The 71,686-nt window shown below is 37.2% G+C and overlaps 5 protein-coding genes across 14 annotated transcripts; 3 read left to right on the top strand and 2 right to left on the bottom strand.

The window, feature by feature from the left end:
- Positions 1 to 21,462: 21,462 nt before the first annotated feature.
- LOC128858211 (amyloid-beta A4 precursor protein-binding family A member 1) lies at positions 21,463 to 37,484 on the bottom strand. 10 transcript variants are annotated; one of them, XM_054094281.1, is made up of 11 exons: positions 37,382 to 37,484; positions 35,427 to 36,293; positions 34,471 to 35,247; positions 34,267 to 34,410; positions 32,171 to 32,906; positions 31,582 to 31,988; positions 31,133 to 31,451; positions 26,332 to 26,471; positions 24,621 to 25,562; positions 23,047 to 23,187; positions 21,463 to 22,978 (listed from the first exon to the last, which is right to left on the bottom strand). In XM_054094281.1, the coding sequence occupies exons 2-11, from the start codon at positions 35,913 to 35,915 to the stop codon at positions 22,907 to 22,909; spliced, it is 4,167 nt and encodes a 1,388-aa protein (XP_053950256.1). In that variant the 5' UTR covers positions 35,916 to 36,293; positions 37,382 to 37,484; the 3' UTR covers positions 21,463 to 22,906. The 10 variants fall into 10 exon arrangements, with proteins under 10 accessions (XP_053950256.1, XP_053950254.1, XP_053950253.1 ...); XM_054094279.1 differs by having other exon boundaries at positions 35,427 to 36,397; positions 37,382 to 37,479; XM_054094278.1 differs by having other exon boundaries at positions 35,427 to 36,397; positions 37,347 to 37,478.
- A 1,064-nt stretch (positions 37,485 to 38,548) lies between these two features.
- LOC128858209 (density-regulated protein homolog) lies at positions 38,549 to 39,419 on the top strand. The gene is made up of 3 exons (XM_054094276.1): positions 38,549 to 38,792; positions 38,850 to 39,111; positions 39,171 to 39,419. The coding sequence occupies exons 1-3, from the start codon at positions 38,676 to 38,678 to the stop codon at positions 39,353 to 39,355; spliced, it is 564 nt and encodes a 187-aa protein (XP_053950251.1). The 5' UTR covers positions 38,549 to 38,675; the 3' UTR covers positions 39,356 to 39,419.
- Positions 39,409 to 40,348, bottom strand: LOC128858210 (DNA-directed RNA polymerase III subunit RPC9). Its single transcript, XM_054094277.1, has 4 exons — positions 39,999 to 40,348; positions 39,819 to 39,933; positions 39,597 to 39,755; positions 39,409 to 39,543 (listed from the first exon to the last, which is right to left on the bottom strand). Exons 1-4 carry the CDS (start codon positions 40,004 to 40,006, stop codon positions 39,442 to 39,444), a joined length of 384 nt encoding a protein of 127 aa, XP_053950252.1. The 5' UTR covers positions 40,007 to 40,348; the 3' UTR covers positions 39,409 to 39,441.
- A 1,641-nt stretch (positions 40,349 to 41,989) lies between these two features.
- On the top strand, positions 41,990 to 43,442 carry LOC128858208 (uncharacterized). The gene is made up of 2 exons (XM_054094275.1): positions 41,990 to 42,157; positions 42,217 to 43,442. The coding sequence occupies exons 1-2, from the start codon at positions 42,134 to 42,136 to the stop codon at positions 43,198 to 43,200; spliced, it is 1,008 nt and encodes a 335-aa protein (XP_053950250.1). The 5' UTR covers positions 41,990 to 42,133; the 3' UTR covers positions 43,201 to 43,442.
- Positions 43,443 to 44,872: 1,430 nt separating this feature from the next.
- LOC128858206 (uncharacterized) lies at positions 44,873 to 48,775 on the top strand. Its single transcript, XM_054094274.1, has 4 exons — positions 44,873 to 45,598; positions 45,670 to 45,906; positions 47,970 to 48,165; positions 48,235 to 48,775. Exons 1-4 carry the CDS (start codon positions 45,094 to 45,096, stop codon positions 48,671 to 48,673), a joined length of 1,377 nt encoding a protein of 458 aa, XP_053950249.1. The 5' UTR covers positions 44,873 to 45,093; the 3' UTR covers positions 48,674 to 48,775.
- The last annotated feature ends 22,911 nt before the right edge of the window (positions 48,776 to 71,686 follow it).

Below are 71,686 nucleotides of genomic sequence, written 5' to 3'. Positions count from 1 at the left end.
GAGTAATGTGGTAACAGCTCCACTAAAGAACTGTAGTTTGAGCAGACTCTTCTAATAAATTCTTTGACATTATATATGTCTTGAGTTAAGGCTATAAGCAGAAGTGCTAAAATAAATTAGCGTAATAAAATTTCGTGCACTTGATCTTGACCAGTAAGGCTGAATAGAATGGGATGTGATATTCGATAGGTCTCTAGTGTTGATGAAAATGCAGGATATAAAAGATCGTTAACTTGAATTAGAAAAAAATAACTTTGTCTGCCTGTTTGAATACGCTAACTGCCGAAACTACTACTAAACGGACTTCCATGAGGGTTTCACAGGCAGTTTCAATACAAAAATACATCCTTTGTTGGGTGTTTGACCGAGTTCATCTTCCAATTTGTGGTATGCGTCTCGATGTTGTTCCACGAAAACTATATAATATATTATTTCATCAAAATTGAATAACGAAAATAGGAGATGTCTTAGTTTTTGAAATAGAATTAGAATTGTAGGAGGTTTGCACTTCGACCTTAAGATCTTGAGTGTCCACCACTTTTCACAATTCTTCATTTAAGCTCAGTTTCCACAGTAAGGCCAGAACGAAGCTAGGTTGGGCTAAGAGTATGTGACTTTCTTCTGGGCGTATGGTGCCCAGATGTCTACATGTATAGGGTTTTTCAGTAAGAGCGCTTCAACTTTTGAACTTTTTTGAATAAAACACAAACGGTTTGACTTTTTTAACCAATTTTTTTTTTATTAACGAGTTTGAAAATATACATTAAAGTATGAAATTCGATTTCTTTTGCATGACCACCACGTGCACGTTTTACGAAGTCCAATCGTTGAACACAATTTTCGACCACTCTTTTGCATAAATCGGCCGAAATTCCAGCAATTTCGCGTTCAATATTGGCTCTGAGCTCACAAATCGTCGCCGGCTTGTTACTGTAGACCAATGACTTCACATAACCCCAAAACGGGACGGCTTGTTAAATGGACCGTAAAATGGCCGTAATGCTGTTAAAGTAGCAGCAACAGAACGATTATTTTCATAAAAAATTTGCACGATTTGCAATCGTTGCTCAAGTGTGTAGCGTTCCATGATGAAATGTATACTAATGAAGTTTACAAATGACAAGCGAAAAATAAAAAATATTGCGTCGTTCGCCCTCCCTATCGGAAAAAAGTTGAAGCGCACCTATTGAATAACCCTATACTTATCCATAAGGCATCGCGTTTGAGAAGAAAATATGTCTGAGAATTGCACACAGAAACGACAGGAGTTGGTGCCAGCGGGGCTGCCCAGTCTGTATTGACCTGTAAGAAAGCCTTAGTTTTACTTTCTACTCGGCCTCAATCTCAACTTACGACTGAAATTTTTATAATCAATTGTAATATAATGTTGTTTGTACCAGCTGTCAGACAGTTCCCAAGATTACTGAAGTAAGTATGAAAGAGACATTCTAAACTCAGTGCTCTTTCGGTCTCAAAGATATTTAGGTATGATCAAAAAAAGGGAAAGAATGTGTCACAGAATATGAAGCGTTGAAGCTTTATTTTTTAATACTTGTTTGTTTTACAAAAAAACGAAATTTTTAGATTTTAATGTAAAATATTCTAAACGCAAAATTTTAACTTTCATGGAGCAGTACAAAATTTAAAAGCAAAAAGCACTTCCGAGCCTTTCAGCAACAAACGATTATACTTGTATAATAATTTTTGCATGACGACAGTGTACAGCGACCTTGAATTTTAGATATTGAATTTTGTTATTTTCTTTCCACTCATTAGAGTCATTTGTAGTAAGAAATGCAGCTTACTGTGCAAATAACAAATATTAGCAGGTGTCTGAAGCAAACTAAAATGCATTACAAACAGATGGTTATGCATTAAAGTGGTCAGTAAGCTTTCGGAAGGAAAGCAAATATCTTATATCAAGTCTAGTAGTATTACATGTAAATATGTAGTGTATAAGACTGATAATTTGTTAGTCAGATTGGCATAAGTAAGTAATAATGCTCAGAAGATAACAAAACGTTACAAGAATATTATAAAGAATAATAAAAGTGGGTTTGAATATTGAAAGAAAAAACTATACATAACTGTTCTTCGAACACACTTTTCTTCCTACGGCATTTCGTTGCTATAGAAGGTTTTGATTTTCGACCCATCTTAGAAAATAATTTTTTTCTAATCGAGTTAAGTAAATTTTGGTGCTTTTCTGCCCAACACTGGTCATTTTTATGCATTTTTGTAGAGTCTCCGACAGTCTTTTCACGAGTCGTCAAGTGTGTTAATCAACAGAACGAGTTCTTCGTTGCTCGGTTATTGCAGATGTTTTAGTACAAATATGTACTTGCATTGAATTGCCTCCCGATATACAAAGCAGTTTTGAGCTGATACCCTCTATTAACCGATCTTCCCTTGACATGGTATTTTCAGAAATCTCGATTCCATTTGCTTTTTCTTGTCATAGCCGGTTTAGTGATTTTTGGAACAACCGCTGGTGGTATGAAGCATAAAATGGGCTTATCGCACCTATTCATGTAAAAGAGATTTTTTTCTGCCTTTCAACTCACTATGTTAAAAAATCAACTCCAGCTACATTTAACCTCCTTCCAGCGAACTATTATTAGACATATCTTTGTGAGGGGCTAACAGTATAGCCACTCTTAACACCTCAGTTTGTCGAGCACCTCCCTTGAGCGGACATTTTTTTCAATACCAAATCTTATGTATCACAAGAAGTTACTCGCTTTTGACAATCTCTCTTGGACAACCAAAAGCTGGCTGATGGTGAATGTCCGCCAAATAAAGGGGTTCACTGTATGTGAATATAATATAAAGAAGACACAACTTCTCAACTTAGCCACCTCAACCGCCTCAGGGCACCAAACCTTGAACAACCACAAAGAAATTAAGCAAAATTGTTGAGCTATAAAAATGAGATGAGCGATTCAATATTTCAAATTTCTTAAGTGATTCAAGTATTTTGGACATTGTCGCTAATTCTTTGGAAACAATTTTGAAATAAATTTATAAATTTGAGAATTATTCAATGTTAAAAATTTTGGTATAAAGTTCTTTAGATTGAAATATCTTCGATTCTTTTCGGAATTAAAAAAATTTTTGTTTTTAAGTTTTTAGGAAAACATATACTAAAAAAAATTAATTGAGTAAACAAAACATATTTTTGGTTTGAAATTTTTGGATAAATATTTTTTTGACATGTTTTAAAAATATTTTTTTTATTTAATTTTTTATAAATAATTGTTCCGCATTTTTTGGGGTAACATATAATGTAGAAAACCTTTTTTTTAATATTATGTCAATATAAAAAATATAGAATTTTTTTTATAAATGTTTTTTAGTCTTTTGTAAATAGTTTTTTTTTCAGGATATAAGTATACCGGTGTATAAACTTAAATCCGCTGTTTTTTAGTAAAAAAAAACCCATTTTTTTTTATAGAAAGCAAAAAAATAATTTATTCAAAGTATTTGCCCTCGCTAGCTATACATTTTTCCCATCTCTCGGGCAATTTGTGTATACCACGCCAAAAGAATTCTTCATCTTTCGAGGCGAACCACTCGTCAAGCCATTTCCGGACGTCTTCGTACGAATCGAAGTGCTGTTCGGCGAGCGCGTGACCCATCGATGAAAACAGATGATAGTCCGAAGGGGCCAGGTCTGGTGAATAAGCGGGATGAGGTAGCACCTCCCAATTGATTGTCTCCAAGTAGTTTTGGACCATTCTTGACGTGTGCGATGGGGCGTTGTCGTGGAGGAAAATCAGCTTCTCATGTCTTTGTTCATAACGAGGCCTTTTTTCACGCAAAGCACGGCGCAATTTGATGAGTTGTTGGTGGTGGCGATGAGAATTAACAGTTTCACCAGGTTTCAACAGCTCATAGTAAACGACACCCTGCTGATCCCACCAAACGCACAGCATCGTCTTGCGTCCAAAGCGATTAGGTCTTGATGAAGAAGTTGATGGTTGGCCGGGATCGACCCATGATTTTTTTCGTTTAGGATTCTCAAAGTATATCCACTTTTCATCGCTAGTCACCACAAGATGCAGGAACGACTTTCTTTTATGCCTAGCCAGCAAGATTTCGCATGTGTTTTGGCGTCGCTCCATCTGTCTATCGTTCAATTCATGGGGTACCCATTTTCCGACTTTTTGGACCTTTCCCATGGCACGTAAATGCATGGAAATGGCTGGTTGAGTGACACCTAACTGCTCGGCAAGCATTTTTTGCGATTGGGTATCGTCCTCATCCAAAAGAGCCTGCAATTCATGGTCCTCAACTTTTCTGGGCCGATTTTCACGCTTCTTGTCACTCAAGTCAAAATGGCCGTCGTTGAACCGACGAAACCAGTCTCTGCAAGTTGTTTCCGATAATGCACAAGCATTCGATGCGATTCGGCAGCCGATTTCTTCAAATTAAAGCAAAAAAGTAGAGCTTCCCGCATATGCTCTTTTTTTGGCACAAAATTAGACATGATTACGCAAGGAAAAAAGTGTGTTGCTGTATGAAATCACTGATGATGTGCAGTGATTGATGTAAACAGGTGTCGAACCCATGCAAAAAAAAATATGGCATTTCTATGGTAACTTGATATGCTCACTAACGCCATCTACGAGCAATCAGCGGATTTAAGCTTATACTCCGCATATGACAAAGAAAAAAAATTTGTTTTATCAAGGCAATGAATGCACCGTGTCACAGGTCAATCAAAACAATGACAAAACTACATGAAAGGATCTTAGAATTGCTCCCACAACCACCGTATTTGCCAGATTTTACTCCCAGCGACTACTAGCTGTTCGCAGACCTAAGGCTAATAAGAAGCGTAAAATTACAAACACTTGACTCTCAAGTTAAAAGGAACAAGCAATTCCATTTCGATCTCGATGAAAATACACGAGTGAGCCCAAGAGAAAGTATAATTTATTTATTTACAAGGAAGATGGAGGACTGATTTTTATAAAATTTTTGCAAATTTGAGGTGATAGAATATGGAGCTTTGTGTATTTTGTATTTGCTTACTACTGTACGTAGCTACGCTTCGATCGATTTCCAATCGATTTGTAAATACTCCTACAGGAGTACGTACATTAATACTTCGCTAGAGTGATATTTTTCACTAGTTTGCTGTACGTATTTGAATAGAACTCAAAAAGTTATGAGAGTTCTCCTGTGAAACCTGCGGAGATAACTGAACATAATCTAAACTAATATTTCAACGAAAAATAGGAAAAAACTCAAAAATTCCAATCATATTTGTTTCCCCTCAAAATTTCAAATAATGTTTTCATAAGTATATATATTTTATCTTAAAATACTACAGACAAAAGGTGTATATAAAATGAATCAAGAAAAATGTTTCTCCACAAATATTGAAAAAAAATTAACAAACAACTTTTTCTTTACTAAGTAAATTTTATCTTTGAAAATGAAAATAAAATTTTTTATAAATATATTTAAAAAAAATATCAAAAACTTTAAACTGCGAGTATTTTTTTTTTTAATTTTATTAAAGTATTCTTAACCTATACGGTGGCCACCGTAGCCGAATGGCTTGGTGCGCGACTACCATTCGGAATACGGAGAACGTAGGTTCGAATCTCCGTGAAACACCAAAATGAAGAAAAACGTTCTTTTTTATAATAGCGATCGCCCCTCCGAGTGTATTTCTGCCATGAAAAAGCTGCTCATAAAAAAAAATATCTGCCGTTCAGAGTTGGCTTAAAACTGTAGGTAACTCCTTTTGTGAAACAACATCAAAACGCACTCCACAAATAGGAGGAGTAGCTCCAAAAAGAGCATAAGCACCAATTAGTATATATAAATATAATTAACCCAAAAAATAAAAAAATAAAATAAAAAATAAAAAAAATCCAAAAATCTCGAACAAAAAATATAACCTTTTTCCCGAAAAAAATTTTTTTAAAGCAGACTTTATCCTAAAAAAATAAAAATGTTTAATAAAACATTAAAAAAACATTAGTAATTTAAAAAAAAATGTTCTTGAAACACACCGTAAATAATTAAAAAACAAGATTTACAAAAAATAATAAAAAAATATCAAAAAATTTCGAACAAAAAATATAATGTTTTTTCCAAAACGAAATTTGTTGAAGCATACTTTATCCTTAATCATTAAAAAAATGTTTGTGAAAAATTAAAAAAAAAACATTTATAATTTCAGTATTTTTTTAAAGCATACTTTGTCCTAAATTATTATAAAAAAAGATTTATAAAACCCGTTCAAAAAATTCCAAAAAATTGAAATTAAAAGTATAATGTTTTCCCAAAAAAAAAAGTTTAAAGCATAATTACTTTCTCCTAAAACATTAAAAAAAATTATATAAAAATTTTAAAAATTATATAATTTTTTTAAAAATTGTTTCACTTTAGTTCTTATATATATATATTATATATATGTATATACTCCAGCCTACCATACAAAAATAAACCAATTTGAAAAAGAATTGAAGATAATGTCCAAAATACTTTGATCACATGACATGGAATCGGTCATAAACTTTGCGCTAACGGTAGAGCAGCGCATTCCAAATATGTACATATATATTTATTCCTTCCGCTCCACATTGAGGGGTCTGCCTATGCCCTCAGATACCGAGTATTAAGGGATAGTGTAGTTATAAAACATTATCCGAAACATTCAGCCGCAAAAATATTGGAACCCATGAATGAGATTTTCTTTTTTTTTTTTGTTTTGTGGTCGGATTTCAGTAGCCGCAACCGTATGATTCGACTCTTATTTCCACTTGTTCGTGCACACATATGTATTTGTACTTATGTATGCATTGCACATTGCAGCTTAACTCTTTACATACTATTATATACATATATGTATAGGTATCTATGTTGGTTTTGCTGCGCTCAAAGTATTTTTGCTTTCATTTCTGATTTTTTCCTCCCCTTCCTTAATCTTTTTTTGTCTTATTCTCTCTTTCATTGTTATTTGACTTTTTTGCTTCGTATGAGACCACATTTGCTTTTGACAAACACTAGCCACTTTCACATTACTTTTTTTCCAATATCCTTTAACGATTTGTTACTTTATCCGCATCATTGCATGGCTTACAAGAAGTCAGTAGTCTTCGCTTTCTTTGTGCTTACCGACCACTTTAACACATAAGTATCTATTTGAAATGCATTTAAGTCTGTGTGAGATACCTGCTTAGGTTTAGAAATTCAAGTGGCCACTCAGTTTTTGAAGACACAATGTAGGTAGGTGCATACGAGTGTATACTCGTGTAAATATAAGATAGGTATGTGTATAGACGCATTTTTATCAATCTTTTTACATGTCAGCAATTTCGATGTTAGGAAACTTTTCAACACTTAAAATGGTTTGTATATTGCACTATCGTAATCAAATCATTTACGTGCAATCCGTGACTAAAATATTAACAAATTATTTAATAACTATGTGTTTATAAAAAAAAACTCTGTTTTTAAATTAGGAATAATTCTTAAAGCCACGCAAATACTCCAAAAAATTTGTATTAAAACATTTGGTTGCATCAAACCACACGAAATTTGTTTCTACAAAACATCCCGTAGAAGTAGCCAACATCCCTACCAAGTCAAATTTATAAAACAATGAAAAATAGGTAAGGAAAAGTAAATATAAACAAGGATATAGAGGTCAGTAGAAGATGGCTAGGAATTGCGGAAAAGAAAATGCGGCGAAGTGTCTAAATCATAGTCTCGCAATGGCCAGTCCATATGAAAATGTATTAAAAAGTGAGAGTCGAAGTGTCTAAATCATAATCTCTCAAAAGCCATTCCATATCAAAATGTATTAAAAAGTGAGAGTCAAAGTGTTTAAATAATAGTCTCGATGACAACTTAGTAATCATTCCGCTTTGTTATGCTCCATGCAGCAACTGCACAAAAAGCTTAAAATATGTTGAGTTTCAGCACAGACCGTCCCAATAGACAGCTTTTAATTAAAACACACTGCAATACTTCGAGGTGCCCAAGGAATGCCTCCAATTTTTTCTCAGCCAGAACTTCGAGAATCGATCATCCATCGCCCATTAACTCTTCCAATCGCATCAAACACGCGGAAAAATCTTCTTAGCCATTAAATCGAGCTTGGTGATCATTTGAGTCGACTCGTCGTGTTTTGGCCACGAACTATTTCATCGACATAAATTTCTCCTCCCTTCTCAACTCCCGGTAGCGATACTATATGGCTCGTGTTTCGCTTGACGGCAGCATAATGCTGTGAATTCTCTTTTCCCCGTGCATATACGAGGAATGCTGCTGAAGTGACAGTCCTTGGCCGGATATAAATCCGAGTCGTTCCGGTTACGTAGAACCGGCTTTCGTGGGAACAATACCATCTGCTTCGTCAGACTCACCGCGGTTTTTTTTTTTTCTTCTTCCCAGATAACACGCCGATTAAGAGACGTTTGCCCATGCTACTCAGGCTCATCCCTTTGTTGAGCAGTGGCAGTGCTGCGGTTGTAGCTTTTCGCATCTAAATAATCAGCCAAGTCGATTTTAATTTAAAAATTTTTGATTAAGAAACGCGTTGATACTTTTTTTTTTGCAGAAATCAGAAATATTGCTCAGACCCCGTTGAACTCGTTCATTCTCAGACTATTAGCGGAAGTTTCGACGTGGAAGCTGAATATTCCTACTGTGAAGCCAAAGACGGCTTCTTTGTACGCTCTTTCTTAACCACGATTTTTTTATTTCTTAGAAGTGCGTTGCCAGAGAAAAATTACATAGATATGTAAGTAACCTGCACTGATAATGCTCTCTACATATGCGTATGTACATACAAAGTGGCGCAAAATTAATCACGTTATTGAAAGACTGATACTTTTGGAAATAACGCCATGCGTGAATCATATTTGACACATGTGAACTATGGTAGACAACTGCAGTATACATGCAGGCAAGTAATGGTAACAACCAATATGTGTTGAACAAAATGAGCAAAGCTTTAATTAAAATTATTTGTACATAGCGCTGCCACCTAATTCTTCGATCAATCACCGCCCGTATGTAGTTTTCTTTCGCTATATCCGCGAAGGACTTATTTGCCGTGACATTTATCGTCTGAGTGGCGAGCATTTTGGTTCTTTTGGATACAGCCGATGCCCCTTCAATCGATCGTTTGCGTTTGCCTTGCGCAGAGTCTATTTTGGCCTTCTCCCGGTGTTCGGTGATGAAAGCTTCAGCCCACGCCTTGGAGTCTGACTGTTCCTCAGTCAGGTCCTCTAGTCTGATGTCCTTCAGTCTCTCCAAGATTCTGATGGTGGATCGCCTAGTACGATATTACCTTTCTGAGGCACTTATTTGCTTCCGGGGGTGGGTACTACCCGGGGCACTGATAGTGTCAGAATGGCAGGTACCAGGAGCCATTGGTTGGATGTTTCTCCTCCCGAAGCTCCCATGTCACCTGAAGTGACAGGGACAGCAAGATCCGCTTGTCTTTTGACAGGGCAGATTTTGCTTCCCAAGAGTTGTGTTACGAGGGGGGGTCTACTGCTGGCACCAGACGTGGATGGAGTGTCGTCCCCAACTAGTCTTATGGCAGGGTTGGGATTGTTGCTATGGTGGCCAGCAAGAGACCTCGCTGCCGTGGGGGCAGTCCCTGAAGGGACGGAGCGGGAACTAGGCCCTGGCTTAGCCAAAGGCTTCACTCCGCTTGTGTGAGTGGTATGTTTTATGGAAAGACCTGACCTTCCCGAGGGATTGGGTCTTGGTTTTGTTTTGCCTTGGTTTTCTGAGGCTAGGTGTTTTTTGTTCATTACATATTTCACAATCGTTCGCGCTGCTCGTCATGGCAAGCGTGGCGGAATAAGTTTTTTAGGAGGGGGAAGGGAAACTTCGACCATGGCAGTCCCCTCTACCATGGCAACGTCATTCTACCTCCTGAGGTGAACCAGTTTCAGAAGGGCGCCGTTAGAATACAGCCGGATACCCCTGGCTGCAAACCATCCATTGGGCACGGTGACGCGTAACACCCTGGATTAGGAGGGGGGCAAGTGAAGGAAATGATAGGATACCAGGCTAAGGAGTAATAGTGGGATCGTCGGTATGGTAATCTCCGCATGGTGATTGAAGGGCCACCGCCACCGTTTAGCGGATGGGTGGCTAGCCAATACTCATAGGGAGCTTCCCTCTTAGTTCGTGGTGGGTTAACCTCCATGATATGGGAGTTAAACCAACACTAAAGCCTTATCCCCGCAGCAAGGAGACCAACATAATGATATTATATTATAATAAAAGTGTGTACATATTTTTCTTTATTTTTACATCCACTTTATGAGGCTGCACTAGACAAAAATCACAATTTAGAAATTTATTTATGAGTATTTAATATATTCGGTATCCTCTTTTACATACAGCCATGGTCATATAAATAGCACATTTAGACTTTGAAAGCAAAGAGTTGAATATGTTTTTAAATAATTATTTTTTATTTGGAATAAAGTAAAATAAAAAATTAAAAACTTTTTTACTTCCTCTTTAAAACAAAAAAAAGTCAAAAAGAATTTCAGTTCTGATTTAACTTACGAGGTGGTTGATAACTCACGAAACCTCCTGGACACATAAATAGCACATCCTAAAAAACTCCAAATAAAAGCAAAAATAGTAAACAAATCAGATAGTTAAGTAATAATATTGTTTTACCAGATTAGTATTTCGTACTGTATCCACCGTTTTTGATTACTTCTTCAAGCCGTCGCTCCATGCTTTCTACAAGCTTGTGGCATCTTTCCTTTGGAATTGAGTAGCAAGCCTCCTCAACTGCGACCCACAAATCATAAAAATTTTTTAAAATTTTGTTAGCGATTTTGACTTTTACGTCATTCCAAAATTTTCTATTGGATTAAAATCAGGGCTCTGCGCCGGCCAAGCCAATACATTAATTTTTTCTCTTCTGAGCCATTGCTTCACTGTCTTTGCAGTATGCGGTGGTTCATTGTCCTGCATTAATGTCCAATTTAAGGGCATAAACTCAAACACAAATGGTTCCACTTTATTCTGGAGTATATCCAGATACTGAAATCTATCCATTTTACCAACCACGCGAACAATCTGCCCACTCCATGCCAGGAAAAAGCTCCCCAAACCAGCTTCCGCTGTCGTGTTTAATCGTCTTTTTTGTGAACCTAGGATTTAGCGCTTGGTTTTTTGGACGACATACAATAGTTTTCCCATCTGGCCCCATCCTATTTATTTTGGTTTCGTATGTCCAAAGTACGTTTTTCCAAAACTGAATAGATTTGTCTTTGTGGGCTTTTGCAAAGGCAAGTCGGTGTTTTCCACTTCAAAACAGGAATAAGTGTAAATAAGATAGAACGCAAAAAATTTCATCGAAAAAAAAACGGTAAATTCCGCGCATAAATGTAAGATGAATAAGGGTAATAAATGTAAACAAACAAATTTATTCGATCAAAGCAGAGTTTGTACTAAAAACTCAACTTAACATATGTATAAGGTTCACATTTGTGCTATTTATCTGCCCATGGCTGTATATGCAAGTGAAACCACGAGCATGTGTAGGGGCGCATGATTTTCAAAAATATTCAGAGATGTTTAAAAAAACTACACCATAACCTGAAAAAGTTTCAAATAAAAAATACTGAGTTGTTTTTAATTTAATTAGTTGCCTATCAGCATTTATTATTTCCATTTTATTTGTTTTTTTTTTTAATTATTACATTTTTATTATTGTATTTGATTGCATTATTGTTGGAAAGAAGCTGCGCTGTCCATTTGCATTTCATAATTGGCGTTAAACTGGCATCTCATTTATAGCATTTGTTTTTGTATTTGAAATGCAACAAACATTTTTAGCCATATCATTTTAAATGTTCACATTTTATTTATATTTCTTCTATTTTACTGATTTTTTTACATTAGCTGAGAATTTCGCTTTAAAAGCTGCGGCTCATCTGTTTGATTTTTTATATAGTACGTATAGGTATATTTTTTTTTCGTTTTTGAGTTTTTGAAATTTTTACACAGTAACAATACACAAGTAAGAAATTTAATATTTTTGTAATTTTTCGAAAATACATACAGACATATTTTTGCTGATAGTAGCTTAGTATTTTATTATTACTCGTATAAATAGCTAAGCGTGAGCTTTTCGGCTTATCGTTTTTCCTCTAGTCTCCTGCTCCCACAGGCATTCAACAAAAACATTTAATAAAACGCGGACGCTTATACAAAAGACAATGTGAATGTGCATTAGGGTGTTTAAATAAAAAAGGTCGATGGTTTTTTCGGCGAAATTATTAGTTATTATATTCTAAGACGTCAAGCAAAATTTTTCTGAAAAATATATAGATATGTGAGAACTAGACCGTTTTGAAAATACATCCCGAAATTGAGTGTTTTAATAAATTAAATCTGTTTTTAAAAGTTAAGAAAAAAAACCAAATTTTAAATTTAAAAGGACTGCTTAAAAATGTTAAGAAATTGATTAACGAAATCAAAATAATGCAATTTTCGGGCGTGCTTTCAGTCCAGCTCACGTAATCCTTAATATAATATTTTTCTGAGACATCTTGGTGGGTGTCTTAAAATATAATAAATTTTATAATTCCATTAGAAAAACAGTACCACTTTTTTTTTGGTATGGATGGTGTGCTGCACCCTAATGTACATATGCATCCATATATATATGTATGTGGGTGAGTGCAGGTATGTAAATACATATAAAGCAAATTGTGGAAAATCGCAACGAAATATTATGAAATCTTAAAATTGTAATTTTTATACAAATACTTTGCATTGGATAAATATTTATTGTTGGCCAAAGTTGGACTACATATCAAAATTTAGTTTAATTACTTTAAATTTAGTCTACATATTTGCAAAATTTAATCTATTGAACTACATGTAGCTGTGGAAAATAAGCTCGATTACGATTTTTACTTTACAATAATTTTACACTAATTTGTCTGTTTGGTTATTTCAAAGTCTATTGGCACTGGCGCAAATAATTCAATAATTTTCTTAACTATATTTGCTCAGTTTGCTATAAAAAAATAACTTAAAAGTGAATACTTACATTTAATAGCAAACCTCTTGCGAAAATATCAACACTAGTTGTTGTTACACACTTAAATTCATTTTCAAATTGCAACGCAGCAACTTCTTACCAAGCTCTTAACCGCTACTCGTACGACTCTAGTCATGGCTCATGAGAGCGAAACCCGATAGCGCTCGCTCATTTTTAAAATACCAATATTCATACTCATGTTGGAAACAGTGATGGAAATGTTAATTGGAAATTGTACCTAAGTTATATACACAACTGTACCTAAAATAAAAGTTTTGGAATTAAAAGTGGTTTGCCATCCTTTTACAGCCATACCTGTTTCAGTGTCTCAATTTATATTCGAAGTCATTTTCGAAAACTATATCACTTTAGAGGCCTTTAAAGCGTTTAAAAACTAAATAGATTTGTACATCTTATATTTGAAACGTCGAAAAAAGATACAATTTGAATTGTTCTTCCATCACTAACCTGAAGCTAAAGGGCCAGTCAGACTGAAATTGGTTTCCGTAACACAACTTACCGTAAGAAATTAGTCGTAATTGCGTAACACGTAAACTTTTTTGTTGGCATTTAATTATTTTTCTTTTCCAGCTGTTGAACGATTTTCTACCATGGCAGCTGTGCCACATCAAATAAATTCCTTTGCAAATAGTTTTATCAACATATATAAATATAAATATTTCTTGGTAGACTGTGCACTGAAGGGAACGTCTGGTAAGCGTTAATCTCTGAACGCTCTTAACACGCGTAAGTCCTTCCTTAGCATAAGAGTTCAAAATCCTCAGTTTTCTTAAAGCCCAATTACTTCAAACTTAACGACGATTACTGAAGTAGTCAAATCTTTCTAAACATTGTGAAACCATTCTTGGAATGTAGAATTATATTATAATATAAATACAAGTAAATGCATGCATACAAATAAAACAAGGTGGCGCAAAATTAATCACTCTATCGGAAAATTTATAATTTTTGCAAATGCCTGTCGAACGTCAATCCAATATGACACTTGTGAACTAGACAGCTGCAGAATGCAAACAGATAAGCAATGGTCAAAATAAAGATAAAGCATAAAGATTTGCATCACTTCTTTTTTTTATTTGGCAAAAAAGTGGCGGCCACCGTAGGAGTTGTGGTTATAGCAGTACCTTTGCCCTGTCAGTGTAGCGTAATCACCGGTCGTCTTCGTCTAGCCCATCTAACGGTAGGCCCAGGAAACTAGCTGTTGCGACGGGTTGGGCCCAGAGGGAGAGGGGTGTTAGATGAGTAGGTTTGATGGGGATGGGGCGTGCGGTGGGCCTTCACATGCTGGACGTATGTTTAGTATGTCGAGGTCGATTCTGGGTAAGTAGGAGTTTAACCTGCTACAATATCCAGAACGTAATTATGCCAAGGTTACGCGGGACACTCGGGGAAGTCGGAGCTCTTCGTCTGCGATTAGTGGTGGTTGGACTCCGATAACGGCATTCGGGGGTCGGAAGCTTAAGAAGGGGGTGAGAGTCTCCCGATGAATGTCGTTTATGGCCTGTCTGTACATTGTCCGATCCAGTAGCTGTCTGTGTGTTTTGTCTTGGATCGCGTCCGCGTAATTGAGGAAATGCCTCCTGACGTGCCTAGGAGGTGGCTCAGGCTCGAGCAGGTGTCTGCAGAAACTGCTTACTGAGCAATTTGTTATGCTCCTTAATAGGCAGCATTAGGGCCTCATCATGTAGATGTTGTATAGGGGACATCATGAGACATCCTGTCACGGTCCTGAATGCAGTGTTTTGGCAGGTCAGAAGCTTCGTCCACTGCGAATCACTGGTTCCAGGCGACCAGACAGGTGCAGCATAGTTTAGAACCGGTCGGCCTATTGCTTTCAAAGTCGACAGCAACATTTACTTGTCTTTGCCCCAAGTGCTGCCGGCGAGCGACTTGAAAACCTTGCTGCGATTCTTGACTTTAGTTGCAATAGCGGTTGTATGCTCTGAGAAGGAGAGCAAGCTGTCGAAGGTGACTCCCAATATTTTGGGGTTGTTAACCGTTGGAATTTGTGTATCATCGACTTTCACCTTGAGTTGTTGCTTGACCTCCTTTGTCCAGGTGGTGAAAAGGGTCGCCGTGGATTTAGTGGGGGAGAGTTGTAAATTCCTCGCAGTGAAGAAGCGAGAAAGGCTGGCGAGGTAGTCGTTTACCTTGGAGCATATGACATCAATGTCATTTCCGGACGCCATTATCGAGCAGTCGTCAGCGTATGAGACCAGGGAGACTCCCTGGTCTGGCTGGGGGAGTTTCGAGATATAGAAGTTGAAAAGCAAGGGTGAAAGGACACCACCCTACGGTATGCCTTCCTTTATTTTCCTGTTTAGATGTTTGGTCTCGAAATATCACCGACGAATGACGACCACTCAGGTAGTTCGCGGTCCACCTCTTGAGCCCTGGCAGGAGTGTCGACTGTAAAATGTCATCTAGTAGCGTGGCGTGGCTGACTGTGTCGAAAGCCTTTTTTAGATCCAACGCTACTAGGACAGTCCTCTCGCAGGGGTGGTTTTGATTGAGGCCGCGGTTTACCTGTGTGTTAATGACAGTGAGTGCCGTGGTGGTGCTATGCACTCTTCGGAAGCCATGCTGGTGTGAGGCTGGGGTCAGGTGTTTCGTAAAGAGTGGGAGTAGAAGGGCGTTAAGAGTCTTCACTACTGGGGAAAGGGAAGTTATCGGGCGATAAGACTCCCCTTGGTTGGCGGGTTTCCCAGGCTTCAGTAGTGGGACCACTCTCCCTAATTTCCACTTATCAGGAATGATGAGCCCTAGCAGCCGCCGTAGTCGAATGGCTTGGTGCGTGACTACCATTTGGTAGTGCGTAAGTTCGAATCTCCGTACATGAAGCAGCAAAATGATGGAAAAAGTGTTTTCTAATAGCGCTCGCAGGCAATAGCAAACCTCCGAGTGTATTTCTGCCATGAAAAAGCTCCTCATAAAAACACATTTTCCACAAATAGGAGGAGGAGCTCGGCCAAACAACCAAAAGGGGTGAACGCGTCAATTATTTCTTTATATGGGGGCTTCAATAGGTGCGCTTCAACTTTTTTCTGATAGGGAGGGCGAACGACGCAATATTTTTTATTTTTCGCTTGTCATTTGTAAACTTCATTAGTATACATTTCATCATGGAACGCTACACACTTGAGCAACGATCGCAAATCATGCAAATTTTTTATGAAAATAATCGTTCTGTTTTTCAACTGGCGCGGGTCGATTTTGGCGCCCTGTGGCAGCCATTTTGTTTTGGTGACATCTGTCAAATCTTTTGTTTATTATTCAGTTGTTTATGCCAAATCATCATGGCAAGTTACATGATAGAACAGCACGTTCAAATGATAAAACTTTATTATCAAAATGAGTGTTCATTAACGCAAACGTTGCGCGCATTGCGCCCATTTTTCGGTAGACGTGGTGGCCCTTCCAATTCCTTATGGCCCATATTGAACCATATGGACCTAGACGACATGTGGTTCCAGCAGGACGGCGCTACGTGCCACACACATCTACCCGCTCTTATTGAAAAACCCTTTATTTAAAAAAAGTTATTCGAAAATAAAATGGTTGATTAACTTTGTACCACCTTGTATAACTAATTATATAAGTCATTTCAAGGAAGAAGGAAAAATCATTAAATATTTAAAAGTTGCTTATCATTAATTAATTGTATAATTACTTATTTGTTAGCAATTCATAATTTGGCTGGGCTCAAAATTTTCTAGCAGACCGCATCGTTTTTTTTTTTTTATTACTCGTATTTTTTACTATACTAGGCATGTGAGCCTTTGCAATTTGTTGACATATCAAACAAATTTAGTAGAGAAATTATTCTCATGAAATTATGAAATTTAAAACAAAATAAATTCATTTCAATGATTCTCTCAAAACTTTTATCACTTAAAATTTGTTGAAGTCCGCAATTTAAGCGTCTAAAACCAACAGTCTTCTGAGTTTCTTTAAGTGAATCAATTACACTTGCGTCCCTTATAGTAAGTTGGCTTCAAGTTAGCATACGTCCGCACTAACTGGTTCTTCAATTTCTTACGGTAAATTGAGTTATGACTTATCGCCTATGTAACTTTCCAAAGAGCAGGTTGATTTGTGGTTAAGTCTATGCTAACTGACTCCTTAGTTTCTTATGGTAAATTCATTTTCGACTAATCGCTTACACGCTTTCCAAAATAGAAACTTTTGAAAACAAGTTGGATGCCTTAAGGGGGTAGTATGGTTAATTCGGTGTAAAACAAGCATATTTTTCGAAATTTCTTTTGTCGACACAGTTGATTTATTCAAAATTTTAAAATTACTTCATTATAAAGTCATATTTAAAGAATATTGTGTGAAATTTTCATTGATTTTTATGAAGAAATGAGTTGGTGGCAGCGAATCTTCGCGGACGTCTCATAAAAAAGTTTTATTGCGGTGTCCCTCAGAACTCATTACTGGATCAACTAAAATCAAAAAACCAAATTGATTTCATCAGCTAATAAAGTTTCGCAGGTAACAACGTCGATTTTTTTTTTTTTTTTTTTTAAATTTTTTAAAGCGCTTTGAAGTCAAAACACCGATTTTTCATAAAAAAAACTTGAAAGCTTTGTTGTTTTAAAATATGACAAAATTAAAAAAAAAAAAAAACTCGACGTCATTACCTCGTGAATAAAGTAAAGAAACAAAAAAACCAAATTTGAAAAGAATCGGTGCAGTAGATATGAATCTACAGTGGACACCGACCGTAAAACAGGCAAGTGTGAGAAAAACGCGTTTAAAGATTTGTGAAGATTTTTACAGCGTGAAATCCGGTTGGAGAGGTAGATACTTAATCCTTTGTGTCTTTGTCAATTTTACTCTAATGCACTTCAAACTTTCACACAATAATCTTAAGATGTTATAGAATAATTTAAAAAAAAAAAAAAAAAAAAATGAAAAAAAAAAAAAATACCATACTACCCCCTTAAGGGGTTACATGGGTTTCGTAGGTTCAAAAAATCGATTTATTTTTTTTTTTTGCTTATTAATTTCTACAACTTCTCAGGAATATTATCCAAAATTTTCAAGTCGATCCCAATAATACAATAGTTTCGGAGATATAGCCTTCGGAATGTGTGCGCTCCAAGCCACTGTTATTGTTACTCAAAACTTTAAACGCGATTTTCTCGGAACCGTGTTTTCAAATGTTCTCGAAAACTACTCAACCGATCTTGATGAAATTTTACACAGGTGTTCGAAATACAATTTACTCGTGCTTGAACGAAGGATTTTGTTTTTTTTTCAAGTACAACTATTTACAAAAAACAAAATGTCAAGCAAATTTGACCGAAATTTTCATTTTTTTTGCAAAAATGTCAGCCAAAATTCCAATTTTTACTTTTTTTCTTTCCTTCGTTCAAGCACGAGTTTATGGTCTTAACTAAAGCACTTATTTTTGTTTTTTCATTTTTGATGAGCCTGTCAGGAGTTATGCTGACAACGCGGACGCACCTTTTTTTCGAGATGTCACCGAAAATGACGTCACAATGGAGGAGTTTTAATTTTTTTTTTTTTTTTGAAAATTTCAGAAATTATTCTTTAAATATGTATCTATAAGTCAGAAAAAAGTTTGAATTAAATAAATAATTTTTTACATAGAAAAAAAAATATTGAAAATAGGCCTTTTTTTACCCAACGAAACCCATGTAACCCCTTAATATAAGTACACAAAATTGAAGCCAAGAGAGCGCTTAGCTCTGCATTGGCGCCCGTTGCGCTGGTAATGGTTGCTGTTCAGCTTTACGCATTTCAATTTGTATTTAATTTTTTTATTTTTTTGCCTCTACTTCTCTCTCTCTTTTAATCATCAATCATTTTTAATGTATTTTAAATATTTTTTTTATTTAAGTATTAAAATATTTGTGTCAGATGGCTTTCCGTTCATATTTACTGTAATATATGATTCCTTTTTTTTTATTTTTATTTTTTTTCTAGCTACTTAATTGCTGCCTTTTTGTAACCCCAAACAAAAACAAAACAAAAAATAATAAATAAAATAAAACTTTTGGTGCCTAAACGAAACAATTGCGAAAAGTATTTGTCTTGAAATGTGTATATAATAAATAAAAACTTTACTGTTATTTTTCTTCAAATACACCACGCGGATATTACATTACATACAAATATTTATGCGTTTGAAAATTAGTATGGCTGTGTTTGTAAATGCGACATGACTTGCAACATAAGCATCAGTGGCAACACTGCAAGTTTGACATTTGATACTTCTTATACAATTTTTGACAATTTGCAAATACGTTTGTTTGCATTTTTGAACGCGTATAATACAATACTAAAATGGAAATTTTGCTGAATCTAACACTAGACGAAATTTGTGAGCAAAGAAAAGATAGATTTTCTTTAAATTTAAGAAAAAGAAGGCTATTGAAGTCAAAGAGAAAAATGTTTAGGTACAAATGTTTGTCTTTGAAAGGAAAAATACCTAAAAACAAATCGTTTATTAAAACAATAAAGTCGTTTCCCGAGGACATTTTCTATTCTCATTTCCGAATGAATTGGGCCACTTTAAAAGTAAGGTTTTATAAGTTTTATGAAAATTAATAATTTATAGTTTCACTTTAATAATTTGCTGTTGGAGGAGTCATTAAGTGCCTTGTACCATAAACTTCGTCGAAGTCTTCAAAATACCTCCAGGATGTAGCTTTTCTACCGCAAGAATTATTTCTTTTCTTAATGCGCTTGTACGTTACCAAGAGATTTAAGCATTTTCTCTGCGCTGTGGTGCTGTCCAGTCTTATATTGGGATTTACATTTTTAACTGCGGTCACAACTTTCGGCTGAGCTTTCCTTTTCTACCACGTTATATTTGCTTATAATGTCTAAGTGCGTGGACCGAATTTAAAAATTATAACACGCAAATGTAGTCACTATATCAGCCTTTTGATTTATATTACTTTTGATAAATTGAAATTAAGAATTAATAGCAATATTTAACGCTAAAAATGCAGCTTTTTTGCATAAGCTTAAAAAAATGCCCTATTACAGACGCTTATTTCACATAAATACAAACACAGAAAAGTAACAAAATCACTTATAAACATTCTTTGTTATATTAAGATTCGATTTAAAGCTATTTTTACTAAATAATAGTCCAAATTCTATTAAAATTCTATTATTACGAATGTTCTTCTAACCGTTTGTAATACCGTGCAGAATAAATTTGAGGAGCGAACTGTCAAACGGACGATGAGAGAGAGAAGAACAAAGCGAAATAAGAAAAACCCAGTCAACCAAAAGCGAACAATTCTTTTATTATTTATAGCGGCGCTTTTTTAGTTTCAAATATACATAAAATGACAAAAACAAATATTTTTACAAATACTGAAAATTTGGAATAAAAATCGCGCGATTTTTAGTCCAAATTTTCGCCTGCGGCGCTTTTTTGATTTCAAATATACATGTATATAACAAAAACAAATATTTTTACAAAAAAAAAAATTTATAAATAGTGAAATAATGCAAAATCTGACAATTTTTGACCTAAATTTTCGCCATCGGCACTCATAAGTTTTACGATAAAACAACGTTTTCATAAGTGCTATGAAATATAAAACCTAAGTTAAATGCTTGTTGGGTTGACGACTGCTGTATACTCTTCTCTTCAACTGTATTTCAGTACAAACTGCAAATGCGGTCGGAAAAAATCTAATTTTTAAACTTCTCCTGGGGGTTCTATAGGGACACTAGGAGGTTGGGACTTTCACAGTTATAATGGTGTGACCTTGCTCTTTCTAATGGGCGGGGTGGGTGGTGCCACGCCTCCTCCCCCTCCGCCCCCCATTCAAATATATCGTGGTAGTAAAGGAAAGTTTTGCCCAACTTTCTTCCACAAAACATTTTTTTTCCTTCTACCCGATTTAAACTCGTCCTCCATATTCAACCGTACTCTCAGCAATAAGTGTGTCTCCGCATTACTGAGATTTTCACTAAAAATTTAAAAATAATAATTTATACAATTATTATTAACATAATTTAACTAAATTTCAACACATAAAAATTAAAATAAAACAGTTTTGCTTACTTTTCATCAGACATCGTAGTTAAATGCAGTAAACAATTTTTTGATAGAAATTATGAGTGACAACTGATAGAATTGTTGTCTTTTTGAACGCTTGATTATTGCAGTGCTGCCATATTGGCATTTCTGAACGTTCTGTTTGTTATGCAATTGTAGTTTGCGCGTCATGTTGCATTTACGAACACAGCCTATATCGACTTGCCTTTGAAATTTCTTCGCCTACACCACCACTTCATTCGAATTGAAACCATTAGTAACTTGAAAGAAAAACTGCATTTGCATACATTGAAATCATACAAAATTTATTAATGCACGTAAGCATTTTATAATATGTTTTATGTACCTAGGTAAATTTATTTTTGGTATAAAATTATAAATGTAGTTAATAGAGCATTAATTAAATTCAATAAAATTTCCAATTAATATCTAAAACATTACAAATAGAAAACAATATTACATATGCATATGTAAGTGCTGCTTAAAAATGCGTTTGCGACATTTGCGAAAAATAGACATTTTAAAAGTTGATAAAAAAAATATAAAAAAACGCAGAAGCATGTTTTTATTTAGCTTCCGCTTCGCATATCTAAATATCGTTTAGTAAAAAATATCAATTTCAATTGATATGCAATGGCACTATTAGAACTAAATAATCAATTCACTTTAGTTTCAACTAAAATCTGCTAACTTAAATAAAAATTAAAAATATTAATATATAAAAATTGCATTTACAAACTTATTTGAATACCGTACATATATATATGTATATGGCCTACGCTGTGAAACCGCATCAATTTCGAGCGCATATGAATTTCCATTATTTATAAAAACCAAATTCGAACTCGATTGTAAAACCATGTTTAACCATGCAGAGGCACCAAAGTATAATTGCGTGTTTTTTCTTATAAAAAAAAAAAACTGTGTGCTCTTGTATTAGTCTATACTGCATTGCATAGTTGTATTTTGTTTTTGCTTTTGTCCCTCATTCTTTTTTTGCGCAATAAATAAATACTTAAAACATCTTCAGTCTTTTTTTAAATATTTTTTATGCAATTGGTGATTTTGTTTTCATTGTTGTAGCAGTGATCTTGTGTTTGTTGCTGGCGTGCCACGCCGAATTTATTAATCAGCCAGCGGTCCTTAATCCTGCTTCGCAAGAATATATCTGAGTTTGTGGTCAATCAACACTTTTAGCCACTTACAAATTTTTAATACAAATTTTTTTTTATTTTTTTTTCCCCCCCATGACTTTAAATTATTGCGTTTAAGTATTGTAGAAAAAGCAAATATTTATAAATGTACGTTTGTGTAGAGTTCATAGTTTAGCGATTAGTTGTAACTTGTAAGTTATTAATATAGTAAAAAACAAAAACGAAACATTCCGTCTGTGTATACGGGAAATATATACCGTTGTGATTTTGTTTTACGCGCTTAACTAATTAAGTGGTTGATTAACAGTTTAAGCGCATTGTTGGTATGCGTTTGTTTACATTCGTTACAAATTTGTTCTTTTTAAGCATTTTTATTTTTTGTTCTTTTTTTCAGCTTCCATTTGCAGCGGCTTTTTTGCACTTACTTAGCTAATAGTACAGCGTATTTGAGTGTAAATAGTACTTACATATTTGTTAGTTATTGAGTAAGAAAGTATTATAATTTTTTTTAGCGCATTAGTAGCGAAATTAAATTGAAAATCTTTTGATAAATACTAGTATAGTATGTATGTATGTTTGTATGCATGTATGTGTAATAGCGTATCAATTAAGCTTAATTTAAATGTATATGGGATTCTCTTGTCCCGTGAGTAGGCGAAACATTGACGTTGGCATAGTCTTCATTAAAATCTGCGGGAGAAAGTAAGAGCGAAAATAGTTAACTATAAGCGCGTATTTTTTCTTATTTCTCATTTTACCTCGCCCACAGATGTAGCGAGCAGATTAACAATTTTTTCATGCGGCACCGCCACCACACTCTGATTGTTAATTTCAATAATACGATGCCCAACGCGTACACCACCACGTTCCGCAATGCCGCCGCGCAGCAAACTGCAAATCTGTGAATGAAAAAAAAAAATAAGTTTAAAATTAGATTTGTCGTACTCTTAAGAATTTATACAGGGTTTGATTGAAAAGTAATGAGCCTTCCCGCGCGGAGCGTCTGCCAAGCGATCAACCGAATCGGCTGGTGGGGGAAAATGATTGTTGTTGTTTTAACAGCATAGGTAGAAAATGGGGGAAAATGATCGTTGGACCTTCCCCTTCCACTAGAAACCGGTTCCAGTTCGCTGGCAACAGCGGAGCAGTCAACATCGCTCCGCGCGTGAAAGCTGCTTTAAAAGTATGTTAGGATTTTGCAGTGGCGAAAATGCAGCGATCGTTGGAGCAACGTTACTCGATCAAATTTTGCGCAAAGCTAAACAAAACGAGTACCGAAATGGGCTACTCAAGGAGGCTTACGGGGACCAATCTCTGTCCAGTGCCCAGGTAAAACGGTGGCACAAGTCGTTCAAGGAAGGCCGGGAGGACGTCGAAGACAAACAGCGATCTGAAAGGCCTTCGACGACGCAAACAGGCGAAGATGTGAACCGGGTTTTTGAATTTTTCAACATTGACCGACGTGCTAGTCTACGTGAGATTAGTGAAGAGTTAAATTTAACTTATTACAATGTGCGGGAAATCGTGGCCGGAAAACTTGAAATGCGCAAAGTGTGTGCCAAATTGGTTCCAAAGGTTTTGACTGATGAACAAAAGCAATTGCGTGTGGAAAAGAGTCGTGCAGTATTGGAAAGTGAAGAACAGGATAATATTTTAGACAATTGTATCCTGAGGGCAAGAAAGCGAGTGAGGAGTGGCACACGAGCTAGTCGCCACGACCCAAGAAGGCGCACATGTCGAAATCCAAGGTCAAAACCATGCTGATCATCTTTTTCGACTCTCGAGGCATCGTCCACAAGGAGTTTGTACCTCCAGGAAGCACTGTAAACGCCGCATTTTACAAAGAAGTGCTCCTTCGGCTGAAAAACCGCGTCGCTCGGGCGTGACCCGACCTCGTCAACAATTGGACCCTTCATCATGATAATGTGCCAACGCACACCGCCTTCCTCTGCACCTCTGCATTGGCCAAGATGGGGGTTCCGGTGCTTCGCCACCCTCCCTACAGCCCAGACCTGTCCCCTCCGGACTTCTTCTTGTTCCCGCGCCTGAAAAGAAAGCTGAAGGGGATTGGTGTTTCGACTCCATCGAGGCGATCCAAAAAACTGTGACAGCCGAATTGAACGCGATTCCGGCGGATGAGTTTAAAAAACGTTTCCTGCAGTGGAAGCACCGCTATCAGCGGTGTATTGACGCTCAAGGGTCCTATTTTGAAGAATGATAGTTGTATAAGCCAAAAGGTATAATAAAACTGCTTAAACAAAATAAGGCTGATTACTTTTCAATCAAACCCTGTATTTGAGGAACTAAGTTGCCGAAATTCTCCACTACTCACCACACCGTTTTGCACACTAAAACCCAGCTGATACTTGGTATTCGGTCGCTTGATTTTCACCTCGACTACCGGCGGACATGGCACTACAGTAAATTTGACCGCTGTCTGGTTTTTCGCATTGCGTATATAACTCTGACACGTCGAGAGCGGCAATCCCACCAAGCTCATGCCATTGATGGCAATCAATTGATCACCGATATTCAATTGACCACAACGCGCCGCTGCACCGGCCGACATTAGATTCGCTATCACTACGGTAGGCAGCATCGAACCCCAGCCACTTTCTACAATCACCACACCGAGTATTTCACCTTTCACCTTCGGCACAACAACCTCCTTTTGCAATTCCTTTTTAGCGAATATTTCCAATTCATCACCAAATATCTCCTGACTATTGAGCACCTCTTGATAATCCATTTCCTTTACAAAGCTATGATCTTCAATGCCATTCGCTTTCAGAAATTCCATGTAGGCCACTTGAAAGGCTTGTCCAATTGATTGCGCAATAAATTGTGCTTCATCGCTCTCGAAGACATGACAGATCATTTTGGGTGTGCGATTATGTTTATTACTGCCATTGCCAACACTGCAGCTAACGCCATTGACGGTACCACCGTTGCCGTTGCCGTTACCATTACCGTTACCGCTGCCACAACCACTACCAATAGCATTACTACTAACTACAATACCATTTTCTTGAGCTTCCTTATTGCCATTACCACAGCCATTAGCCACATCAGCGTCCGAGCCACAGGAATCGGATGGCACAAACCGACGGCGTGCCATTAGCACAACCAAATCGCCGATATCGGCAATGTAGGAGATTGTACGCAAAGCATGATCCATCATAATTTCCTTGAGGTCAGTGTTGAGCACCATAATCTTTTCGGTTGATATGAATAGATCGACTTCGGTGGAGGGTTGACTTTCGCCTTCCGGAGCCTTTAAGGAAATAGAATCGTAATTTGTTAAAGTTAAAGAGCGCTGGTAAATGTTGGTAATAATGAAAAAAGCGCGAGTTTAGTATAAACATTCAGATAATATTCGTTTGGGAGAAAATAAATACATTATTTCCTCGGTCCTGGCTGTAGTGATCGATATCTCGTAAAGTACCGATCAACGACCTGCTCCTTGTCAAGGTAACTTCACACTAAAAAAAATTCCTTTGCTGTTTTTTTTTTTGTTCCATGCAGTTGTGAGTTTCAGGGTGTTAACAATGGAAATCAGCAAAGAGAAAATTTGGTATATTTTACAGTTTTTCTTTGATAAAGTCGAAAATGCAAGCCAGTGCGCTGAAATGGTGGATGATGTTTATGGTGCCGTTACTGTAACTGTAACAGCCAAAAATTACAAATTAGTTTCGTCGATTCCGTTCAGGCATTTTTGATGCTAAAGAAAATGTCGAAAAAATCAGAAAAATAATCGAAGTTGACCGGCAATAATGGATTTCGTTTTCCCCAAACTAATATTAAGAAACTAAGTGTTGAGTACGAGGCTAAGCAAGCAACACTTACCAAAGCCTACAGGGTTTACGCATTTAATATACGAGCAGCAAGGAATGATAGAAATTTATATTTAGTTTGATTTCTTATTTATAGAATTGTTTTAGTTAATATTAAGTCAAATGCTTGATAGAAATTTGGTTGGGTGTAAAAAAATAATTATATAGGAATATACGTATGGCTGTATGTATGTATTATGTATATATTACCTTTATACGCGACACAGCCTCTTCAGCCTGCATCATACGCGTCGATTTCGTAGGCTGCCCCTCGCACACCAGCTGCGTAGAGCCTAAGTAGCGTGCGCGAAAGAGGACGCCCTCAATTAGCACTGCAGGATCCAATAATCCTGGCAAGAAAAGGAAAATCGATTGTTTAATGAGCAATTATTTTTTGAAGTCAATACAATTTCATAAAGTAAGGATAGATCTTTTAATATACACAAAAAAAAAGCAATGAATGAAGCAATGAAAAAATTAGGCAAAATCACAAATTTAAAGTTAAGGGGACCCGGTGGTCTAGAAATTTCGAAAAATCGATTTTTTGTTTTTTCGATATTTTACTGTGAAATTTGCATACAGAAATTCCCAATATTATAGCTTCTACAGCCCATTAACTAGGTAGAGAGCGGTTGTTGTTGTTGTGGCAATAACTTTGCCCTGTCAGTGTAGTGTAATCAGCGGGTGTCTTCGTCTAGCTAGGTCCAAGAAACTTGCTGTTTCGACAAATTGTATCCAGAGGGAGAGGGGTGTTAGATGTGTGGGTTTGATGGGGCATGTAAAAAGGTGGTTAGTGTCGTGCGGGGTGCCTTCACATGCCGGACATATGTTTAGCATGTTGGCGTCGATTCTGGATAAGGGGGCGTCCATAAATTACGTGAGATGTTTAAGGGTCGAGTCAAATCTCATCTAATCTTACGTTGGAGAGAGGGGGCGGTCTCGGCAAATATCACGCAATTTTTTTTTTTCTGATTGAAACAAAAAAAAATTATACTATTTTGGTTCATTATCCAGATTGTACATGCTTAAGATTTAATCTTAAGCGTAATCGTAGTATGATTAAGATCATTCACTAATTCGTTCGAAAGAAAATAATTTCATTCATACTTCGACGTTATACATTACTGCTGTCAAACCACCATATTTTTTTTATACCAAATAGCTCAATTTAATCTGAATTTACGATACAGTGTAGCCCGTCGTTTGTTTTCGCGCCACTATCAGCCGAACGCGCGACTCGATGAACAAGAGCGAACGAGCTGAGTGGCAGCGACACACGGACAGGTTCCAACCTTCTTTGTTTAGAGAGAGCCAATATTTACTCCAGGTACATTGCAGTTGATTCATATCAAATTTTTATGCGTGCCTATTTTATTTTTTTTTTTAGTTTTTTAACGAGCGCAAATGTCAATAAATTTTTACTAAGAGTTACAAAAGGAAATTGTTTTTAATTTTTTTTTTAGGTTGTGAAATGCGATGATCGGAACTGCTGCAGCCCACGCCGGAGTGATCTGCATATGATTCTTCACGACCGTTTTCTGCCACCTCCATACCTATCACTTAGGTTGATTGACGTTTGATAATTCCGGACTTTAAAGAACATGACGGAAAGTCATTTGCTCCATTTCTAATACGCTTACCGATTCAACCGCTGAATGCTTTTATCAGAACGCCTTATGATGTCTATTGCCCAAGTATACGTGATGATTTAGAGAAAATATGCTGCAGTACATGCGGTATTTACTTCGCATCTATCACAAGAGCTGCAGAGCACAGGCGAGCAGCTCACATTGCACCAGCTAAGCAAGCGCGTATGTACCGCAAAGTGCGACCCTCACGGATGGTCGCAAGACGAGCTAATCAGTTACTGTGCGCAAGCGTCAACGGCTTAGAGTGGCTAGATTAGAACGAAGTTGAAGGAGCACATGTTTTTACTGAAAATCATATGGACATGTTGGTCCCAATAGTCTCTCTTGAAACCGCGCATGATTCTCCATGGACTGAATTAGAGTAGATATTCTGTTTTTAATCGCAGTAGTTACGATTTAAGTCTTCTACTCGTATTGTTAAATTTTTATTACACTCATAACTCTCAGCAATATTGATTAGTAGTCTTAACTAGTCGTAAATAAAAGCACGAAGCAATTTTTTTTTCTTTTTACAATAACAATCTAACGCGTTTACATAAGAAACCCACATTTTGAAGAATCTCACGTGAGATTGGGGGATGGGGAAGGGGGTTGAATAAAATCTCACGACATCTCATCAGGGGGGGAGGGAGGTTCAGAAAATTGAAAAAAACACCTCACGTAATTTATGGACGCCCCCTAAGTAGGAGTTTAACCTGCTACAGTATCCAGAGCGTAGTTGTGCCAAGGGGTAGTAGTTGCGGTATTCCCATGGCAGCCGGTTCTACGCTACCGGAATGACTCGGGTTTTTCCCGACCAAGGGCTGCCGGCCCAGTAAACAAGCCCAGTCTAGTGTACCGTATCCCACTCCCAATCTATTCACCTCGGTAGAGAGCGGTCCGCGCGCCTGTTGTAAAAAAAAATTATTCAAGCGAATCGTCTGGAATTTTTGTATGTCACTCACAACAAGAATGGCTATCGCTCGTACTAGAATCATATTATTATTTCAATTATATCATAATTTTTTGATTAAAAATCTAAAAAAACCCCGATTTTTAGAGCGTCAAATTCAAAAGCGCGCTATTTTGTCAATTTTTTTTTTTTTTTTTTCTAGTACGGGACATACACTTGTGGACAAAATAATAGGTGTGTGCTGAATCTGTACTGATTTTACGCCCAATAGTGTAATAACTGTTATTTATTTTTGATACCGCTACATTTTAATGAAACAAAAAGGAAACTAGAACGTAAGTAAAAAACATTTTTGCGACTCAATTGGTAATTTAGCGTGTTATTGGAAAGTAATGATTGTTTGATTGAATTCGCTTGGCCATAAAAATATTTGAAGTGTTATCAAGTGTTATCAAGTGTTTGAAGTGTTTTGCTGCATTGTTCAATTTGTATTATTTTGACTGGTTCAATAATTATTTAGAATGGGTCGTAATAGCCACTGCACCGAAGTAGAGCGTCAATTGGTGAAGAAACTTCATGTGGAAGGGAAAACGTATCGCTACTTTGCCAATGCACTGGGACGGTCGGAAAACTTTGTTACGAACTCTTTAAAAAAGAAGTATGAGAAAGAAAATTGTGGACGGCCAAGATGGACGGGCCCGGCAGAGGTTCGCCGTATAGTACTTATGACCAAAAAGGATATTTTATGTCTTCGCGACAAATCGCAGCAGAAATGGGATTGAATATAAGCTCGCGGACAATACGACGGCGCTTAGTGGACGCTAATCTACCAGGACGAAAAGCTAGAAGAGTTCCACTTCTACGAAAGGTGCACATACAGAGAAGAAAAGCATTTGCTAATGAGCACGGAGATTGGTGTGGTCCTACCGGAGAAAAAAAGTGGCGAAATATTTTATTTAGTGACGAAGTAAAGATGAATGTATGCGGTAATGATTCCAAAAGAAGTGTACGCCGCCCGAAAGGCAAAGAATTTGCGTCTCAGTATACCAAAAAGACCATTAAGCATGGAGGCGGAAACATTATGGTGTGGGTATGTTTCTCTGGCAGGGCGTTGGTCCTTTATTTTGGATAAAAGACACAATGACCGCGGTTGAGTATAGGGATATTTTGCAAAATGTTATGCTTCCATATGCAGAAGAAAACATGCCTTTGAGATGGTGTTATCAGCAAGATAATGACCCCAAACATACCTCGAGGTTGGTGTCGGAGTGGCTAAGAAATGCAAACATAAGTTGTATGCAATGATCTCAATCCTATTGAGAACTTGTGGAGTGATTTGAAGAGGAGACTGGCAGACTTTGCATTCCAAAACAAGGAGCAATTGTGGCAGAAAACCGAGGAAATATGGGATGCTACCCCTTTAGAAACCTGCCAAAAATTAATAAAATCCATGCCCAATAGAATAGGCAAACTTATACAGAACCATGGAGGATATACTGGTTATTGAAATACTAGCGGTTAAATTTAAGTTGAACTGTCTTTTTGTTTTGTTTTTTTGTCATATAATATTTCACACCTATTATTTTGACCAATGGTATTTTTTTGTTATAATTAAATTTTCATTTGAGTGTAAAAAGTAAAATGAATTTCAACATATTTTTATTTAATGAAATAAAACATTACTAAAATAATAAAAAAACTCTTGTCTTTACAAATTTTTTAATGTTATTAAAAACACTTTGTTACACCTATTATTTTGTCCACAAGTGTAGCTACAGGCATTCTGATTAATGATTTTGTTTTTGTGTTTCAGATAAGTAGAAGAGCCAAAATGGACAACACCGTCCAGGTCCAATTTTTCGGGAGGGCCAACTTCAGCGCCCTTTTTAAAATTATTAAAATTGAAAAGAATTTTTTTTTTTTCATTTTTGTATGTAAAAGAAGTTTAATATAATAAAAAGTCTAAAAACATTAAATATAGTTTTTAAATTTGTATTGTAAAAAAAATCCTGAGAATACCCTAAATTTAAATTTACCCTAGACCACCGGCACCCCTTAAGGGAAGCTCATATACTACTTTAGTTGTTTTAAGGTTGATATCCCGCTATTGAAAAACCAAAGCCAACTTAAAAAATGCATTTAAGGACTGACCAAAAACAATTTGTGTTACATAAGCATTAAAAACAGCAACAAAAGCTAATAAAAGCAAATCATAATTTGCGCTTAAACAATTTTTCCCTTAATTACTTTACATTAGACTTACATTTATGTATGTAAACACGAACATACACACACACGCATTACGTTGTATATTTGTATTTTCATTAACGTGTTAGTTTGATTTATTTTTTTAATTATTTTCGTATCATGTTAGCGTGCAAAGACAATCAAAGAGACAAAGAGACAGTCTCAAATAGAGATTATACATATAGACATTGACAGACGTGGCGGATTTGTGCGCTCTACTTACCCTCTTTATTGCGTGCCTTCGCTTTCTTATCGCTGTTCGCTGAATCTTTCAGCGACTTCATAGAGCCCGTTGGACTTTTTGTGTATTGCAATTTTTCGGGTGAGGTGAGCGTTACATCTGCGCTGCCTACAATTTGGCATTGCTCCGGCGAACTGGGCGTCAGCGCTGTGCCAATGCCTTGACGTATGGTGGCCGAGGAGAATCCCTGCGGTTTAATACTGACAGAGTTTGTGGTGAGCATTGTGATGTCCGATGTGCTGGGCGATTGGTCATTGGAATCGGTGCCACCGCCAATACGTGATGTCTTCGGCCAAATTGCCTGTTGTAGAGGACATTATGTATCAAAACAGAAAAAGTAAGAGTTAAAGGATCCCAAGATGCATTAAGCAATACATCGTATGCTGGGAAATTATTAAACTAATTTGACACTTATATCTACACAGACTTACCTTATCATCGTAGTAGCCTTGCTCATCGAGTCGCTGTTGCCCCAACAATCGATCGGTTTCCAAATCAGTATCCGGTTCTTCCTCATCACCTATGGTCGCTCCGCTCGCACTGCCATCGTTAGCGCCACCATGCAACTTATTCAAATGATTACTTCCCATCCGATTGGGTGCCAATGAAGTATTCGTTGGCGAAGTTTTACGTGGCACCCAAACTGGCGATTCTGGATCGGGCGGCAAGACCTCATCACAAAATTTCAATTTCTCTGGCTGCGTTTTGGCACGTTGCAGCGCCGATCGTATCTCCTTCATTGCTTCTTGTATGTCTGCCGACTCGCGTTGCTGTTTAGCACGAACACACTGCCGATATGCTGCAGACGCAGGAGGGGGTGGCGGAGATTGTTTTGTTGCTGAAATGATTATGATAGATATACAAAAATATTCAATACGCAGAACGACAATAAAAACAAAGCAATTGTATGACATTTACATAAACATATAGTATACATAAGTGAATATAAACTATTTATAGGTATGTGCCTATTTGGACAGTAATATAAACGTACACACATACATATCTTCCCGTACTTACTCATTGGCGGTGCGTAGACGGCATCGTAATTAGAATCGTTATGGCTGAGCTCATTCGATGTGTTTAAACAGGCAGCGCCATTGTTATTGCAACACCCAACGTCGTTCTCTATTAGTTCATGACTGCGCACTTGAAGCTCTGGCTGATGTCGCTGTTGTTGTTGCTTTTGCTGTTGATTTATTTTGTCAGGGACCTCAACTAAATCGCTTATTAAATTGTCATCCATCACAACCGCGGCGGCGATGCTATTTGAAATGCAACTATCATTGCACTCGAGTGACAAATTCGCGGTATACTCATTATTTTGCAAAATTGTAGGAGGCGTATGCTGATGCTGTAGCTGATATTGTAACGATTGTGTCTGGACCGTCGGTGGAGCTTGAGGTTGTCCATTATCAGTACTGTTGCTCTCAAGTATTTGTTTTTCACTCTCAACCGCGGCATTCACATTATTATCCGTATCTGATGCATGACCACTGGAAAGGCCATCCTCCAACACTGGCATACTGGTATATAATTTTCCATAGTCAGTGGGACAATTTATATCATTCGACAAACTATCCAGATCACCGCAATTTGAATCGTAATCAGTAGTCTCGGGGGATAAGGTGAAATTGCGCGAATGTCGACGGAGGTTTGCTTCCAGTTCGGTGTCGGCCAAATCGCCACTGCTGCGACTATTCGAGTCTATGTACAACTCGATGTCATTGTTTTCATTATAAACGGACTCACAGGGCTACAAATTAGAGGGCGGAGAAGAAAATGAGATAAGTAGAATTAATATTGATAAGAATACATTAGTATGTCAAAAAAGGCAAATTCAATTACATAATAATATATCTGAATACAGTGTGCCAAGATGAAACTAATATCTAAAAAGTAAAAACTTACAGTTACTCAGATCAAAAGATATGTATACACTAGGCCGGGTCGATTTGTGGGGAGGCAAAAATATCGCCCATTGTTCTGTGAAAATCAGATTCTAGGGATCAAAATAAGAAACTTTGACGAAGGAACAATACCTCTAAAACGAATTCTGATGTCCCCCAATTTGGGTCGAACTTTCTAGTTTCTTTTCTATAACTCACTTAAATTAATTTTTTCATTCACATATTTTCTGACTAATTAAATTTCTTAAGAGAAAAATAGATATTATTATAAATAAATAATAAATATTATAAATAAATAAAAATAAAGAAAAAACATAGCCATTTAGCTGATTTTTTCATGTAAAGGCCAAAAGTGGTGATATTTTGAAATGATTGTATGGGGACCCCCCAGGGGAGTTCCAGGTGGTGTGCCACTGGCATGGGTGGATCGGCCGTTCAAAGTTAGTGGAGGTCGGTCATACATTTGGACTCGATTGGAGCACTCTAAATGGGTCAAAGTGGGATTTTTCGTTCGACCCAAATTGGGGGACATCAGAATTCGTTTTAGAGGTATGGTTCCTTCGGCAAAGTTTCTTATTTTGATCCCTAGAATACGATTTTCACAGAACAATGAGCGAGTTTTAAATCGACCCGCCCTAGTATACACCCTTCTACGTTGCCAGAACGACCGGGTTAAAATCTGGCCAAGGACTGTCACTTTAGCAGCTTTCCCCAAAAATGTGTGAGGAATGTTGTATGCTATTACTACAACAACAAAAACAGTCAATTCTACATTACCGGAACGACCCGGATACTTATCTGGCCAAGGACTGTCACTTCACCAGCATACTGCGGGGTAGGGAATTCAATGGCCTGACTATACGTTTTTAATGTTTTGTAGATGTGTGGGGTGCAGTTTTTAGCTTTACTTTGGCAGGACAGTCTGTTCTACGTAACTGGAACGACCCGGATTTGTATCCGACCGAGGACTGTCACTTCAGTAGCATTCCTCGTATATGCATTTGAAATGTTTATGCTCCTACAACAACACCAACAGCACTATTTCGATTGGTATAATTGCAATCACTAAGAAAGACACCATTACTTTCACATACAAATGTTCATTTCCCACTTGCTTCTCACTCGTGCATGTGTTTATTTGAGGAATAAATTACTTTTTACGCCGTCTGTATTACACCTCTTAGGATACCAATCGGCCATACTCACTTGTTTGCGTGGCGAACGATGCACCATATTCAATTCATCTTTGGGTATTCTGGCTAAACGTTGTCCAATATACGCTTGCTCCATATGTTTCCCCTCCTCTCGCTCACGTTGACGCTCTCGTTCATACTCCAAATGAGTATCCTGCTAAAAGAAAACGAAAAACAATTTATACTGCAGCAAAAAATAATTAACAGGCAAACGTACACAACTGCCCACATCGTCACCGCTCTCAGTATAGTCTGTATAACGTTTTTCATCTTCTGAATTCGCCTTGAAGAACTCTTCCAATACTTTGCGCGTTTCGGAACACTCGTACAAGTAATCAAAAGCCGGAGTTTTAACTTGTGCCCCGTCAACGGTGGCGGCAGGTACGCCCCCATCATCGATATCAATTAAATTGCCCATTGACTTATTATCGCGATAGTTATTTGTGCCTATAGCAGCTGTGGTTGCTAATGCGGACGATGGTGTAGCGGTATAATACTGTTGTAGTTGCTGCTGTAAGCTCAGTTGTGCATACTGTGACGAGCGTGCATTAAGCTCTTGTTGCATTAGTTGTTGTTGCATTGTTGAGTATTGTTGTTGCTGAAGCTGTGCGCCTGCAATGGGGGATACACGCTGCGGAAAGCCTGGTGGCCGCTTGGGGAATACGCTAGCGCCTGCTTGCTTCATATTACCTTGTGGTTGATTGCCAAAACGACGTGGTGAACCTTCGTACTCAGCTATTGGTAGCTGGCCAATCATTTTAGTGACTTTCAAGATGTCTTCGTTGTTATGTTGATGATGTGCTGACGCATAATTGTCGTTTGTGTTTTTGATGTATGGGATTCCGCTATTCGCAGCGTTGGGCATGCTGGCCGCCTTTGTCTTATTCATCCAATTTGTGTCAATATCATCAAAAACGACTATTTCTCCATCGCGCAAGCACTGTACACCGACCTTACCAACATCTGTGGGGGAGCCGCCTGGGCTTGCTAGACCCTGCAATGTAAGGATATGTGATATGAGTTAAGGGTGTTAAAAAGCGTTCGAAATATGATAAATATTAGGAGGCGAGGCAGATTTTCATTCCTAATAATAAGAATTTGCTTTTGGTAATTATTACTATTTTTTATTTTCATATACACTGATGCATACATATTTGCAAAGTGTTTACTCACCTGTGGCATCACGTTTTGCTGTTCGAATTGACTTCCGGGACTTCGTCCGACCCTGATTTGATGATGCTGCCGATGTTGATGATGGTGCAGCGCATATTGCACATCTGTATTTAAATCAGGCGAATTGAGCACAGTGCTGGCGGGTGTAACATTGGGACTACGCGTGCGCATTTCCCATACATAACGCTCCTGTGGTTTTTCATTGAATTTGCCAGCAGATGTGGCGGGTGGCGTATTCATTTCGCTATTCAAATTCAAATTGTAATCACTGCCAACATCTGTTGCTGTACCGACACTACCAGAGCCACCTACACTGCCGACAACAGAGTGCATTGTGCTTGATGAGGTGGTGCTTGGATTGTTGGCAGCCACAACAGAACCAGATATGCGGGCCACAGCTGCCGCCCCCATTGTAGCCGCACTTTGAGGCATGTGGTATATGACGCGTCCATTGTTAGACGTCTCCAATTCACCGATATCAGGGTTCATTCTCTGTCTGGTTTTTTGCTGCCTTTGTTTGTTTTTCGAACGTTTACTCGTGCTTTTTTACTTTTGTTGTTATGGCAGCAGCTTGCCTTTTTTTTTGTGTGTGAGTTTTCTTGTTGGCTTTCAATTGTCTCTATCGTCTGTCGACTATTTGCTTGGCGCCGACAATTGTTGATGGATCCTTACAGAGCCAACTATGTTGAGGATATTGGTTATTTGAACTATTTCGACAATTGCGGGTTTGGAACGGAGAAGTCTCTTTTATTGTCCTTGTAATCCTTTCAATTAACTCGCTCTATTTGCTGTGATATCTTTATTTTTATTTTTTCCAGCCAACTGAGTTTAACAATACGAGGCATTGTGACGGCATATGGATTTCATCTAACGTGTTCATACAACAAAAATGATACCAAACATCGATTCTTTGTTTTGAAAAGTTCATTGACATGCAAGAGTGATATCATCACCAAGCCTGCATTCTACTTCTATTGAACACAAACATTTTCTCATTTAAGACTAAATTTTTTAAATTATATTTACGTCCTTTTTATATGTATAAAAATAATAAAACATTGATACTAACAAAGTCACCCAAATATAGGCTCATGGCCAAAAACAAGCAGACGTCCTTCAAGAGGATTTCATGCTGCTAAGACGATTAGCCAGTCATCGGCAGCGAAGCCACCACCCTAGTTGAGATGTCCGCCACACCAACAGCCCAACTCGTATTTATGCACTTGGCCTCGAAAACTTCAAAGAGGCATAACTTTCTGAATTAACGTCTGCGCCACATAACCACTACCGATAGTAGTCCGTACATACACTAATATAAGCTAACTGAAGCAACTATCGTGCCAACATCAAAGCGTTCACAACGTATCCCAGCATCCCAACCCCGAAATGCATACAATACACAACTACTATGACGCTGGGCAGCACTTCGTCTAGGTTATACGAATCCACCGCAATTGTGCTACTTTACTGGGTGGGTGGTTGACAGTTTGCTCACTCGGCTTTCTATGCAACAACACCCCTTTAACGCTTTACTAGATGGGTGCAACCCATACCGAGTAGCAAATGTAGTTTTCGATTTATCAACTGTGCGTTGTGGGTGGCGGGTGGAATATCAGCTTGCTGCTGATTCACCGTCATCAAAGATTTGTCTACACGAATCCAGCCGCAGCATACGCTTCCCCATCGTATCCCAACTCATTCATTGATTATAATGTTAAACATTTAACAAAAATCTTGACCTTTTTCGGCATTATCTTTTCATACAATTAATGTAAAAAATCAATAAATTGGAAACGTCTGCGCGTATGTAATACTCCCCGTTGATTACTCACAGATAACGGTTTATTAAAGACGTCGTTTCTATACAATTAACAGAATTTCATATTTCAATATATGGAATATATTAGTAGTTATTTTCACCTAGAAAAATCACCATTATTTTTATAAAAACCCACTTTATTGCACTGTAAAACTCCGCTGCAGTCAATTTTTTCATGAGCTGCAGCGTATTATTCCGATTTGCCTGTTTTTCCAGTTGCTTTTTACTTTCTTCATACACTCGGCGTTGCCACATCGATAAACATACACCGAATACAAAAAAAATAATTCGAAATGATTCTAATTCTCTATATAATTAGGGTGTACTTTTGGGTGTTTGGCCGAGCTCCTCCTTCTATTTGTGGCGTGCCTCTTGTATTGTTCCACAAATGGAGGGACCTACAGTTTCAAGCCGAATCCGAACGGCAGATGTTTTTAGGAACTTTTTCATGGCAGAAATACACTCGGAGGTTTGCCATTGCCTGCATTTGTGTTTCACCGATATTCGAACCTACGTTCTCTCGGTGAATTCCGAATGGTAGTCACGCACCAACCCATTCGGCTGCGCCGGCCGAATTCTAATTAGTCTCTTAAAATTAGTAACTTCTCTGCTTTTTTATTTCTTATTAACATTAAATTTCTCAAGGAAAAAAATGTACACAATACCCACCACCAATCCACCACTTCATTACCACATCACCACTTTAATAGATGAGTCTCGATGTTTTATATAACTTTGGCAAAAATTAGACTTCAATGTATAGATCTCACGAAAACTGATTTTTGATATTATCAGTAAATTGAAAAATTATTATTCATAAGATGCAAGATGCGCAGATATAAACCAATGTGAGAATATGAAAATGAGCTAATGATGATTACAGTAAACTACAAAATCGAAAGAATAATATAGGATTAGGTTAACTTTAACAGTTATGTCTTTTATAAATTGCATGCTTTGCTGTCGACGTGAAATGCTTCCTACAAATGACGCTAGTGTCCGCATTAAATGTTACCGGGTAGAATTTAACCCACATTCATAGGAAGAACCATGTAACCGCATTTCATTTGAATAAGTTTTTTATAGAGAGCGGGTTAACAGTTCACGGATAGCGCAACTTTATGAAGTTTATGAATTAACGTTCTCTGCTATTGGTTTAATGTGAAATGAAAAATGAAAAAAGGATCAATAGAAATTAAAGCAGAGCATTGCTCTGGCAATGACTTAAGTACTAATAGCAAAGTTTCAAACCGTTGATGTCTTAATTACATTTTGTTATTTGCTTCGCTGGCTGTTATGTCAAAAACAGCAACTATCGAAGCACATAAACAGCTGTTCAAGGCATCCACATTTGTTTCATAGCTTTCTTAGATTGTATCTATCGTAGAAAGATTTTAATAGTTTTTAGCAAATTAAAATAAATTTAAATAATGGCAGCAGAAATAGCAGTGATAGACCCAGCTGAACGTCTGAAGCTGGGGCCACGTGAAGGTGTGACATACCCTTTGGTTGTGCAATATTGTGGCAACTGCACAATGCCACTTGAAGTAAGACCTGAACTTTTATTATAACTAAAAATTACTAATAAAAACGTATTTAAATAGTACTGCGAATATTATCCGGAATATGAAAAATGTAGAGCTTGGTTAGAGAAGCATCTTCCTAGCGAATTCGAGCAAATGAAAATCAAAGATGAAACAGCCGCTGCTGATGGCACAGACGACGATAAGAAACGTCAAAAACGAGGTGGCAAGGGTATGATGAAGATTAAAAAGAAGGAGGATGTCCCGAAAAAAATCACAGTTTCAAGAGCACCTCGCGGCAAAAAGAAGTCGGTTACGGTAGTGACCGGACTGAATACTTTCGGTGAGATTTTTTATACAATGAATGTTTGGGCATATCAGTATTTAATAACTTTTCAACAGACATCGACCTGAAAGTAGCGGCTAAGTTCTTTGGCACAAAGTTCGCTTGCGGTTCATCTGTTACAGGCGAAGATGAGATCGTTATACAGGGCGATGTGAAGGATGATCTATTTGATGTCATACCAGAAAAATGGCCAGAAATTGATGAAGATTTTATTGATGATTTGGGCGACCAGAAACGCTAAAGGCATTTCATGAACTGTGTAAAATGCATTTCCAACAAATAAAGCTACACACATACTTTACATAAAAAAATGTTAATTGTTTATTTTCAACTGTTTTCACTGGATATATTGGGAAAGTGCCTAGCCACAATTTGTAAAAGTTCATTCACTTGCTCCTCGGTTAAGCGTTCTTCACTGTCTTCGATTAGCTGTAATTTACAAAAGCGTTTTAGACAATTTACAAAAGAACATTTTTTATTACCAGTTGAATGTGCAATGCACTAGTGGGTGGATCGTTGACAATCATTAAGCATTCTGTGGTTGTCAATTTGCAGGTTAGCTGCCGCACTTTAGTTAAAAAAGCATGAATGGTCTCCCGAGATTGCTGCTTACATGGTGAATCCTCCAGGTATTGTAATGACTGCAAGAATATACAATTAGTTTTAAAAAATGGTTGCCCATAATTTTGGATGCAAGCCAAGACCTCATAAGTTATTGTAGCTAAATTCCGCAATCCTTGCTTCTTCTTCGTGTCCTTAAGTGTTTTCAGCGACTCCATTACCTCGTAATTGGAAAGGGCTGAAAAGCAAGGATTTACACTGAAAACAAAGGGTAAAACTACTAATTCAAGTTAATTGATTTATCATGAACACAAATTACTTACATTTCCATTGTGTAAAAAAACTTTAATTTTCTAGCGTCTATGTTTATATTAACTCAGCCGGTCAAATTTTTATTGTTGTTTAATTCATATGTTACAGAGTTGCCTTGATGTATGGGCTATATGAGCAGCGTTGCCAACACATATTTTCCAAATGCCCCGAAAGCTGGAGTGCAACTCTCTTAAACGGCGGAGGAAAAAAACTGCAGATTCCTATAATTTCCCCGCAAAGCTAAAGAAATTTAATAAGTTTCAACTATTCATCGGCAAAATGAAAATTTGTCCTTGTTCTCCGATCTACAAAATGGCAGCTGATGTTAAGACAGCGATGGTTTTGCACTGACAAGATTTAGTAAGCTGCTACAACAACAAAAACCACAACAGCGATGGCAGGAAATCCGATAAGACCAATTTGTTTTCACAGTGAAATTCGCGGTTTCCACCTGACGTTTCTTCTGTTTTAATAAGCTATAGAAGGTGGGGCATGGTGCGACATATTTGCAATTGCATAGATGCCGTTGAAAAACTGTAGTTTTTCTCTCTTTACTTGTTTATATTTTATTTTTATTTCCAATTGAGCTTGTTGTGTTTGTTTTGGGTTGTTACATTCTTCTTGTGCAATATTATGGAGGTTATTCATATGTCAACGACAGTTATTAATTGAAAGACAAAAATACTAGAGTAGTCAATCTAGAAATGTTAAAGCATATAAAACATAAAATGTGTGGAAACGCAATATTTGCCTTATTTCTCTAGATTTAAGTCTTGTGAGACGGCAATCTTTACGCATTTGTCATAGATTGTTAACAACATAAACTAGTTTTAAATATTTAATGCTGCACCAACTCTAAATTGCTGAAAATCTACATATTTAAATGCACTTAAAAGGAGTTTCAATTCAGCCATACAAAGTCTTGGCGGGTCTGAACCTATTTGAAAAAGTGGCAAAGTTGGCGACTCGGCTCTTGTCATTGCCATACTCAAACGCAGAAGTTGAGCGCGTATAAAATGATTTTTTATATAATTTTCCCATTTTAAATGTATTGAGTGTTTTTACAGAAACGTTATGAAGGAATGTGTTGGCTTTCCGAAGAGGGGGATTCTGTTGCTTCCGGGGCGCCGCAATCTTATGGCGGATTCTTACAGAACTCGACAAAAGAAAACGAAATGAAGGAGCAACATTTTTTGATATCTCGCTTAGTTTTCGAGATATTGAATAAAAAAAAGGCTGCAATTTAGAATAATGTATATTGGGCAATTTTTGGCAAACTATTATGTCTTTATTAATGAAACTTGGTAGAGATGTTAGTGAAGTGTTAAGGAACACTTTTTATAACTCCAAACTATTCGGGAAATAATAATTTCATAATTATTTGCCTTCAAAATGCCCTTTGGAACTTCGCACAAAGAAACTTTGGAACTTTCGCCAACCCACGCGAAAAGGAGTTCTACGCAAAAATACGGTGGATTGCGTAACCGGAGTCGGACTGATGAGGGTTATTTTTTTGAAGCGCGGCCAAAGGCCGTCCACGCGATAAGGAGTTCTACGCAAAAATGATAAAACACATCGATCGATGATAAAACACATCTCGAAAACTAAACGAGATATCGAAAAATTTCACTCCTATATTTTGTCTTATCTCGCCGAATTCTATCGAAAGTGAAGAAAAAATTATTATTATTATTATTTTTTTTTTTAATTTAATATCTCGAAAACTAAGCGAGATATCAAACAATTTTACTCCCTCATTTCGTTTTCTTTTGTCGAGTTCTATATATAAGAATCCGCCATAAGATTGCGGTGCCACGGAAACAGCAGAATCCCCCGAAGAGGAACAATATTCATCTGTAGACACTTTTCCTTATAAAATGCAAAACGTTATGTTAAATGCAAATGTTAATTTAGTTTGATTTATAAAAAAATAATGCTTTAAGTTTGGTAAATGCCTTATTTCACTAGTTTTATGCTTTTTGAAATTTAAGAGCTGGCAATACCGGATTTTGCACTAATTTGAGCTTTGACTTTGCCTTCAAAATATTTCTAAAATTTTAAACTTTTTCGTTTGTAACCACATTTTCTGTTTTATTTAGTTAAAATTTTTAGTGAGGATATACTTTGAAGAATAATAATTTAAAAAATGCAAGCCGACCAAGCATTATCAGTAAGTCCTGCGAAATTTGCCTTTGAAATGCCTTATCTTATCTTTTGGGTATTTTATAGTTGGGCAGAATGCGCAAACGTTTGAAGCTCCGTCGTTTGGCACGGAGTCCTACAAGAGTTGGTGATCAACTAATCAAAGAGCAGCAGTCAATTGCATGCAACTTTCTGCGACAGCTGAAATGTATTCTATTTGCTACATTCTTCTTGTCACTAGCAGCTGCCGTCCTATTAGGGCATCATCTCACACAGAATAACGCCAAGAATAGCAGTCTTATACAGGATTTCGTTAGCAGTTATCGGCGACACTACTATCAAATCGTATATGGCAAGCCGCATTATTGTGATGCTGATTTAGATGCGCAAAGTATGTTTGCTCGCATCCGTGAACATCAAATATTGAATCAAGAGCAAGCATTGCTAACATTGGAATCTATCCTAGGAAACAATACACAATTCCGCTCTATAGCCATAGTAGGTTCTTCTGGTGTTGGCAAAACTATGACAGCTAACGCTTTAGAGGAACATTTTCCATGGCGGGAAAATGTGTGGACCTACGCATGGAACACACATGTCGAAAATGAGGTTCAAAAATTCCGTATGCTACGTTTTTATGTAGAAAAGTTCTCGGATTGTGGTGGTAATTTGTTGATTATTGATAATTTAGCGCCTTGTGATAATGAAGTGGTGCCACTTTTAAATCAAATGATTGCTACGCAGGATAATGCAAATAAGAAACGTTTTATAGTGCTTTATATATTTCAATTAAACGCAATGATTGATGCAAATTCGAAGCTACTGCAAAAAAATGCCTTACAAAATTTGCCGGATACAACAACAATAAATTTTAAATCCTTCAATGAAAAACAACTGCGTGACTGTATACGACGCGAAGCGCTATTAGAGAATCTATCGTTGAGTGGGGGTGATTTTGACGAAATTGCTGCCACAATTGATGTAGTCACTTCCGGTTGTAAGAAGGTGCATCCGAAAGTTTTAGTTTATGGACAACGGCTAGAGGAGGAAATTCAATCTGATGAATTCTAAAGATGATAGTATCAAAAATCATAAGAGACGCTATAAGTAAACGACTGACTTTCTCTTTAAAAGGACAATTAAATACCATATTAAGCTAATACTCATGTAATGAGACTGAGTTTATTTGTAGTGAATTTGTAAATATGTATGACTATTAGGCTGTTTGTAATGATGGTAGAACGCTTTGGATGAGTGAATGCGAAAAGAATATACTCGTGCAAATAAAAGTAAAAATTATGTAAATTATGTAATTATGTCGCTAGGAGTATTTTCAAACCTTCCCAAATATCTTGTTTCTTTCGTCTGACATCTGTCAACAATATTCAGTTCATTGTTTATTACGTTTCATACAATAATGCATTTGTCACTCTTGAAAATGTCGAATTTCGTGCCTTCAAACTACGATTTGCGGACATCGTTGATTTTCTGTTATCAATGGAAGAAAAACGCTTCTCAAGCTCATCAAATGCTTGTAGAAGCTTATGGTGGGCATGCTCTTAGTAGAGCACAGTGCTTCAGGTGGTTTGAAAAATTCCGAAGTGGTGATTTTAGCGTGGAGAACGAGGACCGTGGCCGGCCACCGAAAAAGTTTGAGGACGCCGAATTGCAAGCATTGTTGGATGAAGATGATGGTCAAACGCAAGAAATTATGGCAGAGCATTTGGGAGTGACCAAAAAACCATTTCCAAACGTTTGAAATGCATGGGCATTAATTTGTAACCATTTTTTGTTAATAAACGTTTGAAATTGAAAAAAAGTCTCATTTCATAGGTATCTACTTGGTATGCTCTTGTTTTAATGCTATTGAATGTGAGCCCGAGGAAGAAGAGTATCTGTATGAGATAAAAGTCTACCGGTTTTTTTAGGTGGGTGATTTAAGTGTGCATTCTCCTTCGTAATAAAAAAGAGGTTGTCTGTAAAGTCGGTTTACTGACGATACTTTAACGTGACAACGTCATAGGAAAATACTGATGCAATGGTTGCAATTTTCAAAACAAAATTTTAATTTTATTTGTTTGATAGATATTTTGTATGGATATAGAGAGGGAGGTAAATGGAATCGCAATGGAATTGATCAAGTTAAATTTACACAAACGTGAAAAATTTCGAAACATTTATCAAATTCATGAAAGATATAATATGTTCAATTTCGATTGTGCAGCAGATGTTAATAAGTCAACAACACTAAGAGGCAACATCAACGATTTGACTTTTTCAAGACACATTACACTCGAAACACCCCCTTTCATTTCCTACTTTTCCTATCATCGTCCTATTCTCAACAGAGAAATGGTTCATTACCATCCACACAGGAAGAAGGCATAAGCAAATACAAATATGTGAATTTATATACATATGCGCATATACATACATACATATGCTCACTCAAGTAGGAGAGCGCCAGATGTCGAACGTTGCCGAACGCGGGGGTCGATTGTGCTCTTCGTCGTTCGTTCCGCGCCCTCGCATGAGCAAGATAACGACGATTGAGCAAGATAACGACACATTTTTTCGTGCGTGCAGCCGGCTAAATCGAATTATAAAACGTTATCACGTCAAAACAAGATTCGACACTCAGGCTTTATATTACTACACTATTGACTTTCCTTTCATTTCTTTGTATGATTGATAATGCTTTCGTCACACACAACAATCTTAGTACGTTTTTGAAAATTTGACACTAATTTTAGTTGTATTTCATTTTTTTAAGTTGGCACTTATACGAATATATTTTACATTATTCTTAATAAACAGGCAATAGGGAAGCAGACCGACTAACCGACGTGGACTCTACAATACAGACGAATGTACACATAAGGACATATACATCAACTTATTCTTCCGTTTTTTTTTTTTTTTCAATTACGCGTATTCAAAAGTTTCCAAATCTGTGCTATAAAAATGCAGAGCCGTAAAGGTGTGACTTTCTTCAATCGTGAGAAAATCCGTTCCGAACTCGTGCCACTCAATTATGTGCAGGCACGTCGCCTTAAAGGACCCATCTATTGTGCTCTGGTTAAAGAGTTGTATGAGGAAGGCTGTAGAATAGGTGCTCGTCATCTTGAAACTTTGGCCGGAAAAGAGACTTTCTTTTACGAAACGAAGGCCATACGAGATCGCGTTTCTGATAACATTGAACTGTTGATGGCATTGTTTGAGAATATGCGCGTTGCCGAGAAGGTACGAATACTAGAAGAAGCGCACAGCTACCGGGCGACAGTCAAATGCTTCTATCAAATTGTTCAATTACTAGAACCATATAAAATTAAATTCGAATGGCTGTTAGAGCATATTTATGACATAATTATACCGATTTGTGAGAGAATCGAGGGTTTCAATGATACCATCGCTGATGAGACCATTGCTCGTATTTACTTCAAAACTGCAAAATTTCACAGCACAAGAGGTTAGTGTAGTGACTTTAACTCTCGAAAGATTATTTTATTTTTTTGATTATACAAATATGAAAACTTTTAGAAAACGCACTCCTCCTTGCAATCAAATTTATGGAAAAAGCTATGAAATTAAGCCGGAATGAAGCCTGGCTCTCCGAATACGTCACTGAACGTGAGTGCGGCGTGTATCCGACACTGCATTTGGTAGCGGGGCGCGAAGTTGCTGACTTGTTGTTACGTTATGCAAACAATATAGCTGCGGAAGATTCCAATGCTGCAGATGAATTCGCGCACAAAGCCGTGATTAGTCTTGGAGAAGGTAATTGCAGAGTTCTTGAAAGTTGTTGACTGTGAATGAGGCCGTAGGAAAATCGTTTGATAATACCTGCTGGACTTTCCTTGCTGTTTTGCTTTTGTTTTGTTTTTCTTTCAGGGGTAAAATTGCTGTACAGTACAATTATATAAGTATATATTGACGCTTACGCCATTTATTGCGTGTTTGGCCGAGCTCCTCCTCCTGGTGAAGGAATCTACAGTTTTATACCGCCTCCGAACTACAGATGGATTTTTCTTAGGAGCTTTTCATTGCAGACGTATACTCGGAGGTTTGCCATTGCCTGACGAGGGGCGACCGCAATTAGAAAAAAACTTTTTCTATCATTTGGTGTTTCAAGCCTGCGCACCTCAGAATGGTGGATGCACACCAACCCATTCGGCTACGGCGGCCGGATATAAGCATTTTCGTGTACATTTACCATTTGGAAAAATGTATACAAAAATCCCGTATAAATAAGTTCAAAGATTTTGTAGCACTGTGAAAGTATGTATTTGAATTTTGGGGACTTTATTTTCTTTTGCCTCTTATATCCAGAAGTTACTGTAAGTAGAATCACCAAGTGATACCCAATTTTTCTCCACTAGGTTCTTCCGACGCAGGTAAAGTCTTCCTCTCCCTTTGCCACCACAACTAATTCTGCATTAGACAGTCTCTGGTCTGTAGCGCGTCACGCTATTCAAGTTGCCTGCACTATCTGTATGTCCTTGCAATGATCACATAGCTCAATAACTTCGGCCCATTTGTCTTGCGTAAAGATTTTCCCACGTATACTGCAGGAACCGTCAAGTCCAAACTTCTGAGCCATTAATAGGATGTGCAATTTATTCGTCAAGTAGTTACTTCTCAGTTGCCTGTTCAGTCCAAAGTCAATGTCGGTTTTTAAATAGAACGAAGTATCTCACATAATTATTGACACTTCAAATGCCATTATTGATACTTCGTTCCACTTCAAAACTGACATTGACGGTGTCCCAAGTAAACGAAGTCCTTTACACCGACATCATCAGCAGATTGCAGAAATTCCACGCTCTTTACACTAAGACGGTGCGTGAGCTATTCAATACTACAGCTCGAATTTCTTTATCAACGTCAGATGAAAGGAATCACATGATAAATCGCTGACTGCCGGGCAAGCGTCCTTCGGCAGCCATTTTGAGCAACCGTATAAGTTTAGTAACATTTCAGACATCCATCAGCATCCGCAGCTTTGTGGTTTTTTTTAACCACGCTATTGCTATTCGCTATGCTATGCTATTCATCGTCCTCAACTAGGGTTTCGGGTTCTTCATTGTTTTCATTAAATTTACCATCTTCCCCTTCAGAGTAGAGAAATGATCCTTCCGTGATTTAAGTGTGCTCCAGTCATCGTTCACCAGATCGTCTTTAATATGTTTCCAGAAATCTGATCCCAGTTTCAAAGCCTTCTGTGGACTGTCGCAACTTTTGGCAGTATTTCCGAGGATTTTTCATGTTGATCACCACTTCAACCTCTGCACATTTACTCCTTTCTCCCTCTCTTCTACTCTCGAAATATATTGTAATCTCAAACTCTTCACACTCCTACCTTTCCGCCAATCTTTTTTTTTCTCAACAAAAGCGTTTCTTACTCTTAAACACTCACATATGGCTAGCTGAAGAACAACGACGTTTTCAGTCGATGCCGGGGGAAATGGGACCTGTGCTGACACCGCTCGCTCAGGTAGTGTTTTAGAAAGCAGCTCTATGAGAGCAGTAGTGTCTCTCACTATGGTAAACTGGCTAGATGTCAATTGTAGTTACAGATTACTCGTGTTTTTGGACACACGGACTCAAGTCTACCAAACTTAAAACCGCCTTTTTGATATTGCACCGAAATGCATATTAAGACTCCATTCGAATTCCCAAACGAATCTGCTTTACCTCAAGTGATAGAGAATGTTGACTTTTAAGGGATCTAAAAAAACTCGACACTGGCCTTGAGGTGAACAAACATATTAAAGGTTGTCTAAAATTTTACCATCTTTACTTAACCTATCCTTACCATTTTTTGTTTTTAATTTTAAAAGTTGGCTTAGAAAAGAATAAAGTTCAATATATGCGCGCCCTACTATCACGTGCCAAATACCTGTTGCAGTCGGAGAATTCCGATGCATCTTACAAGATCTTGCTAAAGGTGCGCAAGGAGGTTGCCAATAGTGCCAACGTAATAGAGCCCAAATTGCTCAGCGATTTGTTCTTATATGAAGGAATGTACTTATGGAAGTAAGTGAAAATCTAAACACAGACAAATTTTTTTCATGCACTTAATACCCACATCAATCTCACTTTTAGCCAAAACCTTAAAAGTGATGCACTTTCCAAAATGGAACAAGCATTAAAGTTGGCCCAGGAGAGTGGTTGTAAGATGAGAGAAGCTGAAGCGCTTGTGGCTATTGGTAAAGCTTATGCGGCTGAAACTTTAGAACAAGACAAAGCACGCGAGGCATTTACGTTGGCGAAGCAAATTTTCGGTGAACTCGGTGATGTCTTGAATCGTAAGAAGGCTCATTACATGTTGGCCAAGTTGCATGCCGATCAGATATTTCCGTGCTTCCTCGGTTTACTGAAGGATGATGAGGAAAAATGTTGCGGATTTTACAATTTGCGACAATGGAAAAATAGTTGTAAAATATTTTGGAATACTATGGGTATTGCAGAGTTGAAAGAGGACAAAATTTATTGTCTATTAGAAGAAGATATCAAGGATACAATCGCTTGGAAAGAAAATTAATTGTAGTGGTTTCTGGCAATGCCACCGTAGTGTAAACAATATCGCATGTATAAATTACGAAATATTTACCCCATAATGAGCTATAAAAAAAAAGAATTCTTGACAGACTTAAAATTGAAAAATCTGTACGTCTTCCTAATCCCTGTAGTGTCTTCCAGGGGGAAGAACTGGCAATTGGGGAAGCTTGTAGGCCACTGATTACAGACATCTCTTTTCTCTATTCTTTCAAATAGCCAAGTTGCAATTCAGGCACTGGATTCGACTACAACAATCTCTAAACTGGTGAAACAAAGTTGGAATAGCCTTACCTCTTTGAGTGGAAACCATAACGTTACCTTAATGTGGGTCCCGGGCAACGCAACATTGAAGGTAATAAAAAAGCAGTTGAACTGGCAAGAGGGGGATCTGCCGTTAGGTGTAGTCAAGAATACAATTTCCCTAAACTACCTCCGAATCGCGGATTGTAGATGGAGAGACCAGACGACATGCAAAATTAGCAAAATGTTATGGCCCACCTAAAACCTCAAACAATCGTCAACATTGGCAAACATGAAACGATGGTACGCCTGGAGACTCACAGCAGTCATAACGGGCTTTTGGTCTGTCGAGGAACAAGCACCCAAAATAGGCATCCCTCACAACGCACACTACCACAGTTGTAAACAACCGGAGAAAAAGGAAGCGATTTCCCATTACCACTGTGAATGCCCTGCCCTATGGGAGGAGAGAATGTCAACTCTGGGCAAACCACTGTTCGAGAGTCTCGAACAACTGTCTGGCTTAGACGTCAACAACCTTATAAGGTTCTTAAACCGCACAGACTGGAATAGTCATGCATGGAATAACCATGAAACAAGTTGGTAGCAAGGATGTGGTAGCAAAATGGTGCGGAAGTGGTAGTTGGATTCTGGATGAATCACCACTTTAACCAAACAACCAAGAGGTTAGTTGGAGTCAGGGATATGAAAATGGAGTTTTTTTAATAATTATTTCCTATTTTATTTATTTTTCAAAAATTCTTCAAAAAAAAAAAAAAATCGAAATAAACCCTTTATACTCGTTCATAAAACATCAATGAAGAAGTTAATTTTTTTTTTAAATCGATTGCTTTTTTTTAATCGAAATCGAAGTTTTCAACATAAACAAAAACGAATCGCATGTACTAGTATTTTTATACTTTCAATAGTGAAATCTATAAATTTCAATCGCGTGCTTATCGAATTACAGGGATCAGCGATTTCGGAAGAATGCAGTTTCGAAGAAACGCATTCAAAGTTTTTGTCTAGGCCGTCGAGAGTCTGAAAGCACATCACTGATTGTCGAATACCTCGGCCAATATTGATTCAAATAATATGAAATTTTCAAAGAATAATTTCAAAAATAGAATACCAGTAATAATCGAAATATCATCAGTCCAAAACGTTTTTTTCTGAAATTTTGCTACTCTTAACTTCTTAATTACACACCATTGTTTTTAAACATCCAATATGTTTTATAAACATGTGAGCTCGACGTAGATATACCTATCAGTAAACTATCAGATGAACTTTACAAGCCACTACTTCGATGAGTTCAAAGGAGTATTAGATGATGCCAGGATTACTCTGACCTTGCAAATTAAAATTCTGATGCTTCAGCGACCAATGAAATTGGGAGAGTTGTAAAACGTCAGTTATCAGAAGCAAAGGCCAAAGCTGGGGTTTTTGTTGGTCTGCAAATCAGACAAATTTTCGCCGATGAAAAATTTCCAACGTTGCTGAATCGTACTCAGAAAGCGAGTTGGAACAGTTTTAAAGCAGTCGTTTCTGGATTTTTAGGAATTAACAAAGCTAAAAAAGCATTTTTTGACAACCAGCTGAAAGTGTTTTTAGTTATAAATAGATATGTACAATGGTTAATAGCTATTTTTATTATTTTTTTGATTTGACTTATCCTGTTTGCTCTTGTTGTTGTTGTTGTTGTAGCAGCATAAACATTCCCCATATATGCACGCGGAATGCTGCTGCAGTGACAGTCCTTGGTCGGATATAAATCCGGGTCGTTCCGGTAACGTAGAACCGACTCTCGTGGGATTGACATATTTTTTATTTTGTTTGCTATTTTACAATTTGGTTTTTATTGTCCACTTCTTATTTTAAATTCCAAAAATGCAATATTTTATGTGTTTATTTATAATTATGTTTTTCGAGTTCATTACATTTCTATTTTAATTTTGGATGATTTTATTTAAATATATTTTTTTGTTTATTTACATATGTAAATTACATAGCGATTGTGCTTCATGATTAAATAATACGAGATTATGTATTCAGTGACAACTGAAATTCGACACTCTTTAATTTATTGTTGTATTTTGGAAGTAGTGAGAAATAGGGGAAGAATGTGATCGCCCTCTGCGAAAATGATAGTAGAAAAGTAGTAGAAAAAGTACGCAAAGTAGACATTATCAGTGAAATGCGTTTTATTAATTCTGTCAAAGTCAAAAAATCTATGGTTGAACCATTACTTCCGTTAAACTCCATGTAAAATCTAATTTCTACTACAAATGAAATGAAAGCGAAATTTATAAATACTAAACTAGATATACTCTTATATTGTCACAGCATATCCGCTTCGTTCTCAATTTCGGCCTCTGTATCATCGTTTATCATTTCATCTTTATCCTGAGCTCCGATGGGGGTTTAATAAGTACCCGTATTAGAAATGAAGACACCTCTTTTTCCAAAAAATTATTTTTAATTTTAATTTTGCAGAAAGATGTACTTTTCCAAAGTTCCGGCCATTTTTTAACCCGTCTAAAAATAGGACGCTTCTGTCTCGGCGGTAATTTGCTCGTTTGAACTCAATTTTTCTTCATGTTAATGAACAAGAAAAATTCGCAGGGAGCCAGATTGGGTGAGTACGGGAGGGTGTGGCAGCAATTCATGATGCCATTCATGCAGTTTGGCGGCGACAATTCCGGGTGGATGTGCTGGTGCATTATCGTGGTAAAACAACACCTTCTTGTTCGCACAATGCGGCCGTGTCTCTTTCAAATTTTTGTGAAATAATAACTCACTGTAGTATTGTCCAGTCATCGTTCTTCTTTTTTCTAAAAAACCCATGAAGATGACGCCGTTTCCACCCCAAAAAATTGTCGCCACGACCTTTCCGGGCAATGAGACTGTCTTCGCATTTTTTGGAGCAGATTCACCGGGAGAAATCCATTGTTTTGATTGTTGCTTAGTTTCTGGTGTGTAATGATGAATCCTGGTTTCATCAACCAACTCAATGCGAAAATTCCTTCTGATCTCGCTTAAATTGCTCCAAACACTGCCCCGAAGTTAACAGCCGCATCTGCTAGTTGTTGCTTATGAGCAATCGCGGCACCCATCGTGCCGACAACTTTTTCATCGCCAACTTATCATGAAAAATATTAATTGCCGTTCCGGTCGACACACCAGCGAGAATCATGACGTGGACTTTTTGAATGATTTCCTCGGTAACCACGTCTGCCGGGCGTCCTGGTCGCTCCTCATCAAAACGGATGTTCGGCCATAGGCAGACCGAGGAACCGATGGATATACGCAGTGGAAAACGATCTCAAGCATTTGGGAACACGTAACTACAAAGCAAAAGCTCAAGATCGATTGGAGGAGTATTGTGAAGGAAGCTTTGACCCACCTCATGTTGTAATGCTGTGAAAGAAGAAAATAATAAACTGCAACACCAATTCAAGTAGAATTCCAGTTGTGTAGTAGTCTGCGGCCACCGTAGCCGAATGAGTTGGTGCGTGACTACCATTCGGAATTCAGAGAGAGAACGTCGGTTCGAATCTCGGTGAAACACCAAAGTAAGAAAAACATTTTTCTAATAGCGGTCGCCCCTCGGCAGGCAATGGCAAACCTCCGAGTGTATTTCTGCCATGAAAAAGCTCCTCATAAAAATATCTGCCGTTCGGAGTCGGCTCGAAACTGTAGGTCCCTCCATTTGTGGAACAACATCAAGACGGACGCCACAAACAGGAGGAGGAGCTCCGCCAAACACCCAAAAAGGGTATACGCGCCAATTATATATATATATGTTATATTTATTTTTTATTTATATAATATATATATATATATATATATACGCGAAACAAGAAAATCAGTAATGGTTTTCAAACGTAGTAGTGTGATTGCATTATATATGGCTGGAAAATCACCATCAGCGATTGTTTGTGAGCTCGAACACCTTAAAGTAAATAATGTTTTTGTTTATCGCACCATTACTCGTTACAATGATACTGGTAGCATCGCGAAACGTCATGGAAGTGGTCATCAAAATACTGCAACGTCACGTAAAATGGTTCAAAACGTGAAGAAGCGACCTGAGTGAAATCCTCGACGAAGTGCCAATTAAATGGCGAAAGAAGTGAAAATATCTAACCGTAGCATCTGCCGCATACTGAAAAATGATCTCAAGTCTTACAAGATCTAAAAAGCGGATGATCTCACACTAAAGCAGCAACAAGTCAGACGAAAGAGTTGCTTCGCTTGGCCGAAAGCGGTCAATTCCCGAGCCTTGTGTTCTCTGACGAGAAAAATTTTCAAACTGGGATTTATTTGACCGACCGTTCATACGAGAATTTGAGTCATTGATTGGCCACCAGGAGGCAGCACCCGCCACAGGTTATGGTGTGGGCCGCTGTAACCACAGATGGACGCCCTCCAATCGTTTCCATCAAGCCTGGCGTCGAGGTAAATGCGAAAAATTCTCAGAAAAGTATTCTGGACTCGTCACTGTTTCACAAAGCTCGAGTGAGAGCCAAGAAGGGCTAAAAACCAACGTTCCGAACTTCGTAACGCCTACACAATGGCTCTCAAAATCACCAAACGCGAATGCGATGGATTATTCTCTTTGAGCCATTTTGGAGAGCAATGTTCCCAACTAAAAGAGTCACCAGTCTCGAGATGCTGAAAATAGCCATTGTCCGCGAGTGGGCCAAAATACCTGCAAGTCACATTCGGGCAGTTTGCGATTTGTTTCTGGACCGTATCAAGGACATTGCCAAGGTAAAAGGTGGTCATATCGAGCAAAAGTAAATTGATTCTTAATTTTATATTACTTTCATTTTTTTTTTGAATTGAATAAAAGTAATTTTCCAAAGTAAATGTATGACCTTTTTAACTGGTAACATTTCGAGTGGCGGACTCTGTAACTTCACTTTACACATTTCGTTTTCATTTAATTCCCTACTTGGGATGGTAGTCTTTCATTCTTGGTATAGCAGCTAAAATCTAAGTTTTCATATTAAAATTATGATAGTCAAAAACAACGGTTAACAACTAACAACTCCGAAAAATTCACTCACAACAAATAGAGCGCAGTGTATAGTGTGTTATACATATATATTTGAGTGTTAATATGTAAGTATATTTGGTTATTGCTGTAATTTCGCGACTGCGTGTTTAGGCCCTCATCAGCTGTTGACCACCTGTTGTTAGTGCTATAATCAGAAATGCTCAACATATGGCAGCATTATCTTCTACATACATACATACATGTTTTTATTTGCCATCAAAAGCAGCTAACTCAAATATGAGTGCAGCCGGAACAGGTTTCCTTGCGAAGAGTGAGTTTTTCCGCCTCATAGCGATTTGAAAAAAATTGGCTTTTTGAGTGAATCCTCGTTGCGGGCAGAAGCTATTGACTGAGCCACTCCCTGCACTGATGGTGAATAGTTTCAATTGTGCTTTGTCGCGCGATTGTTGTGCATTTATAGATTAACGCGTGTCGTTGTTTTTGTTGGCGGTGTTTTGCCTTATGCGATAGTTTAGCCTTAAAATTTGTAAAGAAGCTCGTGTAATCGTACATCACTAAATTTATAAATAATGAAACTTAGTCAAGAGAGTCAAGAATTGTCTTTTAACTGAGATAAAATTGCATACAGAGCTGCACAAGTCCACATCGAAAGGTAAAATAATGAATGTGAAATAGTGTGCATTTTTCGAATTAAACAAATTTATTTCAAAAGTATGCGTTTCGAGTGAATGAGTGTGCATTTTTTGCATTAGGCCAAGATTGTTGATGCGATTACAGTAATACCGGTCAGCCGATTTGTATTGATTATAAAGCACACATTTATATGTAAGCAATCATTATTTAAATAAAGGGTGGATAAGTTTCAAGGCCGGTATTGATTTTGAATAAAATACAATTTTTTTAAGAAATTATTGTCATTTCTTATGATAATATGTATTGGTATGGGTCAATTACGTATGGAACAAAATATCGGCCAAGTGGCCGCCGCGGCCTCGGCGGCACACCCCCATACGATGGTCCAAATTTTCGATGACGCTGAGGCATAATTGAGGTTCTATGCCGTTAATGTGCCGAATTATCTCATCCTTTAGCTCTTGAACTGTTGCTGGCTTACCGACGTACACCTTTTCTTTCAAATAACCCCAAAGAAAGAAGTCCAACGGTGTCAAATCGCATGATCTTGGCGGCCAATTGACATCGCCGCGACGAGAGATTATTCGGCCATCAAATTTTTCGCGCAAAAGAGGCATTGTTTCGTTAGCTGTGAGACAAGTGGCACTGTCCTGTTGAAACCACATATCGTCCACATCCATATCTTCGAATTCGGGCCATAAAAAGTTCGTTATCATCTCACGATAGCGAACACTATTCACAGTAACTGCCTGACCGGCCTCATTTGGGGAAAAATACGGCCCAATGATGCCGCCGGCCCATAAACCGCACCAAACAGTGACTCTTTGTGGGTGCATTGGTTTTTCGGCAATCACTCTTGGATTATCATTCGCCCAAATGCGGCAATTCTGCTTATTGACGAATCCACAGAGGTGAAAATGTGTCTCATCACTGAAGACGATTTTCTTCGAAAATTGGTCATTCACTGTTGCCATTTCCTGCCACCATTCTGGCCATTGACGACGCTTGAAATGGTCAAGAGGCTTTAGTTCTTAAGGGGTAACACCACTCTACACGCGTAAAATAAACACGATTTTTAAAGATTTTTTTTGTATAGAAAGAAAGGGAAAACAATCACTCGGATTTGGAAAGTTATATATTATATACTAAAAAGCAAAACTACAAAGTTTGATCGAACAATTTTACAAAATGGCGGCATTGGAGACATTTTTGTGTTGTGGTTTCTCTTGAAGGAGCTCCGCGGCACGCAGCACCGAGGGTGCACATTTTAATCTGGAACAAGGAAATTTTTTTTTCTTAATCTAGATAAGAATAGCTAGAGAAACACGTAGGGGATTTAAAAAATATTTATTTTTGTGGAATTAGCAAGCATTTGAAGGAAAAAACTCTATTTTGGACTAAAAAAACGGCACTTAAATAATTATAACAATCGTTTAAATTAATCTATCGAAAATCCCCTACGCTCTTCTCTTAAGAAGGTTATTATACAGACGTAGTGAAAAACCTGATTAAAAATATTTAAAATTGCTTGAGTTATGCTGCGTGCCAATTTCAGAAAACGTGTTTTGAGAAAAACGCGTTTAAAGTTTGGAAATTTGGAGAAATCGTTAGGTAGCAGTCACTAACGCTTGGTTAAAAGCTTAAAATATTTATGAAATAAACTTCGGTAACGTATACAACTTTTTGTTCTGTGTTTTAAAAGGTTCAAAGAATTTTTTAAGCTTATAAAAAAAAAATCAATTTTTTGAAATTTCTACAGTGGTGTTACCCCTTAAGTCAATTGCACCTAGTAAGCGTGTAAATGCAAGTCTTTGTGCATAATATTCATCAAGGACGAGCGTGAGAGGTGCAATTGTTGGGCACGACGACGAGTTTAGGTGGACGGCTCTTCAACCACACTATCGCGAACAGTAGCAATATTTTCTGCAGTACGAGCTGTACGAGCATGCACTGGTGTGTTCACATCTCCTACAGACCCGGTTTGTTCAAACTTTTGCACAATTTTTCCGATTGTACACACATTTGGACGATTAAATTGACCGAAAAAATTACGAAGTGCGCGATATGCCCGTTTTTATAATAAGCCTGAGTAACTTTAACGCGTTGCTCGATTGTATATATAATATTTCCATGGTTCAAATTGAGTTAGTCTGAAATTGAAAAATGTCAAATGAAATGCAGAAAAAAATTTACGTTTAAGTGTGGTTCACATTCAACATCGGCCCTTGAAATTTAAACATCCTTTATATCGGGAGCCCATCGATCAAAGAGATCGAAAAAATTGTTGATTACAATGACGTCCCATGGATTCAAAAGTACATGTACATTTATTTAGTTTTCCAATTATAACAAACGAAATGTGTCTTGTCATCACTTCAAGGCCCAATAAGCGATAATAATTAATTTACTTTGACGAAATTCCAATCATTAGGCATGCATTTATCTGCTTAGCAGTTGGGACAAATGTACAGATGAGTCTGTTTACCAGTGGCTTTGCTTTTCTGAGCCTCACACTGCTGCCTTTCGTCCTCTTTTAAATGGTAGTACGCGAATACAGTACCTAAAAATGATATGGATTCTTAACACATAGGCTGAATAGTCCCAGGCCTAGCACATGGATGGCACTAGTTTTATTGCATTAACCTCTTTTTCAGTTAGCACTAACCTTAAAAAGACAGCTGTTAAAGTTTCATGATATTCTATTCATTTGTTCGTAAGTTTTTGGACTAAGAGCGATGCTACTTTTGTTATTTTCAAAACAATGAATACAAAATAATTTCGTGTATTAATTTACACTGCTTCATGATGGGGCAAAATACCGTCCAAGCTAAGCAATGGCTTAAAAAGTATTAAGGGGACTTCGCTCCATCAGAAACAGCAATAAAACAATGGATTGCTGAGTGAACGCAGTGGACCTCCAAAAGTGGCGGTAACATAAAGAAATAGAAAAGATAAAATAATCTACAAAATCGTTTTGAATGAACGAAAAGTGAACTTGCGTGAGTTATCTGTGATCGTAAAGATATCAAAAGATCGTGATGGCTTTATATTCCACGAGTATTTGACTATGAGAAAGCTCTGTTTAAAGTGACTGCGCAGTGAGCACACTGTTGACCAAAAACACGAACAAACATGAAGAAACAAATCTGCATGAGTTGAACTTCGAGTTGCTCTCACATCCACCGTATTCGCCAGATTTGACTACTGGCTGTTCGCAGACGCAGAAAAAAATGCTTGCCGGTAAGAAATTTCGCACTGAAACGGAGGCCTATTTTAAGGCAAAAGCTAAATCGTTCTGGTATTGAAATGTTAGAGCGGCGCTGGAATGATTGCGTTGTTCTTGATGGAAATAATGTAGATAAATAAAGCTAATTTTGACCAAAAAAAAAACATGTTCTCTTTATTAGGCCCGGGACTTTTCAGCCCACGTGCTATCTCTTGTACAATTCAGTCGGTATACCAGCGGCTGCAGTGGCTTTTCTATTTCTGAGCCTCAATCCTATTATTTTCCCTTCGCTTAAGTGGTGCCATGTGAAATCCATACCTAAAAATTGGCATTGAGTAATACAAATGTACGTATTAGGGTTATGATTTGTTTGATCTAAGAGCCTTTGTCAACCCACAATGAGAGTTTGTGAGAAATTTTAATAAAATAAAAAATTTTTTTAGAAGTAAAGAAAAGACTGAAAATCTAGTGAGCTAAGAAATATTTGGGGAAGCTTCATAGTGTCTTCTAAACTACAGTTTATAAATGCGAATTTAGAAACTGTTAAATATTAGCATAATTTAATGCACACTAAATAATTATTTAACAAGTGAATGTATTTATGTAAATTTTCTTAGAATTAAAATAAGATTCGTTAGAAATAGTTGTCTATATTAAAAAACAAAATAAATTATTTTTCAAGGCTTATAAATTAAAATTTTTTAAAGCCTTTATACATACATATATATTATACAAAAATTAAGGCCTAAAAGTCCTGTGATTATTTACTTTGCCTCTAAATATTATATAAAGGGTGGCGCAAAATTAACCATTCAACTTTTTACTAAAAAAAAAAGATTATTTCGAATGACGGAAATCTTTATTTTGACCCTTACGTGCTCCATTGCTTGTCTGTTTGTATGCTGCAGCTGTCTAGCTCACAAGTGTCAAATATGATTGCCGTAGGACGATATTTGAAAATATTATAAATCTTTCCATAATTGATTAATTTTGCGCCACCTGTTAGTTTTAAAATCTTTCCTTAGTCCCTTTGGCTTTAAATTCAAATCTTTTTCATCTTGCTTTGTTATTGATCTTTCCTTCTTGTAGGGCCAATATTGTTGTAGTATTGCTTATCAAAACATCAGCATACCATTTGGCATTCACTTTGCATTCTTGAACTTTTTCCAGTTTATCTTCATTTTTAATGATAACTTTGATTTTGCTGACTAATGTATGTACATTGAAAAAATACTTCAATCAGTCAAATATTCGCACACGCACAAACACAAACGCTCCACTTGGCAAGGTTGTTGGCAACACATGGATTAGTTAACCTTTGCCTTACTAACAAAAGACGAAATTGCATAAGTAAAGTGCAAAACAACAGCAAAATTAAAATGTGTGTACATGCATACAAATTTATTTTAGTGCGTGTAGATATTATCTGTGCTTAAGTTCGTTATACGTGCTAATATACTTATATAAGTAATATGACGTAAATAAAGAGTATTTTCAACCGTTCGACATGTCGTATGAGTGACATTAATGTACACTTGTAGTAATATGGATATACTTACATATGTATGTACAAAGGACGGACAATACTGCTTAATGACTATGAGATGTAAGTGGTTTATTATTTTTTAGGCTGCGTTATGCGCAGAAATATCAGGATGAATGCTCTGAAGTTCTCCTGGATGAAAATTAGAAATAGTTGAGAAGCTCAGAACGGTTGGAATAGATTATCACATTCGTCTCTATTAGATTTATGCATTACGTACGATTTTGCGGAGTACCAGCATATGAAGCGTACATTGTAGTACAAAAATCATTGAAATAGCTTCACAGTAGCTGAATCAGAAATGAAGAAATGAAAAATACAGCTCCTACAACTTTATACTGGTTCGAATTTCCAGCTCAGGAGATAAGTGTGGTAATGATAAACGACGTGGTGAGTTTCATATATTTTGTTTTCTTTAACACTCATTCAAAATAAAAATAAAAATATTGATGGCCTTTACTTTTGAAGTTCTATAGAGTTCGTTTCACAGTTTCATAACATTTTCTCAACCTAAATTGCTTTATTTAATTTTTTTTACTCTAGTGCGTCTTCCGAACAGCAACCGCTGTGTAACTCTATGAATGCAGACGGCGTCCAACGTAGACTATTTTTAAACTATCGAAAAATGGATGGGGAAAGCGATGATAGTTTGGAGGAGGGATAAAATTCACCAATTGTTTAAATGGAAACTGAAAGGAACTCGAATCTAGCCGTGGTTTTAATTCACTAGAAGCATACGAATTTGGTGGCAGTAAATTTCTCTGGAGGAAAATTAATCTACCGAGAGTTAAATTATTTGTGAAAAAGCGACAATAATAAAAAAATATTACAAGAACAGAGTTTGGTAGAGTTCATCAGCAGACAAATGGAAATGTAAGTAAGCAAACATGAGGTAGAAAAGAGTGAAACAGAGAAGGTAGAAGAGGACAACAACATAAGAAAAAAAAAAACAGTAAAAATAAAACGCAACTAAAACAATGCATAGAAAGGAACAAACAACAACGAGGAGACTAACTCAAATACTTAAACACCAAATACTACTCCCTATATGAGCAACAGAGCGCCACAAATGCAAGCAGCAACACTTACGTGCTCCATCACCACCAAATGTTATTTCCAGCGACTCGAAGTTTAAATTAAGAATGGCGTTGATGTTAGCCGTTTTGCTCCTTAGCTGTTGTGCGAAAATCACATTGCTGACAATGGCAGCAGCAATTACACAAATTCCAAGTGTTACCAGCAACATGCCAAAATAAAAAGAACTTTCCATCTATCTAATGTCTCCTTTTTTTTGTCATCAAACACATTTCGAGTATTACGAGTAAGAACAGTGAAGCAATTTTTTGTCGCTAAATATATTGGATAGAAGCGAGTACATATTTTTTTGTCTGCATTCTGAACGGCAGATATTTTTTATGAGGAGCTTTTTCAGAGCAGAAGTGCACTCGGAGGTTTGCATTGCCTGCTGAGGGGTGACCGCTATTAAAAACAACGTTTTCTTCATTTTGGTGTTTCATGTACCTACGTTCTTTGAATTCCGAATGGTAGTCACGCTCCAATCATCTCAGCTACAGCGGACGCCAATATGGTATGCCTCGAGTGATTTATTGGATGAGAAAGGCATCTAGAAAAAATGAGTTTTGTCTTGTTTGTGCGAATTCGTCGAGTAACTTTCGAGTTACCGTGAAATTCGTGGTATGTACTTGAGGACATCACAATTAAGCTCATTTTTGATAATTTTTTTTTGTTTTATAATTTACTGAGACGTTATACTTGTAATATTGCAACTAGTATGTAAATAATAATATGTTTGATTTTGTTTTTCTTTTTAATTTTAAAAGGAAGTATTTTACATTTTAAATACAGGTATGAAAGACATATAAAAATAAAATGTATGCTACTCGCTTTAGCCGTCTTTGCGTAGTATTCAGTAAGCTGGATGTAGCCAAGTTGACATATTTTTGTAAACGCTGTTTGTGAGCTATGGCAAAATGTTTCGTCACCTCAGTGACAGTTTACATGTCAAGATCACGGAGAAGATCACTCTTTGGTATGTAGTACATTTACATACTATGGAAGAACCTTGTTCTGCAGACGTTGAATGGAAGTTATGGTTGACCTCTCAGTTTGTTTTTTACGTACGGGAATAAAAAGAAGTCATTCGGTGCCAAGTCAGGACTATGCGGCAGATGACCCATTAATTCGATGTTTTGGGTGCTCAAAAATGCAGTTGTTTGAGCAGTTGAGAGCTCGCATTGTCCTGGTGAAGAGTGATCCGTCTTTGGCGATTGGTTTTCCTAATTTCTTGGAAGACAACTGGCAAACAAATGGTTGTGTACCACTCAGAATTTACTGTTCTGCGTTGTTCTAGTGGTACGGTTGCGACATGTCCAGTCTTTCCGAAAAAACAGGCGACCATTTGCTTGGAAGTGCTTCGTGCGAGAACAACTTTTGTTGGATTTGGCTCATCTTGAAACACCCATACAGTCGACTGCTGTTTACTTTCGGGCTCATACGCGTAAATCCATGATTCATCCCCTGTCACGATGTCATAGACGTGTTTCGAAGCCCCGCGATCGTATTTTTTGAGCATTTCCTTCGACCAATCGAAACGAGCCTCTTTTTGAGCGATTGACAAATTGTGTGGGATCCAACGCGAACAAATTTTTTTGACAGTCAAAAGTTTATGCAATATTGAATGTATGCTGGTCCCACTAATGCCTAAGATTATCTCAATCTCACGATAGGTCACATGATGATCTTGCAATATCAGTTCGCGCACAGCATCAATGGTATTTGGAACAACAACTGATTTTGGATGACCTTCACGAAATTCGTCTTGGAGTGAACTACGACCACGATTGAATTCACCATACCATCGATAAACACTGGTCCTTGATGGAGCTTCATCGCCAAAAAATTAATTAAGTTCATCCATGCAATGTTGCTGAGTTAATCCACGTCGAAAGTTGTAAAAAATAATCGCACGAAAATGTTCACGATTTAATTCCATTTTTGGACCGAGATGAATCTTTTAAGTTAGCGTAAGCCACACAAATAGCGCTGGTATTTCAAAACGTTCTGAGTACGTAAAAGCCAAAAAATGTCAAACTTTGCGATACAGCTGTCAGTTGCCAGATTGCAACACCAGGGTTGCCAAATCTCGACATATAAAAGGCACCCCTCGAATGCTTTCGATGGTGTGGTTGACATCGCGCCAGTTATTAGAACAGATGCTAGTCTTTGAACCTTGTAAAGTTTTTTGATGTTCACACCCTTCTCAAGGGCATTCCACCATATTACAATACCATAGTGGAGAATAATGACCAAAATAACTTCTCCAGAATTGGATGCCACTGGCTTTAAAATTTGCTTCCAAATAAGTAATTTGGTGAAAGTTGAAAATTTAGAGCGCCGTCCAATAAAGAAATGTATTTTTTTGAGTTTCAAATCGAGTTCGTCACGTTTCCTTTTTACATGCGCTTTCCAGCGCAGTTTTACTTCGAGTGTAATACCTAAGTATTTGGCTTCATTAACGTATGGGGTTGTCGATTTATCCATAAAGATTGGTTTGCATTCTGACAAAAAACTGTATGGCTTGATTTGTTCTTGTTTAGTTTAATTATCCACTTTTTGGCCCAGGAGACTTTGAAAATTATTTTTAAAAAATATTTGTAATTTCACTTTTTTTCAGTATTATTTCAAGTGTCCAATTTGTTCTGTTTTTAGTTAAAGGATATTTACGAAGGCCTTAAAATGTAATCGAAATCCCTCCTCCTCATGAAATACAATCATCGTATAAAATCCCTTCTACCTTACATTTTCTCCTAAGACGAGTCTCGCTGCAAAAGATAGTGCTTCTTTATTGATTATGAAAAGGGAGGGTCTCGGGAACTACGGCGGACATTGTTATCATTACTCCGATGAAGCTCACGTACACTAGTCGTTGAAATTTTTGAGCTTGGTTTACGTGAACTTCACAACTGTCTTCTTTCATTACATGTACATGAGGGCTGCATGTGATGGGATGTATCCAAGCTACCAACTACGGTTTGATATTTTATCTTATTCATCCCATGAGTTTAGATAGGTCGAAATGAATGCTCTACCCAAGATATTTTACTTGCTTGGTTAACGGTTTACCGCTTTGCCTACACCACTTAACGACTTTATTTAGCGATATCCGTAGACGTTTTGAGAACGTGTTTTCGAATCTGCCTTTGATTAGGAGGATAACGTCATCAGGAAAATCAAGAACATGAAATACGATTCAGCTAAGTAGTTAAATTAGGTCGCATCGCACGATGGATCATAATCCAGGGAAGCTGACTCTTACTAAGTAACTGAGAACCAGACTTTTTCCTGTTCCAGTTTAGACGTAATAGTCGTGGATTCAAAAACACGTGCACTTAATTTCATTGAATTCTTTGTTTCGAGTGCAATTATCGACAAGTGAGTGATATCTGAGAGGTCCTGCTTTCGAGAAAAAACTGCGCGCTAAATAGCTGACGGTGGCTGACGTTTGGCACTCTATCAAGTGAACCAATAAATCAAGCACAGTATTACAGCTGCTGAAGTTTCACTGCTGTGAAATACCGTTAGAAGGTTTATTTTCGCAAAAGTACAGTCTTAACTTGAATAATGAGAAAAACTTGTGTTACTAGATCAAATACGGTTGCTTAAATATCAATTTTCTTCCATAAAAATGTTTGTCGCTAATCAAGTGAACCGGACTGTATACAAGGTGAAGTCCAAAATAAACAAGACTGGCGTCATCAAAATGTTATTTTTCGTTATTTGTTAGGCGCACCTCGTATGCCAATTTGTTCTTTTTTGACCAATAAGAATTGTTTGGATACACAAAAAGTTTTGTCAGACCTGTATTTAGTAGTACATGCACTTAGTTTTTGCTACGTTGCATTTGTTGATTTATATAAATATAAATATTTTTTTCAAACTATGCGCAAAATATTATGAAAATTCTGTGAATTTTCTCCAAAAACTCAAACTTTTTAATCGGAATTCTTAGAATAATTTTACATACGCAGTTTTATAGCCAATGTAATTTTAGTACAGTATAGTGCAAATGTCTACAACCGTTGCTTTTTAAGAATTTTTTTTCGGGCACTGTCTTATTTTCTTCGTTCAAACTACATGGCACAGCTCTCAGATTTCCAGCAGTAAACTTTCAATATTTCAACAATGTTTAAATATTTAGCCACTTTTTATTTCTAATTTATTTTTCAGGTATGTAAAAACACATAACCTACGCTATGCACAAAGAATTCTCTTCTCCAGTTGCAAATTAAGCGCAATTGTTCTAACCATTTTATGGCTTCCCGGAATGACTTTCAAAGTTTTTAATTTCACATAAGAGGAAAAAAAATAAATTGCAAGCTAGGTAAAAAAAAAAATTAAGATGAATATGGAAGCTTGGAAAGTAAGGCTGCAGGGTTACGGAAATATGCTATTATGTAGCTGGACATTGTTTCAGCGTTGACAGGTGAGCTGCACTGAGCTGGGCTGAGTTTGTTGTGCGTGCTTTGAACAAACACACACACATGTGCATATACATGCATGGCATTATTTGCTTGGTTGTTGTTTACTCCTTGTAATTAGAACATTTCATGCAAATTACTTTTCAAAAACAATTGGAGGAAAAAGCGTGAATGAGGTTGAGTGCATAGAGAATTATGCGCAAAAAAGTATGTAATAAATGAGAGGAGGATTCGAGAGAAGGAGGAGAGGAAGAGTTGATTCGAGAAAATGCGCTCAGGAATACAATATCAGCCTAGGCGTTTGTAAAATTAGCATTTAGCGTTTGGCTTTGGAAAAATTGTGCGCCTAGAACCGAGTCGAGGCATTTTCTATCTCTACTTTTACAACAATTTTAAATAAAAAAAGGAAAAGAGAAAAAACTGCATTGGAACCACCAATGCCATTGCCATTACCAGCGGCGTTTTATGCAGGCAGCCATACATTCATGCAGTCAGAGATGCACCCAGTCTATGGTAATGACAGTGACAGCTACTTGACACAATGCAAAAGCATTCCTCACACGTCTCAAGGCTGTAATTTTCACAACTTTGAGATTTTTGCTTTCATGCATACATGAAAATTCAGTCACACATATAGTATGTATGCATTTACATATACATAAACTACGACTTAAACCTACTATACCTGCGTCAGATGTTGGTTGCCTTGTGCCGTAATTAAGACTGTCATTCATACATTCACTCAGTCCAAATAAATTTGCTCTAGCCGTAGGCTACAGCTCCGGATACATGCATGCCTGCCGTCTATCTGCCACACTTTTCCAATTCTCATTTCAGTTCTATTTTATCATTGTCGCTACTGTTTCCGCATTCATGGTCGATTAAGTACCTGAAAGACTACAATGGCTGCGGCGATGACTTCAGAGGAACATAGGGAACTTCCTTCAACCAACAGGTGCCCCCAACTCTATATGCATGCAATGGAATATAGCATACCATATACTAAGGCTGCTAAAATGAATTTTTACTCAGTGTGATGGAGTCAGGCCTATGCAAAGCTAAAAAGCCTAAGGGCATGGGTTGTTTACGAAGAAGCGTACAGACAAGAGTTGTATATTTTGAGTGCATTTGAGGTACAATTTCCATTCAGGATTAAATGGGAGAGAGATTAATTTGCCGAAAAGCTCACTCACTCTATATTGATGGATTTAAGGTGGATGGATTGTGTTGCTAGTGTTGTTTTTCACTTCGAAGAGTTTGACGTGAGTATCTTTCAATCTAAAATTCTAAGTAGTTATGAAGTCTTCAAGAATTGAGGAAATAAGGGCACGAATTGGAACAAAACAGGCACATATTCTGATAGCCAGGCATATATTCATATAAAGGGTGACGCTTATAGTGCTTTTTTTAACCACATGTCATTTGGACAGCGACAGAGCTTTCCTTTGCTTCATGCTTAAGCAACGTTGGGAAATATCGCAAACTTATTTTCAAAGTCAATGATATGTAGCCCAAAAAAAGGTCTTTATTGAAAGGAATTTAAAATCATTTTTTAAACGAAGAGCGAAGTGAAAGGAAGTTAAAATAATTTTTTAACGAAGTGCATTTTCACCTCGGCGGCTATGTTGAGAGCAAAACTGACGCATTTGGGGATTGGAAAATTCGCATGTGAGCATCGTGAAGCCAATGCGTCATCGGAGAGTCGGAAAGACGAGAGTTTGTTTCCAATTTTGAAGCCATCGCATCGTTGGCCAATTTTTCTTTGAGAATGCTGCTGGAAAAGCAATTTCAATAAGCGGTGAGTGTTACAAAGGAATGCTGAATGCTTTCATGTGGCCAAAAATTGAAGGCATGGACTTCGATGATTTTCGAGTAATTGCCAAGTTCGGTAATTGTGTTATCAGTCGTCTGTGCGATGTAAATTGTCCATCTCGGCGCTGCGCTATGACGTCGTTAAATTTTTGATGGGTCGCCATGACAGACCGTTGGTTTGCGAACAATCCATTCACGATTCGGCCCCTCAAAGCGAATATCGAGCAATCCATTCGTGGGGTAGAGCCTGAAGCTAGAAAGTCAGAAAGGTTTTAGGAAACTGTGTTAACAGGATGCGTCACTGCGAAGTCAGCCATTTGAATCAAATAATACAATAAGTAATGGGAATTTTTCGATTAAACCAATAACATACTGAAAATAACTGATTTTTGTTAATTTTAACTTTTATACTAATGTTGAATTTTTAGAAAAACCAATATGTAAGTCCACCTGTGTAAGCAATATAATCTGATGTAATCAATTGCAAAGTATATAGTAAGGAAATGTGGATTGGAATTACGTCCAGTGCTTCATTCGATGATCATCTCTTTTATCTAAATTGTCAGTCATAGGAGCACAGATAGAAAGAGAGCGAATGAATTGGCTGGGATAGAAGCCTGCCTGGAAAAATCAGTAGCTTTGATACTGATATGTCTTTTAAATCTAAATCAATTTTATTGTATTGGACTCGTGTCATTAGCAAGACAGATTCGGCTAAACTATTGCAGGATGAACGCAACAGATCTGCTAAAAGGCCAAGCACATAAGTATTTAGAGTTGTAGAAATTATTAAAAGCTATAAAATAAATAAATAATTGGCGCGTACACTTCTGTGGCCGACCTGCTGCTCCTGCTTGTGACGTGCGTCTTGATTTTGTTCGACAAATGGAGATACCTACAGTTTTAAGGGTTTGTATACAGTTAGAGGGTAAAAAAAGCGAATGTTCCAGAATTTTTTGTGAGCAAATTTTTTAATTTATTGACCTAAAAATTTGCACACATATTGTGTTATCTTTGAACTGTATTCTAAGACTTAGTATCAGTAAAAATATTTATTTGGAAAGGAGCTACAGCTGATCTCCGGGAGCACCTCTCAAAAAAGATGTTTTGCGGTGACCTCTATATGTCTGAACTAGACCCTCTGGGATTAAAAACAAAACAGATTTCGTTAAAGTAATATTAAATCTAGTAATTAATCGATGGAATAAGTAAAATATTTTTTTTTGACAAAATGGCGGCTTCTCAAAAAAAAATTGATTTTTGACCGAAGTTTCGGCCTTAAATAGTTTATAAAAAATTGTTATAAAAATATATTTAAGAAGCTCGTCTTAAAAATTGAGACTAATCGGTTTAGCCGTTTTCGAATAATGTTGGTAACCGACTTTGAAATCATAATTTTGAGAAAAACGCGTTTAAAATTTGAAAATCACTTTCAAGCACTCTGAAACGCCCTCTCAAATTTGCCTGTAACTTTTAAATTAAATTTTCTGTGTGTATTCCTAAATTAATAAATAAAATAAAATAAATCGATTTTTTGAAAATTCTAACTGTATATAACCCCTTAAGCCGACAACGAACAGCAAATGGTTTTTAATGAGGGGCTTTTTTCATGGCAGAAATACACTCGGAGGTCCGCCATTGCTTGCCAAGGGGCGACCGCTATTAGAAAAAACTGTTTCGTGTACGTAGATTCGAACCTATGCGTTTCCGAATGGTAATCACACACCAATTCCTGCGGCTACGATAACCGCTATATTATAAGCCATATTGCCGGAAAAAATAAAAGCTGTACGTTACCGCAATGACTCTGATTTGTATCAGGTCAAAGTCTGCCACTTCAGCAGCATTCCCCAAAAATGTATAGAGAATTTTTTATGCTATTACTGCAGCATACTTTACTTCGGAAGCTGCTGTAGTCACAGCTGGATGAAGGCGACGTAATAGCCTAGCATTTCCGGTGCGGCTGCGCAGACCTGGCATTCTCAAGAAAAAAATGCTCTAAAGGTACAGACGACTGTCATCGAATCATCACATCAGAGTGTATTATAAAGGGTTTTCTAATAACAGGTGTTATTGGTGAATGGATTGCGCTATCCAGAGATGATTAAAGATTTTTTATGGCCGGAATTGGATGGTATTGATCTGGACAACGTTTATTTTCAACAAGACGGCGCCACGCGCCACACAAGCAACGAAACCATTGATCTTTTACGGGAAAAGTTTCCAGGCCGTGTTATCTCTCGAAGAGGTGATCACAATTGGCCACCGAGATCTTGTGACTTAACACCTTGTGACTTTTTTCTTCGAGAGGAGGTCTACGCCAACAGCCTAGGGTCGATTCAAGACCTCAAAGATGGAATTCGTGAGTCTATCGAGGACATAGGTCAGCTACTTTGCAATTCGGTTATGGAAAATTTCATGAAAAGGATATTGTCCTGTAAGCGTGGTCGTGGTGGTCATTTGCCAGATGTTATTTTCCACTATTAACGGCATTCCTTCCTCTTTATAATGAAATAAACATCCGGTCATTTATATTAAAAAATAGAATTTTTCTTTGCATATCAAAATAACACCTCTTATTTGAAAAATCTATACTATCAATATGTGAACGAGTGCTGAACGTAATCGTTTTATCGATATGCCATTCGAACACCGAAAACCGCCAGTAAAGATCGAATTTAAACAAATATGTAGGTAAGTAAATTGTAAAAATATATGTAATTCCATATGGTTTTTGTAATAAATTTACTATACGAGGAGTTTTAATTAATTTAACCCCATCCAAAAAAGATGTTATGGTGATATCAATAAATTCATTGAAGGAGGACCCCCATTTATTCCAAGTGATTTTCTTTTTAATTTCTCTAGTGACTGAAAACCTCGTAGCTGGTGTCGTTTATAAAGGGTAGTTAAGTTTCAAGAGCCGGTGTTGATTTTGAATAAAATACATTTGTTTAGGAAATTATTGTCATTTCTCTTTATTATGATAATATTGATATGGCTCAATTACGTATAGCACACCTCCATCCGATGGTCCAAATTTTCGATGACGCTGAAGCATTATTGAGGTTCTATGCCGTTAATGTGCCGAATTATCTTATCATTTAGCTCTTGAATTGTTGCTGGCTTATCGAGGCACACCTTTTCTTTCAAATAACCCCAAAGAAAGAAGTCCAACGGTGTCAAGTCACATGATCTTGGCGGCCAATTGAGCCATTGTTTCGTTAGCTGTGTGACAAGTGGCACCGTCCTGTTGAAACTACATATCGTCCACATCCATATCTTCCAATTCGGGCCATAAAAGGTTCGTTATCATCTCACGATAGCGAACACTATTCACAATAACTCCTGACCGGCCTCATTTTGGAAAAATACGGCCCAATGATGCCGTAGCCGAATGGGTTGGTGCGCGACTGCCATTCGGAATTCACAAAGAGAACGTTGGTTCGAATCTCGGTGAAAACACCAAAAGTAAGAAAAACATTTTTGTAATAGCGGTCGCCCCTTGGCAGGCAATGGCAAACCTCCGAGTGTATTTCTGCCATGTAAAAGCTCCTCATAAAAAAAATATCTGCCGTTCGGAGTCGGCTTGAAACTGTAGGCCCCTCCATTTGTGGAACAACATCAAGGCGCATACCACAAATAGGAGGAGGAGCTCGGCCAAACACCCAAAAAGGGTGTAGGCGCCAATTATATATATATATGGGGCATTCTTTCTGAACGTGAGACCCCCTGCCCCCAGAATAGATTTTGACGAAAAGAGGTCTATGAGGGCTTAAAATGTAGGTAATTATGTTTACTTTCGAAAGCAAAGTGGCACTTCTTGAAATTCAAAATGGCGGATCCTTCCTTCCTTATACTCCACAAGCTTGCTCACAAGAAAATTTTGCTTGCGCAATTTAAGGAAGATCGTGTTCTACGACTTATACAACCTTTAGAGCCAATTTAAAGACTAAATTAAATGACAGGTGTCACTATTGCTGTCAATAATTGAAAAGTCATTTAATTAAGTCTTTAAATTGGCTCTAAAGGTTGTATAAGTCGTAGAACACGATCTTCCTTAAATTGCGCAAGCAAAATTTTCTTGTGAGCAAGCTTGTGGAGTATAAGGAAGGAAGGATCCGCCATTTTGAATTTCAAGAAGTGCCACTTTGCTTTCGAAAGTAAACATAATTACCTACATTTTAAGCCCTCATAGACCTCTTTTTGTCAAAATCTATTCTGGGGGCAGGGGGTCTCACGTTCAGAAAGAATGCCCCATATATATATAATGATACCGTCGGCCCATAAAATTGGTCATTCACTGTTGCCATTTCCTGCCACCATTCTGACCATTGACGACGCTTGAAATGGTCAAGAGGTTTTAGTTCTTGAGTTAATTGCACCTGGTAAGCGTGTAAATGTCTTTAGCATAATGTTCAAGTCTTTATGCATAATGTTCATCAACGACGAGCGTGAGAGAGGCAATTGTTGGGCACGACGACGAGTTGAGCAATATTATCTACAGTACGAGCTGTACGAGCATGCACTGGTGTTTTCACATCTCCAACAGAGACGGTTTGCTCAAACTTTTGCACAATTTTTCCGATTGTACGCAGATTTGGACGATTAAATTTACCGAAAAAATCACGAAATTCGCGATATGCATTTTGATTTGAACGCCCGTTTTCATAATAAGTCTGAATAACTTTAACGCGTTGCTCGATTGTGTATCTTTCCATGGTTCAAATTGTGTTAGTCTGAAATTGAAAAATGTTAAATGAAATGCAGAAAAAAATTGACGTTTAAGTGTGGTTCACATTCAACATCGGCCCTTGAAATTTATACTGTAATTTATTGTGCATAAATTTTTATAAATAAGATGAATAAATAAATAATTTTTCCAAACATAAAATCATCCGTACATAAAAAGGTTCGGCGTATACTTCTGCTGGCTAAATTACCTTCAGCTTTACAGTGATCTGTCAAAGTAACTCGAAAAAAGGAGAGATAGTTCAATTCTGAAATATAAGCAACAA

The sequence above is a fragment of the Anastrepha ludens genome, chromosome 3, assembly GCF_028408465.1.
Source record: "Anastrepha ludens isolate Willacy chromosome 3, idAnaLude1.1, whole genome shotgun sequence".
NCBI lineage: Eukaryota > Metazoa > Arthropoda > Insecta > Diptera > Tephritidae > Anastrepha > Anastrepha ludens.
Note: the sequence above shows the minus strand (reverse complement) of the source record. Positions and strands in the feature narration are given on the sequence as shown.

Bases quoted from the DNA above. Each gene is read 5' to 3' on its own strand.
- LOC128858211 (XM_054094281.1), bottom strand. From the start codon at position 35,915: ATGAACCCTGATATCGGTGAATTGGAGACGTCTAACAATGGACGCGTC. The intron at 35,248-35,426 runs GTGAGTAAACAC...CTTACATTGCAG, and splicing joins AGCAAAACGTGATGCCACAG to GGTCTAGCAAGCCCAGGCGG. The intron at 32,907-34,266 runs GTGAGTATGGCC...TCTAATTTGTAG, and splicing joins ATCGTTCGCCACGCAAACAA to CCCTGTGAGTCCGTTTATAA.
- LOC128858209 (XM_054094276.1), top strand. From the start codon at position 38,676: ATGGCAGCAGAAATAGCAGTGATAGACCCAGCTGAACGTCTGAAGCTG. The intron at 38,793-38,849 runs GTAAGACCTGAA...GTATTTAAATAG, and splicing joins ACTGCACAATGCCACTTGAA to TACTGCGAATATTATCCGGA. The intron at 39,112-39,170 runs GTGAGATTTTTT...ACTTTTCAACAG, and splicing joins GACCGGACTGAATACTTTCG to ACATCGACCTGAAAGTAGCG.
- LOC128858210 (XM_054094277.1), bottom strand. The intron at 39,756-39,818 runs GTCTTGGCTTGC...ATATTCTTGCAG, and splicing joins TAGCTACAATAACTTATGAG to TCATTACAATACCTGGAGGA. The intron at 39,544-39,596 runs GTAATAAAAAAT...TGTAAATTACAG, and splicing joins GTGCATTGCACATTCAACTG to CTAATCGAAGACAGTGAAGA.
- LOC128858208 (XM_054094275.1), top strand. From the start codon at position 42,134: ATGCAAGCCGACCAAGCATTATCA. The intron at 42,158-42,216 runs GTAAGTCCTGCG...GGTATTTTATAG, and splicing joins AAGCCGACCAAGCATTATCA to TTGGGCAGAATGCGCAAACG.
- LOC128858206 (XM_054094274.1), top strand. From the start codon at position 45,094: ATGCAGAGCCGTAAAGGTGTGACTTTCTTCAATCGTGAGAAAATCCGT. The intron at 45,599-45,669 runs GTTAGTGTAGTG...GAAAACTTTTAG, and splicing joins AAAATTTCACAGCACAAGAG to AAAACGCACTCCTCCTTGCA. The intron at 48,166-48,234 runs GTAAGTGAAAAT...TCTCACTTTTAG, and splicing joins GAAGGAATGTACTTATGGAA to CCAAAACCTTAAAAGTGATG.